This window comes from Lutra lutra, chromosome 8 (genome assembly GCF_902655055.1).
Source record: "Lutra lutra chromosome 8, mLutLut1.2, whole genome shotgun sequence".
NCBI lineage: Eukaryota > Metazoa > Chordata > Mammalia > Carnivora > Mustelidae > Lutra > Lutra lutra.
In genome coordinates this window covers 85161009-85233097 of record NC_062285.1, presented here as the reverse complement: position 1 = coordinate 85233097, position 72089 = coordinate 85161009, and the positions used below count along the sequence as shown (strand labels likewise).

General features: G+C 38.8%; 1 protein-coding gene across 6 annotated transcripts; it reads left to right on the top strand.

The window, feature by feature from the left end:
- Nucleotides 1–23552: 23552 nt before the first annotated feature.
- On the top strand, nt 23553–51234 carry MGST1 (microsomal glutathione S-transferase 1). 6 transcript variants are annotated; one of them, XM_047742271.1, is made up of 5 exons: nt 23710–23863; nt 26707–26913; nt 29962–30109; nt 32725–32819; nt 50634–51234. In XM_047742271.1, the coding sequence occupies exons 3-5, from the start codon at nt 29984–29986 to the stop codon at nt 50878–50880; spliced, it is 468 nt and encodes a 155-aa protein (XP_047598227.1). In that variant the 5' UTR covers nt 23710–23863; nt 26707–26913; nt 29962–29983; the 3' UTR covers nt 50881–51234. The 6 variants fall into 6 exon arrangements, with proteins under 6 accessions (XP_047598226.1, XP_047598228.1, XP_047598227.1 ...); XM_047742269.1 differs by having other exon boundaries at nt 23711–23906; XM_047742270.1 differs by lacking the exons at nt 23710–23863; nt 26707–26913 and adding an exon at nt 23553–23703.
- Nucleotides 51235–72089: the final 20855 nt, after the last annotated feature.

The following is a 72089-nucleotide window of genomic DNA, read 5'->3' as shown; positions in this document are numbered from 1 at the left end:
GGAAATGTGTTCTTGGAGCTAAGGCAGTGGCTTTGGTAAATGAAAGGTTGAGGTCAGCTCACTACAGTGTAAATTTTTTATACACATAGATTTTTTACAGCCACATTTCTGGCAGACACATAGGTGTGTTTCAGCAGAGAATATAACACCTTTTGGAAAATAAATCATCCAATAGCATTTATTTGAATGTCCCATGCCCTAAAACATTTTAACACTCCTGTCATTTATTTCTTCCAAATCATGTATCATTTATCCTTTCCTGGCTAAGTCCACATTTATCCACAGTGCTGGCTATGATGTGCTATCAGAGGAACCAGTAAGGCTGCTCTGTCTCCCTGAGAAGTATCTCTCTACTGCCTTGCTCAAGCTTGATATTCACAACTAGTGATTGTGCTATTGAAATGAAAGATGTAATTCATCAAAACTCTGTAGGTCATTAGTGGGTTTGGAAAGACTGAGAGTAACAGATTCTTCCCAAGGGAAGATTTTTTATTGTAAAGAGAGGTATGTGTGTGTATATGTGTGTTTGGTGGGGGAGGGGAGGATAAAAGGGGATGGGGGGAGAAAGAGAGAGAAAGACAGACAGAGATATCATGAATGGTATAAAATAGCAGTTCTATTTACTGTTTCTATTTAGTGGTTAGGACCTCAGGCTGCCTGGGTTTGGTTCTAGCTGTGTTGCCCCTGGTTCCATCATATTGGAAAAGATTTTTTACTGAGATTCAGTTTGGCTTCATCTATAAAATTAAGCATAATCATAGTAAATGCCTGTAGGCATTTAGAATTAAATGAGAAGACAGTTGAAAGGCACTTAGTGTATAGTAAGCCCTCAAAAATTATTGATAATATTTTTGAAGTCTGGATTGTGAAGCCAAGGACAAACATTACCTACTTTTTAATTCTGTCTGGAAACGGCCTTTTTGATCATGTATCATCACTCGTTAGTGGATTTAAATTCAAGATCCAATTTTTTTCTCTTAATTAATTTATTATATAATTTCAATAAATAAATTGGTTCCAAGCACCCCTGACTCCCACCCCAGTCAATCTCTCATCCACCTGCCTCACTTCTTGGTTCACTGAGAAAGCAGCCTCTCCTGCTATGGTGCTCATCCATCTCCTTGGAAGGGGTACTGTCTGCTTTCCCTCCAAAATAGATCTTAAAATTTTTACCTCTCATCATCTAAACAGCCTTGACAATGGAAGTGACCTCCTGATGGACTCTGATTTTCATTTTTTGCCCCTACCATCTGTTCTCCTCTCAATATAGAGACCATACTGAGAATATGGTTTTGATTAGATCAAAATCCAAATTCCTAAACATGGCCTCCAAGCTCTTCCATTAGTAGATTGCTGCCACATGTCCCACCTTACAATGCATTACAAACGTGTGTTCACAAGTGATGGTCCTGCTCTGATAGCTACCACAGCATCCTCTTCATTTTCTTCATAGCTCTTGTATCACATATTTTGGGTAATTATACTATTTATTGTTTCCTTTGTATAAACCTCTCTCTTCTCTAAGGGCTTCATGAGGCTAGGTGCTTTATTCCTATCTTGTTTATCTTTGAATCTCTAATGTTAAAAGAGCCTGGCATCTAGAAGTTGCACAACAAAGTTACACAACAAAGACTCGTTTCATAAATGGATGAGTGAGTGAATGGACACAAAGGCAAATATTACCCAACACTTTCAGAATTATGGCCAACAGTGTCAGAAAATGAAGAGACAAAGAAGACCACCCACACGATAATAAATACAAAGTGTCTCTGTGTCTATAGGTAGTTGAAAAGAAGTAGAAGTAAAGGTTTTAACAGCTGAGAAAGCAGAGCATAAAACTCAAGCACATTGTTTTTGTTTGTTTACCAGGGATTATTCCAAGAAATTTAATCCTATGAACTCAGTTAGCTGTCACTAGGACCTTACAGAGTAGAAGGAACAGTCACAAAGGAGTTGAGTAAGTGACGCTCAAGTAAGCAAGTGACAGGGTAGGGCATGAATCCAAGCAGTCCTTGTTCCAGAGCCCATGGGCAAGGGCTCCCTACTCCTTAACCATCTGAAGACGTCGAACAGGCTCGTCAATGCCACACTGACGTGATATGAAGAAAACAAGGACCATATCTCATAAATGTTTATGTACACTCCAGAACTTAATCCATTGCCCTACGTGTGATGGTCGTGTATATAAAATTGAATCAGATATTGAAGTCCCTGAAAATGTCAGCAGGGCAGATGAGGCAGGAAAGGCCCTAAGCTAGACTTCAAAAAATCAACAAGTTAGTTGGGAAAATGTTCTAAAGACTGGGGGAAAAAATGATGAAATAAAAATGGGGAGCTTAGTGATAATAAATACAAATAATAGAATTTTTATGGAATCCAGAAAAAAAAGTGGGGTGAGAATGAATGTGTTTCCAGGGAAAGAATGACATTCAAAAGAAAGAGGGTAACTTCACTAGAGAACACAAATATGTGATTAAATTGGCAAACATAACCCTTCAGTGGAGAGGAATGACTCACTAGGCTGCATAGTTTGATGAAAATATCATCTCTTGAGGCCATGCGATTTCCATTTCTCTGATTCCATATTTACCAAGCAACCTTTGAATTTAAATTCAATTTCTCAGTGTCTCCTAGCATGGATAAGAAACAAAAAACCAAAAACACAAACAACCTGTCTGCTTTAAAGCAAAAATTTTCCTGGGAAATTATTAGACTTTCTCTGGATTATCAATTCAAGCCATGCTGCTTGAGCTCTTTTGAAAGGAACTCTTCTGGCTATGGGTGTGGTGTGAAGATGGTTGGAACATTCTCCCTGCTCTCAGCTTACCTACGAGGTAATGAGGGTGCTTGCTTTTGGTATAAACGTGGGCCTCCTCGTCATCTAGGGCAGGTGACCACTAAAATCCTTGATCTGTAGAAGTTGAGGATCAAATGCTAGATCCACACTGTTTTGTAGTCCTGTATCTCTACCTTAAGTGCCCACTTTTTCTGGAAGGAAGGAAATTCCCTTTCAGGCAGTTTGCTCGTTTGGCCCTGTTTGACCTTGATTTCCCTCCTTTTCTATCCTGGAGCTAGTACTGTTCTGGTGAACCAGCAATGGACTTTTCCCCAACTGAAGACTAAGACCTTCCATGAGAGTGGCACCCTGTAATACTGGTGTTCTGATCGCCTTCTTGTTGTGGCCTTGGGAAAACTTAAGAGATAAATATTATGTGATCTTGGCAATAACTTGGAAGGTTTTCATTATTTATTTGCATCAAAAAACCACAGAAGAATAAAGCATTTAAACCAGTGTTAAGAGCACTCATTTTCAATAAAGAATTATATAGATTGATCTCTCTCTCTGTCTCTCTCTTCCCCACACATGCTTCCTCCCAACATATCATTCATTACTTAACCACACTTACCACGTGGAGTGAGGACTGGGACAAGGAGCAAGGAGATAACAGTACCTTGAAAGACTTAAATAAACTTGTTTACCACTGTGACCTTCACCCTTTGTCTTGTTTCTCAGCTCCTAACATCTTATGATTTTTAGCATCACCCCATAAGCTTTTGTCTGTGGGTCCCTCCCAGAGCTAATGTTAATAAACAGAAATAAAAATACTGAGTGACATAGATTTTTTTAAATAAATTTTTTATTTTGAACTAATTCTAAACATAGAGAGGTTGCAAAATTAGTACACAGTTCCCATACACCCCTCTACCCAGTCTCCTCTCATGTTAAGAATTTACATTTTAAATTTTAATTATTTGTTTATCAGAGAGAGAGTACAAGCGGGCGGGGGGGGGTGCTGGCAAGCAGAGGGAGAAACAGGCTCCCTGCTGAGCAAGGAACGGGATGTGGGACTCAATCTCAGGACCTTGGAATCATGAACTGAGCCAAAGGCAGACACTTAACCGATTGAGCCACTCAGGCATCCCTGTTAAGAGCTTACATATCCACAGTAACAGTGATCAAAATGACAAAATTTACACTGGTACAAGGCTTTTTACCAAACTGAAGACCTTGTTCTAGTTTTTTTTCATCAGCCTTGTATAATACCTAGTGCTCATTACATCACGTGCTCTCCTGAACACAATTATGTAGATCTTAAATATGAACACATTCTAAGATAAGGGAGTGGGGTGTATCCCAGAATGAGCGTTGAATAGATTCGAAGTACAGGCTGGATGGCTAGAACACAGCTTTGCACTCTTGCGTCTATGACCTTCACCCCCACACTTCCATGGTAAGGCCTTGTCTTCTCATCCTCCCCCAGCCTCGACTGAGACCATTGAAACTACCTCTGAGGCTTTTTTTCTTCCCACCCCTTTTCTCCTCTGTTCTATTACTTTTTCATAGTTAATGTCTATGTGGAACTAACTCACTACACTGTTTTTCAATTCGTACTCCCCAAAGCCTCCTCTGGAGTCATAAAACCATGAATAAGAGGAATTAGCAAACAGAAAGCCTATGATTTTAGAGTATCTGGGGTAAATGGGAATATAATTAGGCTGGTGCTGGTTTACAATTAGGAGAGGGATTATATCTGCCTTTCCTCACTATCTCTGAAGGTAACCTGGAGAAATATGACTAATTTGGGGAAGAATTATCACGTTCGCCCATAGCTCTAGGTCAAGCTCTCTCTCCCCGAGCTGTGGTAACCCTACAGGCCCCTTCTTACAGAAAAATCACCAGCCAGCCCCCCTGCTGCTTTATAAATGCTCTCTCCAATCTGAAGGGATTGTGCTCGCAGCACAGTGCAATTTTCATTTAGAAATGGGCTTCCAATTGTGTTGACACACCTCATTAGCTAAGCCCTACCTCTTAAGTCAGGGACTTTTGTACAGGTGTTAAGTACGGGAGGAAGAAAAAATAACAAGGGAAGGGAGAAAAGCATCATTCTTTACCTAAATAAATAAGGGAGGACAGCATTCTTTATTCCATGCCCCTTGTAACGTGTAATTTTAACCTTTACTATTGTTGCTATTGTTTTCCTCTGTTTCACTTTTCTTCACCCCCGGGGGCAGAAAGTCCGTTCGCTGTGGACAACGAGCGTAAGGTTAGATCTGGGTTGAGCTTCTGAGGATTAGAGAAAGATGGCTCAGTATTGCTCTTCTCTCTGGGGCTTCCACCACTGTGTATCCCCTTCATTGTCAGGTGTGCCATTTGGAAGTACTCAGTCAGATTTATTTAAATGTTTTATTTTATCAGCCTCTGCGGAGGACATATTTGGCCCTTTATTTTACTTATTGGCTTATTCAATGAGTTGTTTCTCCATCGTCTAAGGGAATATGTGTCCTGATAACTACAGCAGGTGTTTGAACGTTTGGCAGCGTTTGTCACTTGGAAGAGAACCAACCCAGCTCGGGCCATGTCCTGGGGTAGTAAATTTCGACTCCGCTGTAGGTTTCTCTTGCTTGTCGATGATTTACACATCAGGAGGAGCATCTAGGAGGTTCTATTGAGTTAGATGACTCTGCCGTCCTCAGAAATATTTAATGAACCAATTCTCATGATAAGACCAGGCTAGAGACAGTTGCTCATTCCTTTTGCTCTTTTTTTTTTTTTTCTGTTTCTTTCTCAGCACCTTCCTGAGAAAGAAAATTCCATCATAAACCTGCGGTATATAATTAATATGTGATACTTGCCTTTTTCTGGACACTTTGGTATGTTTCATGATTAGCTTTTGCAAACAGCAGAGAGAGGAGGGAGAATGTCAAGCGAGAGAAGCGACTGCAAATGCTTTATGTAACAAACCATATTGTCAGACATTACCAGAAAAAAACACAGCTGCAGAATGGCGGTGACATGCAGGGAAGAAAAGCACCAAAGATAACAAGGTACCTTTAATTTCCTTTAAGTTCTTTATTTACAGGTTATTGTTCTGCAAAATGTATTCTGGAATGCTCTTTGGGCAAATTGATAGTTTGTAGAGCCAGAATATTCTTCTTAGTAAACTCGGTGCCCCCCTTTCCAGGTTTCATGGACTTATTTTTGTTTTAGCTCTCAGTCTATGTCTTCTTCATTTGACCTATTTTTAAACTGTAATCTTGCCTTATTCTAATTATTGGCTGTCTTGAATGATTTTTCCAGAGATGCCAAAGGATGATTCTAGTTTTGAAATGCACCGCTCCCCCTAAAACAATCAGCAACTGCCTGAAACACACATTTTATTATCTTCAAAAGCATTTCCTACAGTTCAGAAACTGTGTTAAAGTCTTTACTCACTCATTTAAGACATGGAGATATCACAATCATTCTAGTCAGTCTCAAATTATGTTCTGGAAAAATTGCCCTAGTGCAGTGTTTTCAAAGCTCGAATAACCATACCAGTCAACTTCTTGGAAATACAGACATTTGCCTGGAATTAGACTGGTTTGGATCAGAATTTCCAGGGGGTATGGAGTTGAACCAGACCAAAGAAGGTCAGAACCACGAGTCCAGAGTCACACCAAAGCTTCTAGAACACGATTGTAACCAGATGATTGATCTAGACTTGGGAGGATAAGGATGTGAATATGAAAAGAGAATTTGAAATTGGGAGATGATTCCAAGGAGAAAAAACAGCTGGCATATGAAGTAGGATGACACTGAGTCTTGTGTGTCTCCCTAAAACAGAGCAGGTAGTTACTACGGAGCCTGCCTCTACAGAGACGTCTGGCAGAGATCCAAAGAAACAGCTATTCATTCAGTAGTAGATGTCAAGAGCCTCCATGCAAGAATGGGGCACAAACTAGGTACAAACCCAGGTAGGTGATAAAGATGGCACAGGGATGGGAACCCAGCCCTGCAGAAACTTGGTTGCACTCATCATAGTGTCATGAAAGCAAACAAACTGATTAAACATGGAGATAAATCATCTCAAATATGAACCCTTAAATTCCTTCTGCCTAAGGACTGGGTTGGTTGTACTGTATGGGCTAAGTCTTAGCCTGTAGGTGAGGGCTGAGTGTCCGTTTCTGCAAGTGATACTCTGCTCTCCAGGGCGAGAGCCAAGCACACCATTGCAAACTGCAGGGAGGTATGGGGAAGGAGTGGGTGAGAGACTGGGGCAATGATGTGTAGAAAGACAGGTTTGGGAAACAGGAGAAGTCAGCAGGCATAGAAACTGTCCTTTGGTGACACGTCCATCTTTTTCTTCCTAACCTCAGCAGTTCTCTCTGCCTCTCACCCATTTTTCTTTCATCTATTGCTGTTTGCTCCCCCAAGTAATGCACTTGTGCGCAAGCATGTCTCCCTTGCCGTGGGGAAGTCTTATATACATTCATTACATGGAAACAGAGCTCTATGTAATAAGCCCCCCCCCTTTTAATGGAAAACATGACTCTTAAGGTAGCGACAGCAGTGAAGCCTGCAACCCTGTCATTGAATTACTGTTGGAAGGAAGAATCCAGCAGCTGGCACCTCCGCGGGGCTGGGAGAACCACTGGAGCCAAAACTGAGAAAACTTCATGTTTTGTAACCCACAGCAGTATTGATTATTCTCTGCTGCCTTCTGTGGGAACCAGAAATAATTGCAGCAAGAAGGCTGGCCAGGGGCATGTGGAAAAAGAGGTTTCCAAATAGTTCAAGAAGCACCAGGGAGGGGAGTACCTATCGAAGGGGACCTCCAGGTCCCAGGCTGCCTATTGCAACCTGCCCCTTCCTCCGTTTACCTCTGGCCAGTGTTGATACTGAATAACCGGGTCCATTTCCTCATTCCGTTATCAAGTGAACTCCGAAGGGAAGTCTTCCCAGACCACCTCCTGGTTGCTCTCATTTCTAAATTTTGAGCTGGTGACTAGAGTTACTATGAAGTGGGGACCTGGTACCCAATGACTTAAATAACGCATATTTATTTATATCTTTGAATAAGTTTTGTTTTTTTTTTTTTTCTCTTAGACACTTATTGTTCTAAGAACTGTCACAGTGAAGCTGAAGGGGGTGAGTTTGGGTTGGAAAGACGGTTTCTGTTTTCTTAAGTTTAAATTAAATCCTTCACATTGTAAAACATTACAGATACATTACCATTGTCGATTGTGTACCGTTCGTATGTTTTTGCTATTGCATTATTCAGAATTAAGTTAAAAATTCTTTTTATTGTGTCTTAATGTTTCTAGGATGTGGACAGATCAATATTTCTAGTCTGTGCACATACTCTACCTAAGGGCTGTGAGTCATATTTGCTTTGAAAGAAATAGCACTTAAGGACTGTCAGTCAAGTCAGTTGTAAGAAACACAGAACTCTTTAAGAATTACTCTGCCTCCTCCTCACATCTAAATATAGCTAACCAGTTGGAGTGTCTAAGAAAGATAGCTAAGCTGTATTTAAAAATCAGTGCAATCGCAATTAATTAATGGAAATAAAAAATGCAAGCTCTTTTTACCTATATGTATCAAATATAGAATCTTTACTAAATTAACATTTATATAACAGTACGAGTAAGGCGTATTTGTAAGGAAATGACCCAGTTTACTGAAGTCATTTGTATGTCAAGATTATAGTATTTTGTTTTAATAAGTCTCTATGCCCTGGCTGGGAAAACACCAGGCAGTGTGTTCACACACTGGTATGGGATTTTTAGTCTCCATTTGGCCACGGCTTAACTGTACGATTTAAAAAACTACTGCCTTCATTTTGTCCTTCCCAAGGTCTGATTCTCCTTTCAGGCTACAGGTTGAGGACAACTATCGAGAATTAACTGTATATTTTCAGATGTACTTGCTGTGTCCCTGGGAGAAGTTGGCATTAATATCGTACAGCTTGATAGAGAAGAAATCCTCCTTTAGCACTGAAACCGGCTTGCCTAATTCAGATCTGTTTACTGTTCCTGAGAGTAAATAAAAGCAACATTGTCCCTTGGTAGCTAGGAGATAAATAACGTAACAATCATTTATTCAGTAACTACTTACCTTAGGCTCGTCACTATGTTAAGTGCGTGTGTATTTCATCTTCTCCCCGAGTGAGCTTCCATTTACATACCACATGATCTATATTTGCAAAGTGGTATTTGGATTCTTCTGGCATATTACTGCCACGGGTGCCAATAAAAGGAACCATACTGGGCCCTAATATCCCTGATTATATTTGTATCAGGGTCTGTAGAGGTTGTATCAGCAGACAGAACAATGGACTGTACCATTAAATTAGCACAATTTTACAGCATTGCCTAGCAGACGCTCTCACTTAATCCAAGAGGTTATTCAACCCTATCCAATATGATTACTCTATAAATATTTGCCCAAGCTCAGCACCAGCCGTGATATCACTAATCACACGCAGGTTTGTTATAGCAAAGACCCCCAGCGTCAGCAATTTGAAAAACAAAGCTAATTAGTTTTGATTTAGGGATGGGAAGACTTATTAAGTTGAAAGTGAAGAGTTCGCATAAGATAGAGGCTATTTAGAACACATATGAATGTGAGAGAGATTTACTATTGTTTGCACAGGATTTTGAGAAGGCATGGAAAGACTGCTAAGCTAAGGACCTTGGGCATATGTGACAAGACCCGGTGATGATGATGACGGTGGGCAAGGGAACAATCCCCTTAAAAATACCCCTGCAAATAAATATACGTTAGATAAATAGTGTACTTTCCATACAACCATCTTTAGGACAAGTCCGTGGCTTCCGCTTCCAAACAAATTACTGCTCCACGACTCCTCCAATAGGAGAATTCAGGTACCAACAGCAGTGTTGACCCATAAGGTTTGAACTGTGGGCAAGGTAGCAGAGGAAACCCTTACGCCTATATCCCTCAGCTACCAGTCTCTTGTGGTACTAAGGATATTATTATTATTATTACTGTGTTTGCATCCTTTAAAAAATATTTTGAATTGCATAAATTTTCCATAGTAATGTATATCTTTATTAGCACTAAATAACACAGTATTACTTATTCCAGTTTGTGAAAGGCATTATTGGTCAATGAAAAGACCTCTGTCCTGAGACATGGAAGGAAAAGAACTAACATTAACTGAGCCCTTATACTGGGTCAACCACTGTGCTACCCTCTTTAATATACTTTCATTTCATTCAATACTCATAACAATTTTATTTGGTAGGGCCCATAATATCCCCTTTAAGAATGAGAACACTGAGACTCCATGGGTTTAAATGACTTAGCTATGGTTGTCTCACACTGTCTCCCATTGAAAACCAGATTCTTTTACTCACAGTTGAGATCTTAGGTAAGTTGTTTCTTTCTTTGGGGTCACTTGCCCCCTCTGTGAAGGAAGAGGAGCAAATGAGATCACCGGTCTTTCAGCTTTTTTGATTACACTATCCTTTCAGTAAAAAAAAAAAAAAAAAAAAAAGCATTTACCCACTAACATATATGCATTATAAGATATATATATATATATATATATATATATAGTATATACTATGTATATACACACACAAATACATGGTATCATGAACCCATTCATTAAATAATGAGCTCATTCCTTAAATTTTTTCATTAAAAATACATAAAATATAAATCCTAACATATTTCTCCCTGAACTGAATGAATCAAAACTCCTGTACACCTACTTTGGAAACTATTGGGCTAGATGATCTCCACAAGTTCTGAAAATCTGCAATTCTAGGTTGTTTGTTCAGTTTTGTAAATTACAGAAAGAACGCATTGATAAAAATCTTACTGCCATGGGTTAATTACAGAAGAGACAGAAAGAACTGGAAAAACTAGGTCAGGAAAGCTCAGTAGTGAGAAATGAATGATGTAATGTGGAGAAACTAGGAACTCCAAGGATAAATAGGATAAACAGGGAACAAGTAAGGATCAAAGCAGGTTATAATTAATAAAAATAATCCTAATAGCAATAGCATAGTATTAGTAATAGCATACTTTCTATGTTCCAGACCCTGCTTAATAATTTTGCATGTGTTTATTTATTTATTCATCACATTCCTATGAGGTAGGAACGAACTATTATTATCTCTCAATGAGAAACAGAGGAGAAAATGTGGAACAAAGCGGTCATGTAACTTACCAAAGTTCACATAGCTAATAAGTGGCTGAACTGAAATTCAAACCTAGTCACTTTGTCTGAAGAATGAGCTACACAAGGAAGCAGAAAGGACAAAATGTCATAAACAAAAGTGTTAAACCCTAGTGGATATTTGTTCATTGTCTTGGTGGAAGCCACGCCTCCCAACGTCCTTCCTAAAACCATTCCTGGTTTCCCAATCAACATTTGGATAAAGCTCTCTCTCATCCCCAACTCTGGAGGTAGAACAACCCACTAGTTGTATTAGCTCTCTAGGGTTCTCCAGAGAAACAGAACTAGTAGGATAGATAGATAGATAGATAGATAGATAGATAGATAGATAGATAGATGATAGAATAAAAGATAAATAGATTTATTATAAAGGATGGGCTTGGGGCGCCTGGGTGGCTCAGTGGGTTAAGCCGCTGCCTTCGGCTCAGGTCATGATCCCAGGTCCTGGGTTCGAGCCCCACATCGGGCTTTCTGCTCAGCGGGAAGCCTGTTTCCTCCTCTCTCTCTCTGCCTGCCTCTCTGCCTACTTGTGATTTCTCTCTGTCAAGTGAATAGATAAAATCTTTAAAAAAAAAAAAAAGAAAAAGAAAAAGAAAGGAAAAAAGATAAAGAAAGGGAAAAAATTTTCTCCCCATGAGAAGAACTCATAGGATTTATACTCTTAACTCTTCCATATATCATACAACAGTGTTAGAAACAGTCATCCTGTTATACACCACGTCCCTAGTACTTTCCTATCTTTTGACCATCTTCCTCCAATTTCCCCTCCCTCCACCCTCTGCGTCTGGTAACCACAAGTCTGATCTATTTTTCTATCAGTTTGGTGTCTATTTGTTTGTTTGTTTTTAGATTTCACATATAAGTGAGATCATACAGTGTTTGTTTTCCAGTGAGTGTTTGCATTTCCTTTGGATATATTTCCAGAAGTGGAATTGCTAGATCATAGGTAGTTTTATTTTTATTTTTTTTAGGATCCTCCATCCTGTTTCCTATAGTGGCTGCACTAATTTGCATTCTCACCAACAGTGCACAAGGGTTCCCTTTGCTCAATATCTATGCCAGTATTTATTACCTCTTGTCTTTTTGAAGATGGCCATTCTAAAAGGTATGAGATGACATCTCACTTGTTTTCCTCTGATGACAAGTGATATTGAGTATCTTTTCAAGTACTTTCTGGCCTTTCATATATCTTCTTTGGAGAAATGCCTATTCAGTTCCTTTGCCCATTTTTAAGTTGGGTTATCTATAATTATTTTTATTATTGAATCATATGAGTTGTTTATATATTTTTTTCTTTAATCTCATATCAGATACATATTTTGCAATCTTTTTTCCCATTTCATATGTTGTCTTTTCACTTTGTTGATGGTTTCTTTTGCTAAGCAAAGCTTTCTGGTTTGATGTAATCCCACTTATTTATTTTTTATTCTGTTACTTATGCTTTCAGTGTCACATCCAAAAAAATAATTCCTAGGACCCATGGTGGGGACTTTATTGCCATGTTTTCTCCTAGGAGTTTCATAGTTTCAGGTCTTGCATTAAGTCTTTAAGCCATTTTGAGTTAATATTTGTGAGTAGTATAAGATATGGGTCTAGTTTCTTTTTTGGACATGGAATATTCAAATATCCCAACATCATATATTTGAAAGACTCTCCTTTCTCCATGGAGTGTTCTTGGTTTCCTTGTCAAATATTAGCTGGCCAGATATGTTTAGGTTTATTTCTAGGCTCTTGGTTCTATTTCATTGGTCTATTTATCTGTTCTTATGCCGGTACCACACATTTTGATGACTGTAGCTTTACAGTATAGCTTGAATCAGCAAGTGTGAAGTATCCTGCTTTGTTCTTTCTCGTGATTTCTCTTGGAGCCTTTTGTGGTTCCATATAAATTTTAGGGGTGTTTTCCTCTACTTCTGTAAAAAATGCCTTTGGAATCTTGATAGGGATTACATTGAATCTATAGATGTCTTTTGGTAGTATTGACATTTTAACAATATAAATTTTTCCAGTCCATGAACATAGGATGCCTCTTCATTTATTTGTATCTTCTTCAGTTACTTTCATCAATGTCTGATACTTTTCAGCATAGAGATTTTTTTCACCTTAGTTAAATTTATTCCTAAGTATTTTATTCTTTTTTAATGTTATTATAAGTAGTACTGATTTTTTTATTTATTTCTCAGAAAATTTGTCATTAGTGTAGAGAAATACTTCTGATTTTTACATGTTAAGATATTAATTTGAATACTGAAACTTTATTGAATTCATTAAGTAGATCTAATGGTTTTTTGGTTGAGTCTTTAGGATTTTCTCTATATAAAATCATGTAATCTGCAAAGAGAAACAACTTTACTTCTTTTCCAATTCTGTTAACTTTTGTTTCTTTTTCTTGCCTGACTGCTTTAAGACTTCTGGTACTATGTTGAGTAAGAGTGGTGTGACACCTTCATATTGTTCCTGATCTTAAAGAAAAGCTTAGTCATTTGTTGTCTTACACTATTGCTTTGTAGACTTGTGTGTATGAAAGAAAAATAGAAAGACATATATCACTTCAATAATTTTTAGAAGACCAAGATAGAATGTACTCTGGGATTTTCCCAATGGGTTGGGCAAGAAAGAGAAAGCAGAATAGGGGAAAAATCTAAATGTGTTGCTCAGCTTGGGGGTGTAAGTTTAGAGGTAGGCAGATGGAAGCTAGAGTGCTTTCAACTTCAAAGTCAGGCCAAATGTGGAATAGACAGAAAAGATGTAACTTCAGGTTCAAACAAATCTTCAGTGTCTGTCAAAAAAGGAGTAATGTAACAGTGAACATCTGGTTAGATAACAGGCCTGGCACTAAAGACAAGCCCTGGAAAAATCAGAAAATAACCATTAAATAACAGGTATTTTTGGCAGGGAAACCTCTAAGGTCTGGAATGAAAGCAGGACTCTAGACACTGAAGACTAAGGGTAAAGACTCAAGAATTCAAATGAGATGTATGTCACAATCCAGAATTGAGTCAGAGAGATGTCATGCTCTAAAATAATTGCAGTCAGGAACTCGGGCAGTCTGACATAACAGCAAGAGCCTTAGATTTAGAAAATGAAGGTTCTAGTTACCAATGGAGTTATCCTGACAGATATAATAACCTCTCTGTGCCTCAGTTTATTCTCTGGTACAGTAAGAGGATTGGACTAGATGAGCCCCAAGATTGAAACGAATGAGAGTCATGAATGAGAGTGACTTAGGGATTTCTTAACCAAGGAAATGCACATTTATCCTAATCACTAGGTGTTTAGCACCATCTGAGAAACCTGTACCCTGGTATAAATTATTTTAAATTGTAAGGTTCTGGGTAAGATTTCATTTAAAAGCAGAATTATACTTAAAAAAATAGTTTGAAAACCTCTTGAACTGATGCTACTAGAGTTAGTTTTCATTATATGAATACAAGAACCAAGATTATTTCTCTTTCCTGCAAATAACTCCAGACGATAACTGTTTTGGATTTTACTGATATCATTTGAGAGTATTATGTGGGGAAAAAAAAAAGCTTGATGTACCTTTGGCAAGGGAAGTAAGTCAAATATTTGAATTTCTAATCAAATTTATATATTATTGTATTTTACATTAAAAAAGGAATACATATTATGGTGACATTTTTCAAAAATAGAATAAGTAAAAGGAAGAAAATGAAAATCATACAGATGCCTTTAGGCCAGAAAAAACAATTATCACAATTTTGTTTATTTCCTTCTAGTCCTTGTGTGTGTGTGCATGTGTGTGTATGTGTGTTTGCACAGGTGTGCACATGCACATTGTTTCTTAGTGAACTTGGGGCCCTATGTTTATATACCACATATTTAAAGGTGAGTTAAAATAGACTATTGGGAGTGTTAAAATATTATGAAAGTAATCACGTTATAAGATAATGTAAACATACCATAAAGGAGGTAAATATAATCTCCTAAAGTTCAGTAGAGAAGGAAATCACTTTTAATTTGGTAAGAGCCTCAGAATTATGGGAAAATAGAAGCTAGGTTACACTGCTTAAATTTTAGATAAACTGAGGTGAAAAGATGATATTGTCAGATACGACAACAGAGGAGAAGTCCAGCAAGGGAAGCAGGTGGAACATCCATCAATGAACCAACTCCAGAGCAAGCAATACATATAGACTCTCCCCCTAGTCTTCTGCTTTTTCTGTCTGTCCTGGAATTCCACATACATTTGAGATATTAATATTTGTATACTGGCCCCATAAGCTATTAAAATATTTTGGAATTCCTAAGCCATTACTGACATTGATTCTGAAGGATGGAAGTTTCACAGTGTCGATAGAGTGTCCTGTCCCTGTTGATGTCTAGCAATCTGCTTTCAGATCTCATGGGAAGCAGGAGGCAATTCTCTTTATCACAATAGGGGATTTAAACCCCATCCCTATCTTTCTTATCCCCTGTGAGTGAGAGCTGAGATGGTAATTGATCTTACAAAGAGATGGCAAGCATGGAGAACATCATTGTCTGCAGCTCATCACTGCTTAAAGATCATATTGAGAAGAAAAACCTTGCCACAGAGGTCATTGGTAGACTGCCATATATACGGACCGCACTATGGGCAGGTCCCCAGGTAAAGAGAGACTTTGCGGTAAAGTTTCTAAAGCAAGATGCCACATAGGTTTTGCAGGACAAAACTAGAATAGAATGTGCAGAAGAAAAAAAATTATTCTGGATCAACTTATTGCCAGTTTTTGAGTTATTGAATCCAATTATTGCCATTTTCTTCCCAGGGGGAGCCAGAACTATGGTCAGAGCCTGCTGTATGTTCATGGTATGTTTGTGGTTTAACCAAGACGTGACTGTGCTCAAGGGGGCTCTCCATTCTCAATCTGTTTGTTGGAGTCCAGCTCGGCACCTCTCAGGAGTTCCAGAAAGAAAATCAACTGCTTAGGACTTTAGAGAGAAGGGATACTTTCCTGAAGAGTATATGGGAAGCGAAAGAGGAGGAAGGTTGCATTACATACTGTGAAATCCTGATGAAAATCCTTAGGAGCCACATCTGTTCTTCCTCTGAAGTTCTTCTTCTTCACCTGCCATCTGATCTTTCTCAATCCTTTGCCCTATGGCTCCTGCTGACCTACTACTGGCTCTGGTTTGTCAAGTTTCTGCTCTAATAACCCTCTCCACTTTTTAATCTCTCTTCTCTCTTACACAGAGTTACTTAAACTCTCTTTCTTCAGTTGCCAACTACTTTTGAGGGTGTCAAGAAATTGTAAACTAAAAATTTTCCCTACTACAAGTTTCATAATTTTACATATACATATTAGATTTATTGTTTGTTTTCAAAGGTCTGCTTAACAGTTTCCAACAAATCCTTTATACTTTTTTCAAAGAGAGATTAAGGGCTACGTAAGTACTCCTTTGGGTACTATTATAGCTGGGTGCGGGTCCAACTCACCTCAGTATTACATCAAGATGTTCACTCCAGGAGTTGATCAAATGAGGTAGGAAGACCCAGTCCATTTCCCCAAATTTTACTTTTACCATCATCTGGTGCATCCTGCAGTGGGATAGGAAAGGTAGACAGTTGAGATCATTGTATCTTTAATCCTATCTTGAATTTCTAGTAGAGGAATGACTTATCAGAACTGTGCTCCAGAATGTCCAGACATGCAGCCCTGGATAGGATATACTGGTGGGGAGAAAGGCTAAAATTGGAGAATCTCCTTAAAAAATTGTAGTAATGTCTCTGTGGTCACTTGAAAGGGACACTCTGAAGGCAACCGGAGATCAGTTTCCTAGTTCTACTACAGCCTGGGTGAAGTAGTTCCTTTGTTTTGGACAATTTGTTATTTCTCATTTGGTTTTCCACCTAGTAAGGGAGTACTTTGTAGAGTAGATCCAAGTAGGCTGACCCATAGAAAGACAGAACTCTCTCTTTTTACTTGATAAATAAGAATTCTGATTTATAAAGCAGCAATAATAAATCTGTCAGTATGAATTTCATTTTGGAGAGCCTGAACACTGACCTGGGTCAATAAAAAAATAAGTATTTAAAGACTAAGAGGCGGGGCACCTGGGTGGCTCAGCAGGTTAAAGCCTCTGCTTTCAGCTCAGGTCATGATCCCAGGGTCCTGGGATCGAGCCCCGCATCGGGCTCTCTGCTCAGCATGCAGCCTGCTCCCCCCCCCTCTCTGCCTGCCTCTCTGCCTACTTGTGATCTCTGTCTGTCAAATAAATAAATAAAATCTTTAAAAAAAGAAAAAAAAAGACTAAGAGGCATCTTTGCCATGCTTCTCCTCCTTCCCTTTATTTTTCATGGCCATTGGACATTTCAAGATCATGTAATCTCTGTTCTTAAGTTTTTAAATCTATGCAAAGAAGGTGATTGCTGTCCTAAAGTGTTGTTTTAAGAATCAAACTATCAGCGGAAGAAAAGACCCTTGGAAAAAAAGTGTTGTAAGAATGTAAAGGGCAAAAGGTCAACTTTTAAACAGAAATTGTTTGGCCTGTGTTCCTGATGGGCCATGCCTGGTTGTGCTGAAAGGGTAAGATACATTTAATTTATAGAAACGTATGTCCCTGACTATTAATGTTTGCTGTAACATGCTCCATTCTTGAGCTTTTTAAAATGTGAAGAAACATTTGTATTAGATTGACATTATTTCTAGGATAAAAATTTTAATTGTTACAAATTGGTTAACCCCATACAAATTTTCTGGAGTGTCTAGAAAGATTTCCAGCTATGATGAGCCAAATCAGATGTTCTCAGTGTGGGGTAAGCTGCCTAACCGACTATATATGGTCCTTCTTAGCATTTAATAACCTCCATGCCTGAGCCTCCAATTTCCAGCCTTCATGCCATACCTCAGCCTTGCTGAAAAATTTGTATTGTTGGGATGCATGGGTGGCTCAGTCAGTTAAGCATCAGTCTTCGGCTCAGGTCATGATGCCAGGGTCCTGGGATAGAGTCCTACCTCAGGCTCCCTGCTCAGTGGGGAGCCTGGTGCTGCATCTGCTTACTGTTCCTCCTGCTTGTACTCTCTCTCTCTCTGACAAATAAATAAATAAAATCTTTTTTAAAAATGTTGTATTGTTGCTATCACTGATATATCTCTTCTAGAAAGAAATAGCTTTTTCTTTCCAGGACTGTCAAATCAAGAGTGTTCACAAGAACCCAAAGATTCACTCTATTATTGCACATCATAGAACTCATGCCTGTAGCTTGAAAATAGAAGTCTTTGGTGGAGGCATTTGCTTGTTTGACAGTTTTGTTCTAAATTTTGAAACTACTGGTACTGGAAAGTGCCTGTCTGACAATGGTGTACTAGAGCTTAGTCATGCAAAATAATTATTGTTCACGGTTCCTTAGCTGAAGTCAATAGCTCTGTGCAAAACACCACATAATGCAGAGATCTAAAGTTACTAAATCAAAACTGAGAAAAAGAAGAATTTTAAACAGGTTTGGCAGGAAAAAAAGTAGGTTCTACAAGATTTGCCAAGTGATTTCTCTCAGCACATGGAAGGCTCTCATATTTCTAAAAGAGGCTCCATAATAGAAGTGATGGCAACTTCTCTTGGTGCGTTTTGGTAATTGTTGCCAGTAAGCTTATATGACGTGAAAGAAACAAGAGCAATTGTGGGGATATTAGCAAATGGTGCATAGTGCTTATTTTCTGAACTTGAAGTAATATTTTCAGGTTTGCTTTGGTGAATTCAGTGTTTTAAAGCCTCCAATATATCATCAATACTGAAGGGACTGATTCAATGAATCTGAATTATATAACTAAGTTGGAGTGTCAGGATGCCTTCCCTGGGACTATAGCAGGGTCCATGAGTGAGTGGTGGTATCTGCTGGAAAGGTTAACATTAATCCTACAAATGGAGAATTATGGCTCCATCTTGCCCGAAACATTTGCCAGAGAATCTTGGCAAGATTAGGTGTTGCTCTTTGACTGCTTCAGTGAAAGAGATGATGTCCTTCTTAACACTTGGCAGGCAATTGTCCTTAAGAATATCCCTCTTCTGGGAAAAGCAAGTGATATCTACTGTTTCTGTGGAAGAGGAAGAAACAGAAATAAACTAGGATTTCACAGGCTTCTCTGAAATATATTTACATTTTCCTTCAGTACTTTCCACCCAATAAGATGGAATTGATAGGGGTGAACATGTAATTATTTTAGGCTTAGCTCATTGTCACCTTCCGTAGATTTCATAAAATGTTTTAAAATTCATTTGTTATTGAGGTACGATTTGTATGTAGTAGGGTGCACAGATTTTAAGTGTGCAGTTCACTGAGTATTGATAAACGTGTATTCTCATGTAACTGATATCCTGGACATTTCTCACTCCAGAAAGTTTTCTTATGCTTCTTTTCAGCCCATTGACACGCCATCCCACCACAACCACCCACTTTTCTCATTTCTCTGATCATAGATCAGTTTCACTTGTCTTTGAACTTCCTATAAATGAAATGTGCCTTGTTTCTTTTACTGGACATGGTATCAAAATTCAATGATGTTACTATGTGTCAGTACTTTCTTACTATTTTTTGAGACCTAATTAGTATTTCTGTATGAATGTTATCACAATTTGTTTTCTCTTCTGCTGATGGACATTTAGGTTTTCCCAGGTTTTGGCAATTACAAATGAAGCTGCAAAAAAAAATTCTTAAACAATTCTCTTTGTGTCTATTATGTCCTCAGTTCTTTTGAGTGATACCTCGGGGTAGAATTGTTGGATGATAGCCTAGATCTAGGTTTATTTTTATAAGACACTACAAGCCAGTTTTCCTAGTGTGGGTGTTCCATTTTATACTCTCACAGTCAATGTATAAAAATCCCACTTGCTTCACACCCTCATCAATATTTGATTTTGTCTTGTCTTTTTAATTCTTACCACTCTAATGTTTGGGAAGAAGAATCTCATTGTGGTTTTGATTTGCATACCTCTGAATACTAATGACATTGAGCCCCTTTGCATCTGCTCTTTAGTCACAAAACTTCTTTTGTGAAGTGTCTATTCAAATCTTTTGCATATGTTTATATTTTTAATTGTATATTTTTGTCTCTTAATTATTGTTATAGGTATTCTTTATATATTTTGGATACAAGTTCTTTGTCAGATAAATGTATTGAGAATATTTTCTTTCAGTCTGTGCTTGCCTATTCATATTCTTAATGATACTTTTTATTAGAAAATTTCAGTTTTGCTGAAGTCCACTATCTTCATATTTTTTTTCTCTTATAGATAATGCTTTTTGTGCCTTGTCTAAAATGTCTTTGCCTATCCCTAAGTTATTTTCCTGTTTTCTTCTAGAAGTTTTAGTGTTAGTCTTTAGGTCTATGATCCATGTTAGATTAATTTTTACATATGGTGTGAACTAGAGTTGAAGTACATTTTTTTTTTTCCATATGGCTATCCAGTTGTTCCAACTCCATTGGTTGAAAACTTTCCCTTATCCTTTTGAATCGCTTTGTCACCTTGTTGGGAATCAATTGACCAATTAAGTGGAATTTTATTTCTGGACTCTATTCTGTTTTTTTGATCTACTTGTCTATCCTATAGCTTTGTCATATTATGCTGGCTAGTTTCATGAGTCTTATTATATTTTAGTCCTGTTACTCTCATTGTGGCTTCTTTTACCTCTTGTAGGTATTAGGCTCAGAGTTTATTTTAGAAGTTGGTAAAGCTTCCAAATTGCTTTGGATCTCAGAGTGCATATACATAAAATAGGAAAAATAAGAACTCTGTTATAGGATTGTTGGGAGAGATAAGCAATCTAGTATCCTTTTAAAAAGCATATTATATATATATTTTTTAAGATTTTATTTATTTTTTTTTTTTTTGAGAGAATGAGAGAGAGAGAGAGCACAAGCAGAGGGAGGAGCAGAGGGAGAGGGAGAAACAGATTCCCCACTGAGCAGGAAGCCTGATGTGGGGCTCGATCCCAGGATCCTGGGATCATGACCTGAGCCAAAGGCAAGCGCTTAACTGCTTAACTAACTGAGCCACCCAGGCGCCCTAAAAAGCTCATTATAATTCTAAAATAAATTTTGTATGTTTAGGGGCACCTGGTGGCTTGGTCAATTAAGTGTCTGCCTTTGGCTCAGGTCATGATCCCGGGGTCCTGGGATGGAGCCCCACATCGGACTCCCTGCTCAATGGGGAATCTCCTTCTCCTTCTCCCACTCCCCTTGCTTGTACTTGCTTGTTCTGTGAAATAAATAAATAAAACGTTTAAAAAATTTGTATGTTTAGAAGGTTGCTTTATTTTTATTTCACTTTTTGGTTCCCTTAATCTTAAAAGTTCTCATGCTTGTTTACACAAATCTTCAAGAAGGATATGCACCCCTAGTTTCAGGTTACAGGGGCACTTTTTCTGTGGATTTAGAAACAAAAACAAAGATCTAAGATAATTACAAGAAATGATGGGCACCTGATCCCCTCCCACTTGCAGAAAGCCTTGTGGTAATGGGAATCCTTTCTGATATTTCTCCTTTGTGGGTTTTTTAAAAGGCAAGAGCTGCTCGGCTGCAAGTGCTTTATTCTTCTAGACCTTTCTGATCTGATCCCCCTTTTCTTTGTTGTGCCAACCACTCTGCTGAATGACGTTTGCTCTCCCACCCCGTATCACTGACCTTTTAAACTGTTTTAATATTTGCTAGGGACTTACTTGGCCTAAAGCTTGAGTCGAGTTTTCCTGAAAGATTTTATTATAGACTTAAAATGATGGTGAGGAGAAGGGTTCAAAGTCTGAATCCCTCCCTTTACCCAAAGTAAAACAAGCTGGATAAAAAGTCTTTCTCTTCTGTATTCATCTAAGAGCTTATAACAAAGATGAATAGAAAGTATAAATTCTTTACTGCCCTAGTTCCTACCCCAACTATCATTCTCATTTCTCAGTTGAAATATTTTCTTCCTCAAGTTTGGTGGCCTCCATATTTTTTTGGAGGGGGGGGGTGTGCTTCATGTTTACTAGATTATAAACTCTTTGAGCAAAATTATTTGATGTTATTTATCTTAGTTTCAGATTTTAGCATCAAGCCAAGTGCCTTGTATTTACTTCATAAATGTCTTTTGAATTAAATTTGTTACTGTCGGGTGCGAATGTTGTACTACAGACATTGTCATATATATAACAGGCAATAATTATTCATGATTTATTGATAGCAGGAATTCAGGATTTATTCATTGATTAGTTAAGTTTGAATACATCTTAGAGCATCAGATGAGTCAGGTGTTCCATTCTTTTCAAAAACATCTTAGAACTGCTCAACTGGAAATCTGTAGATCAAATTATTTAATAATAGCTGTACCTTTTTCTGTAATGTTATGGTTTGGGCTGTATCACCTCATAATAAATTAAAATTACTAAACTCCTGTAGTGAGAATTCAGAATAGACTCATCTCAAAGTCTGTCCTATTCCAGTTAGTGTTATCGCCAGGTTTCAGAGTACTTTACTGTAATAAGTAAGTTAATACAATTTTCAGAAGATACAGACCTGAAAATGAAGCACTACTATCTTCTGATGCTAGATTTCTCAGTACTCTACCGATAGGCTTATACAGGCATTGTTCTCAGGTTTGTGATTAATTTCTACTTCCTAGGGCAAACTGGTTAAGTCCTACTTCCTTTTTTGGTAGAACACGGACTTGTCTATCAAATCTTAGACAGCTAGTCCCGCCCCTTAAAACCTGAAGGAGGTAAAATTGGGACAAATAAAGAAAGAAAAGAAGGAAGTGTACTACACAGCAGGTGGTAAATGTGTGAGAAGTATTACCAGGAGAGAAGAAACATAGATTGAAAACATAAATCCTTAAATAGTTTTCGATAAAACCATGGATGCTAGATCCATTAATATTTTTGTGGGTATGAGGAACCTTAGAAATATCCCTAATCTAGATATTGAAGTTAGACTAACAATGCCTTCCTAAAACACTGCCCTCAATGTCCCTGTAAAAACCATATTAAGCCGATTGTGTAATGAACTGATCTAGTATAATCTCCTCCAATTCCATTTTGGACTTTGAACATGAGGAGACAGAGTGAGGAAGCATGTTGCTTGGGATTACAGGTTTGGAAGACCATAGGTGATCTTTACTAAACGTTACATTGTGTCCGTGCCTGCCTTTGCCACGCCCCGGGGGCAGAGTGAAGTTCAACGGAAGGTAATCTTATGAATGACTTTTTAAAATTTAATTTTATTTTTTCAGTTATTTTCAGTTATTTTTATTTTATGAATAACTTCTAATCACATTTCCTCCTAGAGATTTAAATATTCTATAAAGCTTCTAAAGCTTTCAAAATTCAACATTAAAACCTTAAAAAAAAAATGATTTCCAGCTGAGTAAAAGTTAACCGCCTTTTCCTTGCTTTCCCACTCGCGTGCTTGAAAAGTCCGAGGAAACAGAGGTCAGATCCTAACCGCGGACGTCCCGCCCCACTGAGTAGTGGAAACAGGAAGAAAGGCGCCGCAGGGGGTCAGAGAAGGGAACGGGTGGGCGGTGATTACTCTTGCACAGAAAAAATCAGGCCATTTAGGGGAGGTGCTTGGCGAGGCTGGGAGTCCGGCTCGGCTGGAAGCGAGCCTGGAGAAAGAATTAACTGGAAATTAGCCAGAGTGGGCGCGGTGCCGCGGTAAAAGTCCCCGCGGTTCCCGCGCGAGCCGCCGGCTGGGGCAGGTTCGCTGCTGCTGCAGCCCTACTCCGACTCTCAATAGGTGCCCGGGAAGGGACGCGCCAGGGAAAGGTGAGCCGAGGGCGGTGGGCGGGGAGGAGCAAAGTGGGTGCAGGGGGCGGGCTTGAGAGGTTTTTGCAGGCGTGAAACTTCTCTGCTCCCTTTAGCTGCTAAACGCTGGCTTTTCAGTCCGTCGCCTCTGAAAGGGAGTTGAGTTCCTGTACCCTGGTAGGTAAGTTTTCCCCATGTTAGACTCCAGGAAAAAACTTAGGACGGTAAGTCTTCTATGTTTACGTGGTGAGTTACTCACTTTGTATTCTTAAGCCAAGCGAGCTCCGGTTTGAACGACCCCCCCCCCCCCCCCGCCCCGCCCGCCGCCCTGGAACTCTGGGGGTCCCAGGAAGGTTAAATCACAAGCTTTCCGTGGCGGAGTCAAATTCACCCTGACCCTAGGCTGGCTCCAGGGTCTCGGTGTGCTCGGCGCTCTGTGCGCAGATTGTAGTACTGTAGGAAGTCGTTACAGTTCAGGCAACTTGGGCTCAGCCGAAGGGTGTGGAATCTTGTGGCGCGTCTGGACACATTTGGCCTTTGCATCTGCTAAAAGTACAAGAAGGATTTGCTTCTCGGGGTTCACTTTGCTAGGCAAGAGGAACACCAGCAAGTTTAATAATAATAATATAACAACAATAACAAAGTGCTGGAGAACGGAGATTAAACTGTCTGAAACTATAGCCAGCCCCTCAGTGTGAATGAGAAAGTCATGGGAAACTTATTTGGGAGGGGAGGCCTCAGATATTACTGATGAGGCTGGCCTGGGAGAGTGGAGAGAAGGTGCAAGCAAATCTCCCATCTTCTTGCTTCCTTGGAAATAGTCCTAAGACCTCTTAGTCTTCAGGGCACCCTTTTGTTTTCTCCTTTGCCCTCTGTCTGCTTTCTCTCCAAGAGAGTGCCTAGTGGGTCATAATCAATCATCCATCAATCAAACAACGGTGGTTGTAGGGTCACTTGGAAAATTCCCCAGATCCTCCAGTTTATGTAGCCTTTCCACCATTTAAGAGTAGAGTTCTTCAAGTAGAGCCTTGAATACAAAGCTGCACATACCTTTTGCATACCTTTTGTGGGGGGAGTGGGGGTTACTGTACTGGGAGTTAAGATAGTAATAGGGTTTGCTGTCCTTTGCTGTTTCCAAAATAAGAGGATTATGTGGGGACTTTGGGCTTTTTTTTTTATGGCAAATCAGTCCGAATTTGAATATTGCTCTTGGTGGCAGACAAGTACAATTTTTTCTTAGTGTTTGTTTTCCAGTGGAGTTTATTAATCACGGGAAAGGAGGTCAGCACAGGCCCCTGAGAACAGCCTTACCTCACCTTCTCCCAGAGCCCCAGCATTTTCTCCCCAGCACCTGGGCTCTGAAGCATAGAAGGCCAAGTCTGCGGTCACCTTGCCCTGTTCAAAAAATCTAGAATTGATGAACAGCAACAAGGCCATTGAACTATCCTTTTTTTTTTTTTTTTTAAATCTTGTGGTTAGTGTTAGGTTTGTTTTAGAAGATATGAAATTGCGGAGTCATGCATGGCTCGGGGGTATGTGACCAGATTTTTTGTGTGTTTCGCAATATTGATGTTGCAATGCCATCATAAATAAGAGAACTTTGCCTTTTTTGGCTCAGAGCCTATAAAGAGAAGAGGAGTATTGCATGGTTGAGAGATAAAGACTCAACTGTAAGAGAAACAGTAGAGGGTAGGGGCTGTATTTGGGTGAGAAGGGCAGAATAGGAATATGAGATTGGACAGAAAAAGGCTCCCAGAAAACCAGAGTGGTCTAGAATTTTTAGCCTGGATGGTGGATAGCCCATGAGCTAAACATTGAGAAAACTTGGTTCCAGTGTTGGTCCCTCCACTGTGAATTTGGGTCACATTACTCACTATCTCTTCAGGCTTCAGTTTCCTTCTATGTTAAAGGCAGAAACAGATACTGCTTACTCCCACTACCTTAGAATTTTCTAGATCAAGTGAGATAATGGGAAAGCTTTTTGAAAACCCTCAAATGATCTCCTCTGTGCCTAGAACAGAGCCAGAGTAGGAACTTATTTGCCAAATACTTACATAACATTTGCCAGTTCCCAGTGCTTTTCTAAGCTCTTTAGACTTTGCTCATTTGATACTCAACAAGAATCCTGTGAGGTAGGACATATTATTAACCTCATTATACACATAAGGTAAGTAGGTTCCAGAGAAGTTAAACCACAACCAGTAAGTGGCAGAGCCGGACTCTAGTTTGACTCTAGAGTCTCCATGTGCTCCGCACTCTGCTCTTTGTCCCTTCAAAGGCGGTCATCTTGGCCTGAGTCCAGCTTTCTGGTGAATAAAATGGAGGTATTCTCTGCTATGCCAACCAGTGGTGGACAATGAAGGGAATGATACCCTAGGACAAATATAATTCATCATTGTAACATTGTATTCTTTCTAATTCGTAACCAAGTTTCATGTTTTGTCTTTTCTTAGATTATTCATACCTCGTTCCTAGAATACTCAAAGCACTTAACATTTTACCCTCTTAATTATTAATACTACTACACTGCTCTTCTCCCTCCTGGCGACCTTCTCTAGTAAAAAGCGTTGAGAAATTTTGTGGGGATTTTTTTCTTAAAAGAGTTTATCTACTTATTAGAGAGAGAGAGAGCACGAGTAGGAGTAGGGGTGGGGAAAGGGGCAGAGGGAAAGAGAGAAGTGGGGCTCTGTCCCAGGACACCGAGATCATGACCTGAGCCAAAGGCAGATGCTTATTAACAACTGAGCCACCCAGGTGCCCCAATAATTTTGTACTGACTGCAGTTCCCAGCCGTGATGTAGGCCCAAGGCAACTTCCTGACAAATCAGCTTTGGAAAAAAAGTCTAGGCCAGCACCATCTTATTCCATACTGTAAATCATTTCTGTTTCTTTCTTCCCTCCTCCTCCTTCTTCTTTTTTTTTAAATTAACATATAATGTATTATTTGTTTCAGGGGTACAGGTCTGTGACTCATCAGTCTTACACAACACACAGTGCTCACCACAACACATACTCTACCCCCAGATCACTTCTGTTTCTCAGTGTCTTGTCTTTACTCCTCCTCACCTGGCCCTTGGGTGTATCCTGGAAGTGCAAGACATTGGTCTCTGGAAAGTGGTTCATGGACCCGTAGGATGTGAGGTCAGAGGCTCAGCATTGGCCCATCTCCCCAAACGACAGACTTGGGGAGTTAAGCCACATTCTTGGTGTTGGAAAAACTGTTGATGCGAGGTGCACTTTCAATGCGTTGTTCACAATGAAAGGAAAAAAACCTCGCGTTGCCCTTTTCCTCCGACTGCTGACATCTTCGTGTTCTTTTCCTACCAGCAGCTCTGGAAGGCTTCCACTTTTTCTCTACATTTTCAAAACCAGTTTTCACTGAAAGGAAACTATTGTCTGAACTTACATTCCATTGCTAAATACATTTCATTCTGTAAACATCTGTAGTGACCTACAGAAACTGTTTGGTTGTAAAATTATTGCTAAATAACAACGGTTCTGATCCGATAAACTTTTCTTAATTTTTTTTTTAAATTAACATTCTTGCTCTGTTTCTTCAGATCTCTGTCCAGAGGCATAGTACTTAAGGGATCCCTTATTAAGCTAATTACTTTACATGAGCTTTGAAGGATAGCACAGTTTATTCATGACTTCCTCCCCAACCCCTGCCCCCACTACCAGAATAAGAGCAGATACATTAAATGGTACTATAAGTATTACTTTGCAGTGAGAGCTTATATCACATTCTGTGCTTTCAAGACTACTGACTTGTGGAGGTGGATTAATGTATCATATGCTTTTGGTTTTGTTTTGTTATTTAAAGATTTTGTGTATTTATTTGACAGAGAGATAGAGATTACAAGTAGGCAGAGAGAGTGAGAGAAGCAGGCTCCCTGCTGAGCAGAGAGCCCAATGAGGTCTTGATTACAAGACCCTGAGATCATGACCTGGGCGTAAGGCAGAGGTTTAACCCACTTGAGCCACCAGGCACCTCCCTGTTTTGTTTTTTAAACTGGAACATACAGTTTCTGTTTGCTTAAATCCAAAGTACATATTCAGGCCACCTTTTTAAAATAAGGGTGACTGGGGCACCTGGGTGGCTCAGTTGATTAAGCATCTGCCTTCCACTTAGGTCATGATCCCAGGGTCTGAGATCAAGTCCCTATTTGGGGGAAAAAAAAAAAATCCCTGCTCAGCAGGAAGTCTCTTCTCCGTCTGCCCAACCCCCCAGCTTGTGCACGTTGCTCTCTTTCTCTCTCAAATAAATAAAGTCTTTAAAAAACAAAACAAAAAACAAACAGAAAAATAAAATAGGGGTTACTTTGGAAGCTTTGGTTTCTTTATCTGAAAAATGGGAGCAATCTTACCTACCCTGTAACATTGTTGGGAGAAGAAACAAGGTAACAGATGTGAGGTGTGCGGGCCACAGAGCGGACATTCATTCAATGTTAGCTGAATTAGCGTTGAGCAGTTTCCAGTCTCTTGAAGAAGACAGTGCAGTGTAGTGTAGAAGATACCATATCAGGGACCCAGGTTTATGTCCTAGCTTGGCTGCTTAATGTCTCTGATTCACATTTTCTTCATCTGTAAAATGCATGTAGTTATGAGGACTATCCTAGTACAGTGACAAAGATTACATAACACATAAAGTATGTGGCATAGCTGGACACAGAGTGAACTCTTATAAAATGAAGCATATATGTATGTGTGTGTTGTTCATATCATACTCACAGCAATACGTAGCTATATGACCAGCCACGGGGTACAAAAAGAGATACAGATTTACAGGTTATTGGTAGATAGATAGAATGATCAGAATTTGATCAGTGTCAGTCTGGTAAGGTGGCCTACAGGGGTCTAGTCTCCAAGGCAGGAATGGACATTGTGTCCAAGAGACCGTGCTCCATGACAAGCAGGTTAAATAGCATTAAATAGTTAAGCTTTGGGTGTGAGCAAAGAGGTGTGCTTATGTGCACGAGAGAGAAGCAGCAGACAGCAGAGCTGATAACAACAGAACAAGGGGTGTTAAAAAGAATGGCTACCTGATAGAGTAGGGAATTTATATTTTAAGCTTTACCCTAAGTCCCTACCCACTTTGACTTCAGTATCACCAGGATGCCTTCGCTTTCCTTCTGGGTACATTCCCAATTATGCTTCCAACTCCAGACAGTTACATTTAGTGGAAGGTAAAGCAACAGGAAGAGCTATATAAAGCTAATCTTCCTTCCGTTATTCCTTCTATGAGAGTGCCCTGAATACCACTTCCTTGCTTTGCATTTTCCCCACATTTTGTTTCCATTGTCCTGCCTCTCCTTGTTCTCTTGCCTTGGTATTAATGACTAAAATCATGGTGATAATGATGATCATAAGGATATACCAAACTTTATCGAGGGTTCTTCAGGGGCCGGGTGCCGTGCTAAGTATAAGTGTATTCCGTATTTCCACATGTTATTGCAGTTAAATCCTGACAACAAACCGGTAAGTTAGGAACTATTCCTAGTCCCATCTTATAAATGAAGAAATTTAGTTCCAGAGAGGCCAAATCTCTCAGCCAAAATTAACAACCAAACAGTGGGAAGGGAATTCAGGTCTTGTAGCCTGGGATCTTAAATACTATTAAAATGACAAAAAACTGTAAGCTGGATTTCTAAAGCAGGACATATATTAGAGCTTAGACGTTTCTTTACCTTTTTAAAGATTTTATATATTTGAGAGAGAGAGAGAGCGTGTGCAAGCAGGGGGGAGGGGCACAAGAAGAGGGAGGGAGAGAATATCAAGCAGACCTCCAAGTCGAGACTCAGTGTCTGGACCCTGAGATCATGACCTGAGCCGAAACCAAAGTTAGAGGCTTAACTGCACCAGCCACATGCCCCAGAACTTAGGCATTTCTAATCAAACATTAATGGTGCTACTATGGATGTAGTTTAATGTTTATAAAGAGAAATCCATGACCTTTGGTCTTTTGTGTCCAACTTGTGGTTCATCCTGATCCTATAATAGGATTTTAGTCTATCTTTACAGCATTTTGCCCGTTTATTTTTGCTTCTCATACCCTTACATTTTCATGCTTGTTTGATATCTTCAAGCTTAATGTTACAGAACTAGAAAAAAATATATTGTTTATTTTGAAATTTTAGAAAAGATTATTTCTCCTGCAATAACCAAAGATATTTTTAAGAACAATATGGTTAATATTGCAATACAAGCACACTGAGTGACTGTCAGGTTATTTGAGGTATTTATGTCTGCTTTTCCTATCTTGTCTAAAATCTTTTTAAGATTCCAGACCACAATTGAAAAAATGGTGGACCTCACCGAGCTAATGGAGAATGAAGTATTCATGGCCTTTACTTCCTATACAACGATTATTCTTTCAAAAATGATGTTTATGAGTACTGCAACTGCATTCTATAGATTGACAAGAAAGGTAAGACATTTGGAGGCAATATTTTCCTTTAAGGGTTGGCATTTTGGAAAACAATTTTCTTAATTTACTTTTAAAAAATGGTTTTGTTTTTTTTGTTTTTTTTGTTTTTTTTTTTTTTTTGGTAAAGCCCAATGGCACATTATTTAAAGTTGCAAATGCAATATGTCATCATTTGGTACAGATGCATCTGATATATGTATGGAACAGGTACTTTCTACTGGAAGCTAGTAAGTGGTTTTTTCATTGTGGCTTTTGCCTTTCATCAGGCCGCTTTGTCTGTGAGCTTCTTGGAGTATCAAAGTTTTCAAGAAAACTCTGTGATTTTGAAGTTAATTTTGCCAAATAGAGTTTAGAAAACAGTCATTTTTCAGACAGGTAGCTGGTGTTTTTAGTTCTATTTCAGGTCAAGGATATGCCTTTGGGAACAGAGAATTAAGTCCTTTTTATCAGTAGAGCCTTTTCTTTCTTTCTTTTTTTTTCAAGATTTTTTATTTATTTACTTGACAGACAGAGATCACAAGTAGGCAGAGAGGCAGGCAGAGAGAGAGTGAGAAGCAGGCTCCCTGCTGAGCAGAGAGCCCGATGCGGGGCTCGATCCTAGGACCCTGGGATCATGACCTGAGCTGAAGGCAGAGGCTTTAACCCACTGAACCACCCAGGCACCCCTATCAGTAGAGCCTTTTATGACTGGGCCAAAGCATTTGAGTTTTGTGCAGTTCTGAGTTGTTAAGTGGATGCTACTTACACCCGCATCATAAGAATGGTTTTTGTTTTTGTTTTCTTAAACTGGAGACTTGAGGAAGGCGTTAGAAAGATTTTGAAAAGTATATCCTCTACCCATGCAGGGTTTGTAACAAAATAAGAGGCAGGTAGAGCAAAGCTACCTTGATAAAGTTGAACTATTTCCATTGGTGTGGTCCCTGTCCCTAGTCAGAAACTTCTTCTGGAAACCACCTATTTCTCATTCTCTTTTAATTTTATGTATTTATTTGAGAGAAATAGAGAGAGAGCAGGGGAGGAGGGACAGAGAGAGTATCTTAAGCAGGCTCCATGCCCAGGGCAGAGCCTGACACGGGGCTCAGTCTCACGACCTTGAGATCAAGCCCTGAGCCCAAATCAAGAGTCCCATGCTTAATCCACTGAACACCCAGGTGCTTCAGCCTGTCCTGAGTTTTTGTCCCTCAGAGACTTGCTTTTCTCTAGAGGTTACAGTCATCTTAAGGTATTTCCCTGTCACTATCTTGAGGTATAATTCCTTCCCAAGGGCATTTGCATTTTAATGGGGGCACCTACAAACATATTTAAGTCTCTGAGGGGTCCAGGTGTCAGAGCAGCAGGCTGTAGAGTGGATGCCTATCTCTGAGTCCACAGTGTCCTCTATAAACAGAGTTGCGCTAAGCGTAGCTTACAAGAAAAGGAGAAAAGAGCTCAAATGTGTGGAGTGCCTGTGATACGCACCAGGAGCCATGTGATGCTCTTATACGTGTGAAGTCATGGAATTGTTAGTATTATCATGTGAAATAGGCATTGGTCCCCCCATTTTATAGATGAGGAAGTAAAAGTCAGAGGTTCAGTAGCTTACCCAAGGTTATATACCAATAAAGAGGGAAGCTGGGCACCTGGGTGTCTTGGTTGGGCGACTGCCTTCGGCTCAGGTCATGATCAAGGAGTCCCACATTGGGCTCCTGGCTTGGCGGGGAGTCTGCTTCTTCCTCTGACCCTCCCACCTCTCGTGCTCTCTCTCTCTCTCTTTCTCTCTCTAAAATAAATAAATGAAATCTGTAAAAAAAAAAAAATAGAGGGAAGCTGAGATTCTCATTCAGATTGCTTTAAACTCAAATCACGTGCACTTCCCATTGTAATACATTTATTTACTTATTTGAAACATACTTATTGAACATCTAGCATGTGCCAAGCATTTACTTAGAAACAAGACAGACAAAGCTGATCTCAAGAGCTGAGTATCCTATCCCTTCCCATCAGTTCTTCTCAACATCTTTATCTGAAATAAATGCTTATGTCACATTAAGAAAAATATTATAATATTTATGGATTTCTAAGCTGAAATTAGGCTAATTTTATAGTTCATGTTTTTCCTTATTATAAATTATTAAACAGTAGAACATACTTAAATATTTTTTAAATACATTTTTCAAGTTTCAAGGGATAGGGAAATCATATCAGGCAGCATAATAATTTACAGGAAGGAATAAATGAGCATATGCCCTATAACATGTACTTGGTATTTTTAGGAATGCCATTCAGCTTCTTATATTTCACTGTATTATTCAACCCAAAGAAAAGAGATACACATATCCTAACCAAGTATAAAATACATTTCCCGCCCCTCACTTTTGCTTTCTTTTCATTATTTTTATACATTAGTTTTTATTTAAGTTCTTATTTATGCTTTTCTTTAAAACTGCTTTGTACTGGTAAGAAAAACTTAAAGTATAGATCACTCCCCATGTTTGGGCTCCAGATTTTCTTTTTATAAGGGCCAACCTGGATGCCTGTATTTCTTCTGTTAAAATGCAAATAACTTACAAGGTACCATACTCCCATGTTATTTGGCATTTGAAATACTTTTTTTTTTTTCTTGGAATTTGGAATAGGTTTTTGCTAACCCAGAAGACTGTGCTGGCTTTGGCAAAGGAGAAAATGCCAAAAAGTATCTTCGGACAGATGACAGAGTGGAACGTGTACGGAGGTAAACCAGCTGTGTCCTGAAATTATTTACTTGATTAAAGAATTTTGGTCAAGGAGTTCAGTGAGGTTGTTGGGGATCATAAAAAGGGAGACAAGTCAGCCATCTTAACTAGTCCGTATAATAATTGTAGAAAACCAGGGATCTAGAAGCCAACTCTCCCTGCAGTTGCACACATTGCCCATTTCCTGCTTTGTTGGGGTTAATGACTTTGTTCTCTGTAGGGATTTTTCAAAAAGAATTACAGGTAGAAGATAAAATGAGAATGGTGAATTTTTGCAGTTTTGTTCTGTTTTCTCCAGAGATGAGACTGTCAGCGTGTGTGAAAGGTTGAACATACTTAGCATTAAGACTCAAAATATGAATGTGGGAAATCTTGCCCTCCTTTCTGTCTCTCCTTTATAGGTATTATATTTAATGTACTGAGAATTCAATGAACAATGAAAAGCAATAAGCCAAGACACCATCCATACAACCTCCTAATAATATAATTAATATACTGCTTTAAAAAAGCAAATTGAATTCTAGTTCTAAAGGTATACTTCTTAATCCTTGCCATAAAGTCATGTAAATTGCCAACTTTCTTTTTCACCTTTACTGAACTGTAATTAACAAATAAAATTGTAAGTCATTTAAAGTGCACAGCATCATGATTTGATACACGTATGTGTTGTGAAAAGTTTATCCCCGAGGAGTTCATTAACACATCCATGACCTCCATATTTACCACCCCCTTTGTTTTTTTATGTGAACATTTAAGTCTAATCTCTTAGCAAATTTCAATTATACAGTACAGTGTTATTAACTGTAGTCACCATGTTACACTCTAGATCCTCAGGCCTTCCTCACCTTGTAACTGAAATTTTGTACCCTTTTACCAACCTCTCCTTACTTCCCCCACAGCCCTTGGCAGCCACCTTTCTACTGTTTCTGTGAGTTTAACTTTTTTTCCCCTTTTAGAGTCCACATATAAATGATACCATACAGTGTTTATCGTTCTCTGTCTGCTTTATTTCACCTAGTGTAGTGCCTTCAGGTTCATCCATGTTGTTGCCCATAACTTTTTTAAGGGTGAATAATGTTCCGTTTGCACATATATACCACATTTTCTTTTCTTTTTTTTTTTTTTAAGATTTTATTTATTTATTTGACAGAGAGAGAGAGATCACAAGTAGGCAGAGACAGGCAGAGAGAGAAGGGGAAGCAGGCTCCCCGCTGAGCAGAGAGCCCAATGCAGGGCTCAATTCCAGGACCCTGAAATCATGACCTGAGCCAAAGGCAGAGGCCCAACCCACCGAGCCACCCAGGTGTCCCACCACATTTTCTTTATCCGTTCATCTGTTGATGGACACTTAGGTTGTTTCTAGATCTTGGCTATTATGAATAATGCTGCAGTTAACATGAGAATGCAGATACCTTTTTGGAATAATGGTTTCTTTTTCTCTTCCTCTCTCTCTCTTTCTTTTCTTTCTTTTTGGATATACACCAAGAAGTGCAATTGCTGGATCCTCTGGTAGTTCTATTTTTATTTTTTGAAGAATGTTCAAACTGTTCTCCATAGTTGCTATACATGTTTACATTCCCACCAACAGGGTTCCCTTTTTTCTACATCTTTGCCCACCAGCATTTATTATCTCTTGTCTTTTGACAATAGCCATCCTAAGAGAGGGGAGGCTAATCAAAACCATTGATTTTTGGATGACTTTTGGATCAAATCAATGGTTTTTGATGTCTTCTTTGGACAAAAATGACTACTCAGGTCCTTGCTTATTTATTAATTGGGTTATTGTCATTATTGTTATGGATCAGTACAAGTTCCTTGTGTATTTTGAATGTTAACCACCTATCAGATATGTGGTTTGCAAGTATTTCCTCCATAGATTGTTTTTCCATTTTGATGATGGTTTCCTTTGGTGAGCAGAAGCTTTTTGGTTTGATATAGACCCATATGTTTATTTTTGCTTTTGGTGTCAAATCCAAAAAAATCATTGCCAAAGTCAATGTCACGGAGCTTACCCTCTATGTTTTCTTCCAGGAATTTGATGGTCTTACATTCAAGTCTTTAGTCTATTTTGAGTTAGTTTTTGTATATAGTATAAAATAGGGTCTGGTTTTATTCTTTCACATGTAGAAATCCAATTTTCCCAACACAGTTTATTGAACAGACTATTAAAGAGACTTTCCTATTTTAAATTATTAGTTCTTTTGCAAAAAATCAATTAACTATAAATGCATAGTTATTTCTGGGTTTTCTATTCTGTTGCATTGATCCTGTGTGTCTGCTTTAATGCCAGTAGCATACTGCCTCAATTGCTGTATCTTGTAATATAGTTAGAAATCAGTAAGTGTGATACCTCCAGCCTTTTTCTTTTTTCTCAGAATTGCTTTGGGATTATTCAGGGTCTTTTGTGGTTTCCTACAAACTTAAAGGTTGTTTTATCTATTTCTCTAAAAAAATATGGGATTTTAAGAGGGAGTGCTTTGAATCTGTAGCTCACTTTGGATAGTAGGGATATTTTAATGGTATTAATTCTTCCAATCTGTGAACACAGAATATCTTGCCACTTATTTGTGTCTTCTTTGATTTTTTTCATCAGTGTCTTACACTTTTTCATCAGTTATAGATCTTCCACCTCCTTGGTTAAATTTACTCTTAAGTATTTTATTCTTTTTGATGCTATTGTAAATTGAATTCTTTTCTTAATTTCTCTTTCTGATAGTTCATTGTTAGTGTAAAGAAGGACAATTGATTTTAATGTACTGGTTTCATATCCTACAACTTCACTGAGCTCATGTATTAGTTCTAACAGTTGTTTAGTGAAATTAGGGTTTCTGGTATAGTATGTCATCTGCAAATAGAGACGTTTTACCTCTTTCTTTCCAATTTGGATGACTTTTCTTTTTTGCTCTTGATTAATTGGTCTGGCTAGGACTTCCAGACTATGCTGAACCAAGTGAGAGTGGGCATCCTTATCTTGTTCCTGATTTTAGAGGAAAATCTTTCAGCTTTTCATGATGTATGATGTATATTGTTAGCTGGGGATTGTCCTATATGGCCTTCACTGTGGTGAAGTATGTTCCCTCTATATCCTATTTGTTGAGAGCTTTTGCCATGAAGGAATTTTGAATTTTGCCAAATACTTTTTCGGTATCTATTAAGATGATTATACTATTTTTGTCCTTCTTGTTGTTAATGTGGTATTGATTTATAGATGTTGAACCATCCTTACATCTCTGGATTAAATCTCATTTGATAATGGTGTATGATTCTCTAAGTCCTTTTAATTAAACTGTTGTATTTGGTTTGCTAATATTTTGTTAAAGATTTTCATATCTGTGTTTGTCAGGATATTGACCTGTAATTTTCTTTTCTTATAGTGTCCTTATCTAACTTTAGTATCAGAGTAGTGCTGGCCTGGTAAAATGAGTTTGGAAGTGCTCTATTCTCTTCCACTTTTTTGGAAGAGTTTGAGAAGAATTGATATTAATTCTTCTTTAAATGATTGGTAGAATTCAACAGTGAAGTTATCTGGACCTACATTTCTTCGTTGGGAGGTTTTTGATTATTGATTCAATCTCATTACTAGTAATTGGTCTGCTCAGATTTTCTATTTCTTCATTATTCAGTCTTGGTAGGTTATATGTTTCTGGGAATTTGTCCATTTCTTCCAGGTTGTCCAGTTTGTTGGTAATTGTTCATACTAGTCTCCTTTGTATTTCTGTGGTATCAGTTGGAATGTCTCTACTTTCAATTCTAATTTTATTTATTTGAATCCCTCATTATTTTTTTTCTTGGAAAGACTAGGATATATCTTATTTCATCTTTTAAAAAAACACAGGTCCTCATTTCATTGGCCTTTTCTATTGTCTCTTTAGGCTAACTTTCATTTATTTTGTTGTTTCCTTCCTTTTTCTAATTCTGGGTTTAATGTGTTTTCCTTTTTCTAATTTCTTGAGGTTTAAAGTTAGGTTGTTTATTTGATATCTCTCTTTTTCTTGATGTAGGTATCTATCACTATAAACTTCCTTCTTAGAATTGCCTTTGCTGTATACCAGAAGTTTTGGTATTTTCTGTTTCTATCTATGTCTCAAGACTTTTTTTTTTATCTCTCTTAATTTTCAACCCATTTGGTGTTTAGTAGCATGTTGTTTAATCTCCATATATTTGTGAATTTTCCAATTTTCTTCTTGTAATTGATTTCGAGTTTCATACTGTTATGGTTGAAATAGATACTTGACATAATTTCAAACTTCTTAAATTTATAAAGGCTTGTTTTTTGGCCCAACATATGATGTGTCCTAGAGAATATTCCATATGTATTTGAGAAGAATGTGTATTGTTGCTGTTGGATGGTGTGGTTTTTTTTTATTTTTAATTTATTTTTAAATTATTTTTTATAAACATATATTTTTATCGCCAGGGGTACAGGTCTGTGAATCGCCAGGTTTACACACTTCTCAGCACTCACCATAGCACATACCCGCCCCAATGTCCATAACCCCACCCCCCTTCTCCTAACCCCCCTCCTCCCAGCAACCCTGTTTGTTTTGTGAGATTAAGAGTCACTTATGGTTTGTCTCCCTCCCTGGTCCCATCTTGTTTCATTTATTCTTCTCCTACCCCCTTAGCCCCCCATGTTGCATCTCCACTTCCTCATATCAGGGAGATCATAAGATAGTTGTCTTTCTCCAAATGACTTATTTCACTAAGCATGATACCCTCTAGTTCCATCCACGTCATCGAAAATGGTAAGATTTCATTTCTTTTGATGGCTGCATAGTATTCCATTGTGTATATATACCACATCTTCTTTTTCCATTCATCTGTTGATGGACATCTAGGTTCTTTCCATAGTTTGGCTATTGTAGACATTGCTGCTATAAACATTCGGGTGCACGTGCCCCTTCGGATCACTATATTTGTATCTTTGGGGTAAATACCCAGTAGTGCAAATGCAATAGGGTAGCTCTTTTTCAACTTTTTGAGGAACCTCCATGCTGTTTTCCAGAGTGGTTGCACCAGCTTGCATTCCCACCAACAGTGTAGGAGGGTTCCCCTTTCTCCACATCTTCGCCAGCATCTGTCATTTTCTGACTTGTTAATTTTAGCCATTCTAACTGGTGTGAGGTGGTATCTCATTGTGGTTTTGATTTATATTTCCCTGATGCCGAGTGACGTGGAGCACTTTTTCAAGTGTCTGTTGGCCATCTGGATGTCTTCTTTGCAGAAATGTCTGTTCATGTCTTCTGCCCATTTCTTGATTGGATTATTTGTTCTTTGGGTGTTGAGTTTGCTAAGTTCTTTATAGATTTTGGATACTAGCCCTGTATCGGATATGTCATTTGCAAATATCTTCTCCCGTTCTGTCGGTTGCCTTTTGTTTTTTGTTGACTGTCTCTTTGCTGTGCAAAAGCTTTTTGTCTTGATGAAGTCCCAATAGTTCATTTTTGCTCTTGCTTCCCTTGCCTTTGGCAATGTTTCTGGAAAGAAGTTGCTGCAGCCGAGGTTGAAGAGGTTGCAGCCTGTATTCTCCTCAAGGATTTTGATGGATTCCTGTCTTGCATTGAGGTCTTTCATCCATTTTGAGTCCATTTTTGTGTGTGGTGTAAGGAAATGGTCCAGTTTCCTTCTTCTGCATGTGGCTGTTCAATTCTCCCAACACCATCTGTTGAAGAGACTGTCTTTTTTCCATTGGACATTCTTTCCTGCTTTGTCAAAGATTCGTTGACCATAGAGTTGAGGGTCTATTTCTGGCCTCTCTAATCGGTTCCATTGATCTATGTGTCTGTTTTTGTGCCAGTACCATGCTGTCTTGATGATGACAGCTTTGTAATAGAGCCTGAAGTCTGGAATTGTGATGCCACCAACTTTGGCTTTCTTTTTCAATATGCCTTTGGCTATTCGAGGTCTTTTCTGGTTCCATATAAATTTGAGGATTATTTGTTCCATTTCTTTGAAAAAAATGGATGGTACTTTGATAGGAATTGCACTAAATGTGTAGATTGCTTTAGGTAGCATAGACATTTTCACAATATTTATTCTTCCAATCCATGAGCATGGAACATTTTTCCATTTCTTTGTGTCTTCCTCAATTTCTTTCATGAGTACTTTATAGTTTTCTGAGTATAGATTCTTAGCCTCTTTGGTTAGGTTTATTCCTAGGTATCTTATAGATTTGGGTGCAATTGTAAATGGGATTGACTCCTTAATTTCTCTTTCTTCTGTCTTGTCGTTGGTGTAGAGAAATGCAACTGATTTCTGTACATTGATTTTATATCCTGACACTTGACTGAATTCCTGTACAAGTTCTAGCAGTTTTGGAGTGGAGTCTTTTGGATTTTCCACATATAGTATCATATCATCTGCAAAGAGTAATAGTTTGAATTCTTTGCCGATTTGGATGCCTTTAATTTCCTTTTGTTGTCTGATTGCTGAGGCTAGGACTTCTAGTACTATGTTGAATAGCAGTGGTGATAACGGACATCCCTGCCGTGTTCCTGACCTTAGCGGAAAAGCTTTCAGTTTTTCTCCATTGAGAATGATATTTGCAGTGGGTTTTTCATAGATGGCTTTGATAATATTGAGGTATGTGCCGTCTATCCCTACACTTTGAAGAGTTTTGATCAGGAAGGGATGCTGTACTTTGTCAAATGCTTTTTCAGCATCTATGGAGAGTATCATATGGTTCTTGTTCTTTCTTTTATTAATGTGTTGTATCACATTGATTGATTTGCGGATGTTGAACCAACCTTGCAGCCCTGGAATAAATCCCACTTGGTCGTGGTGAATAATCCTTTTAATGTACTGTAAAATCCTATTGGCTAGTATTTTGGTGAGAATTTTCGCATCTGTGTTCATCAAGGATATTGGTCTGTAGTTCTCTTTTTTGATGGGATCCTTGTCTGGTTTTGGGATCAAAGTGATGCTGGCCTCATAAAATGCATTTGGAAGTTTTCCTTCCATTTCTATTTTTTGGAACAGATTCAGAAGAATAGGAATTAGTTCTTCTTTAAATGTTCGGTAGAATTCCCCCGGGAAGCCATCTGGCCCTGGGCTTTTGTTTGTTTGGAGATTTTTTTTTTTTTAATTTTTTTTTTTTTAAGATTTTATTTATTTGACAGAGAGAGAGAGACATCACAAGTAGGCAGAGAGGCAGGCAGAGAGAGAGGCGGGGAGGAAGCAGGCTTCCTGCAGAGCAGAGAGCCCGACATGGGGCTCGATCCCAGGACCCCGGGATTACGACCCGAGTCGAAGGCAGAGGCTTTAACCCACTGAGCCACCCAGGCGCCCTGTTTGGAGATTTTTGATGACTGTTTCAATCTCCTTACTGGTTATGGGTCTGTTCAGGTTTTCTATTTCTTCCTGGTTCAGTTGTGGTAGTTTATATGTCTCTAGGAATGCATCCATTTCTTCCAGATTATTAAATTTGTTGGCGTAGAGTTGCTCATAGTATGTTCTTATAATTGTCTGTATTTCTTTGGTGTTAGTTGTGATCTCTCCTCTTTCATTCATGATTTTATTTATTTGTGTCCTTTCTCTTTTCTTTTTGATAAGTCTGGCCAGGGGTTTATCAATCTTATTAATTCTTTGAAAGAACCAGCTCCTTGTTTTGTTGATTTGTTCTATTGTTTTTTTTGGTTTTTTTTTTTGGCTTCTATTTCATTGATTTCTGCTCTGATCTTTATGATTTCTCTCCTCCTCCTGGGTTTAGGGTTTCTTTCTTGTTCTTTCTCCAGCTCCTTTAGGTGTAGGATTAGGTTGTGTACCTGAGACCTTTCTTGTTTCTTGAGAAAGGCTTGTACTGCTATATATTTTCCTCTCAGGACTGCCTTTGTTGTGTCCCACAGATTTTGAACCGTTGTGTTTTCATTATCATTTGTTTCCAAGAATTTTTTCAATTCTTCTTTAATTTCCTGGTTGACCCATTCATTCTTTAGAAGGGTGCTGTTTAGTCTCCATGTATTTGGGTTCTTTCCAAATTTCCTCTTGTGATTGAGTTCTAGCTTCAGAGCATTGTGGTCTGAAAATATGCAGGGAATGATCCCAATCTTTTGATACCGGTTGAGACCTGATTTAGGACCGAGGATGTGATCTATTCTGGAGAATGTTCCATGTGCACTAGAGAAGAATGTGTATTCTGTTGCTTTGGGATGAAATGTTCTGAATATATCTGTGATGTCCATCTGGTCCAGTGTGTCATTTAAGGCCTTTATTTCCTTGTTGATCTTTTGCTTGGATGATCTGTCCATTTCAGTGAGGGGAGTGTTAAAGTCCCCTACTATTATTGTATTATTGTTGATGTGTTTCTTTGATTTTGTTATTAAATGGTTTATATAGTTGGCTGCTCCCACGTTAGGGGCATAGATATTTAAAATTGTTAGATCTTCTTGTTGGACAGATCCTTTGAGTATGATATAGTGTCCTTCCTCATCTCTTATTATAGTCTTTGGCTTAAAATCTAATTGATCTGATATAAGGGTTGCCACTCCTGCTTTCTTCTGATGTCCATTAGCATGGTAAATTCTTTTCCACCCCCTTACTTTAAATCTGGAGGTGTTCGGGTTTAAAATGAGTTTCTTGTAGGCAACATATAGATGGGTTTTGGTTTTTTATCCATTCTCATACCCTGTGTCTTTTGATTGGGGCATTTAGTCCATTAACATTCAGGGTAACTATTGAGAGATATGAATTTAGTGCCATTGTATTGCCTATAAGGTGACTGTTATTGTATATTGTTTCTGTTCCTTTCTGATCTACTAGTTTTAGGGTCTCTCTTTGCTTAGAGGACCCCTTTCAATATTTCCTGTAGAGCTGGTTTGGTGTTTGCAAATTCTTTCAGTTTTTGTTTGTCCTGGAAGCTTTTAATCTCTCCTTCTATTTTCAGTGATAGCCTAGCTGGATATAGTATTCTTGGCTGCATGTTTTTCTCATTTAGTACTCTGAGTATATCATGCCAGCTCTTTCTGGCCTGCCAGGTCTCTGTGGATAAGTCTGCTGCCAATCTAATATTTTTACCATTGTACGTTACAGACTTCTTTTCCCGGGCTGCTTTCAAGATTTTCTCTCTGTCACTAAGACTTGTAAATTTTACTCTTAGGTGATGGGGTGTGGACCTATTCTTATTCATTTTGAGGGGGGTTCTCTGATCCTCCTGGATTTTGATGCTAGTTCCCTTTGCCATATTGGGGAAATTCTCTCCAATATGCCTTCTGCTCCCCTCTCTCTTTCTTCTTCTTCTGGAATCCCAATTATTCTAATGTTGTTTCATCTTATGGTGTCACTTACCTCTCAAATTCTGCCTTCGTGGTCCAGTAGCTATTTGTCCCTCTTTTGCTCAGCTTCTTTATTCTCTGTCATTTGGTCTTCTTTATCGCTAATTTTTTCTTCTGCCTCACTTATCCTAGCAGTGAGCGCCTCCATTTTTGATTGTACCTCATTAATAGCTTTTTTTATTTCAACCTGGTTAGATTTTAGTTCTTTTATTTCTCCAGAAAGGGCTTTTATATCTCCCGAGAGGGTTTCTCTAGTATCTTCCATGCCTTTTTTGAGCCCGGCTAGAACCTTGAGAATCGTCATTCTGAACTCTAGATCTGACATATTACCGATGTCTGTATTGATTAGGTCCCTAGCCTTCGGTACTGCCTCTTGTTCTTTTTTTTTGTGGTGAATTTTTCTGTCTTGTCATTTTGTCCAGATAAGAGTATATGAAGGAGCAAGTAAAATACTAAAAGGGTGGCAAAGACCCCAGGAAAATATGCTTTAACCAAATCAGAAGAGATCCCAAATCGTGAGAGGGGAGAAAGGGGATAAAAAGAGGTTCAGAAAGGAGAAAAAAAAAAAAAGAAAGAAACAATTAAAAAAAGAAAACGAATAAAGAAAAAATATTTATATATATATATATATATATATATATATATATATATTAGATAAACTAGTTTAAAAACTTTAAAAAAAAGAAAAGGGTAAAATTTAAAAGAAATTAGCAGAATAAGAGAGAAAAAAAATTGAAAAAGAAAAAAGAAAAAAAATTAAATTAACTGCAAGACTAAAGAATCATGGGGAGAAAGCCATGAGTTCCGTGCTTTGCTTTCTCCTCCTCTGGAATTCCACTGCTCTCCTTTGTATTGAAACTTCACCCCTTGGTAGGTGAACTTGGTCCTGGCTGGATTTCTTGTTGATCTTCTGGGGGAGGGGCCTGTTGTAGTGATTCTCAAGTGTCTTTGCCCCAGGCGGAGTTGCACCGCCCTTACCAGGGGCTGGGCTGAGTAATCTGCTCGGGTTTGCTTTCCGGAGCTTTTGTTCCCTAAGTGCTTTCCGTAGAGTTCCAGAGGACGGGAATGAAAATGGCGGCCTCCTGGTCTCTGGCCCGGAGGAGTTGAGAGCTCGGGGCCCCACTCCTCAGTGTGCCCTCAGAGAACAGTGCCCATTTAGTCCCGTCTCCCTGACCTCCGGCCGCGCTCCAAGCTCACCAAGCCTGCGACTGGTTCAAGGTAACCCCAAGCTGAGAGCTCACTCCTAGGCTCTCTCTCTGTATCCGGCTTCCCCGTTCTAATACCTGCAAGCTCTGCCACACTCAGGCACCCCCGATCCTTCTGTGACCCTGCGGGACCTGAGGCCACACTGATCCCACGTGTGCTTCACCCCAGTTTAGCCTCTGGAGCGATGTCCCTCAATGGAGCAGACTTTTAAAAGTCCTGATTTTGTGCTCCGTTGCTCTGCCACTTGCCGGGAGCTGGCCCCTCCCCCCGCGGTCTATCTATCTTTGGATTCACTTCTCCGCCAGTCCTACCTTTCAGAAAGTGGTTGATTTTCTGTTTCTAGAATTGCTGTTCTTCTTCTCTTTGACCTCCCATTGGATTTGTAGTTGTTTGCAATCTTTAGATAAGCTATCTAGATGATCACCTGCTACCTGAAGTAGTCTCAGCCTGCTACTTCTCTGCCATCTTGACTCCTCCTGCTGGATGGTGTATTTTTTAAATGTCTTTTGGGTTCATCTGAGCTAATGTAGAGTTTAAGTCTAATGTTTCCTTACTGATTTTTTGTCTGGATGATCTACGTATTGTTGAAAGTGGGGTATTAAAATCCCTTAGTATTATTACTGTATTGTTACTTCTCCCTTCCGATGTGTTAATATTTTCTTTATATTTCTTTATATATTTACGTGTTCCTATGTTAGGTACATAAGTATTTACTAATGTTATATCATCTGATGAATTGACCTCCTCTTCATTTTTTTTTCTTTTTGTGCCTTCAGTTAGATGAATTCCACTGCCCTGTTTTTAAGTTCACTAATCCTTTCTTTTACTTGATCTGGCCTGTGTCAAAACCCTCTAGGGGATTTTTAAATTCTGTTTTCTTATTCTTCTGCTCTGTGATTTCTTTATGGTACTTTTTAATATTCTCCATTGCTTTTTGAAATTCTGACTCTATTCTTGCATTTCTCTCCTGACCGTGGTGAGCATCTTTTGACCATTATTTTGAACTCTCTATTAGGCAAATCAACTTATTTCTATTTCATTAAGATCTGTTTCTATAATTTTATCATATTCTTTGGTTTGAAATATATTCCCCTGTTTTTTCGTTTTCCTTGGCTCTGCATTGGTTTCTGTGGATTAGATTAAACAACTACTTCTCCAAGTTTTGATGGAATGGTGTCACGTAGGAGATGAAACTTGTCAATCATCCTGGCCTGAGCTTCTGGTTGTCTCTCAGACCTTTGTGATTGTCCAAGTGCCTTCTTTGTTTCTACTGGCTCCCAGTAGTTCTGGGTGTGCCAAGACTTGTCACATGTTCAAAAGAGAGGAACACAGTCAAGATCTAGATATAGGCTGATTGGAAGCTGGATGCTCAGGTAGCAGCTGGCCAAGTATATAGTTAAGCCTCTTCTAGGGAGATCCTAAGATTTGAGCATTTTTGTCTGCTCTGTCTGTGCTGGATCTAGATATAGCCATGGGGAGTGATAGCTGCAGTGACTGCTTGGGCTTGCTGAGAATGATTCTTTGTTTGCTGTATTTTTATGGGACTCATGAGTGGTAGTGACATTAGCTATTATTGTCAGGTGATCGAGACACCCCTAGGGCTGCAGCCAAAAGCTGGAGTGTACACAGGTGTATGAGCTCCTTCCAGAGAGATTTTGGTGACTGGCCTCAAGGTAGAGGGAGAAGGTGGGCAAGATATCTACTGGCTTTCCTGGTTTCTAGGAAGGATCAAAGCCCAACCTTAGATGCATGCATGCTGACACTTAGGCAGTAGATTTCAAAGTATGCAGTTGGATCCCCTTCAGGAAAAGACTGGGAGATGGACAATTTTGCCTGCTCCCTCTGTGCTGACACACAAGTCTACTGCCTCCCTTAAGAATTTCTCTTCTGTTTGCTATAGGTCTTCTGGGTCTTGGGGATGCAATCCTCATTGATTTTCTGAGCTAGATATTTTGGGGTCTTGCCCTTGGGTGAGAGTCATAAATGTTTGGGCACTAATATGGGGCCCAACCCCATTGCTCCTCAGAAAGAAGCTTGGAGTTGGGAGTTCCCTCTCAACTGTATGACACTATGTTGAAAGTAGGGTTTATGGCAAGATTGGGTCTCAACCCTTCCTACCCACTTCAATGTGGATATTTGCTCAGTGTGTAGGAGTCACTTAGCTGGTTTCTGGGTTTCTTTTAGAGGTAATTACTTTGTGTGTAGCTGTACATTTGGTGTGGCTGTGGGAGGAAAAGAGTTCAGGAGCCTCCTGTGTTACCATTTTGGATAACCCTCTTCCCCTGCAGAATTTTTTATAATGGGATTCTATTACCAATCTATTAGTTACCTTTTTCTCACATCTGAAACATCAAAGTTATATACCATCTTCTCATTTAGTATTTTCTAATGCTCATCCAAACGTGGTCCAGTTTAAGCACATTTCAAGGCATAAGTAAAATTATATAAAGTTAAAGAAACAGTGACATATTTTCATAGCCATACATAAACTTATAGATATTGAGTTTTGTGGTAAATAGTTAAGATAGGAAACATCATGAGTATATTTGATGCACTGTTTCAATTTGGTGAGTATGAATACTAAACTGGATACTGAAATAAAATAATTTTACTTCTGTAATTCAGGAACCAGGTGGAGTTTCTAAACTTTTTAGGATGTATATTTGCATTATAACTTTTTTTGATTCCCTGTGAAAGTCCGAAGCCCCTTCCAAGATTTCTGCAGATTCCCTCTGGTATAAGATCTCAAGATTCCCTCCCAGTCGGGTTCCTACACATGTGCATGTTTCCAAAGCCTAGATTTTGTTAGGCTGATGAAAACTTCGCTCTTTCCTCAACTCTCAACAAACCAACTTAAAAAATGTGACTTGACTGAAGAAAACAGACCCGACTAAATTGAGGTGCAGAGTTTCCATTATGACAAACATTTCATGTTGTGTGTTTGACAGAGCTCTGACGGTGTCCTGCAGCATCCTCTCCCTGGGGAATTGCTCTGCACCTTCTTCCCCTCAAATAATGCCCGCCATTACACCATTTTGCAGGCTCTTCTTTGGCTCAATATACTACTCTTCTGCTCTTCCAATACCAAAATTATGCAAAAAATTTAACCCCAAGTTACTTATTAAACAATAACTTTTCTCTCTGAAGAGGAGGTCTACGCTAGGTAGTTTGAATAAAATGTTAACTTCTGCTTCTCTTAGTTATGTATTTGTTAAATTAGCAGTCCTATCGAGTCAATCAGCCACTCTCAAAAATGAACTATGCCAAGAACGCAGATCTAAAATAGTTTCAGGACAAAGAATCAATGTGAAAATTTCAAAGAATATCAGAAAATTGTTCAGTGTTATGATGAAAAAGAATAAACAGTAGAAAAGGTGAGTACGGCTTTGTGGAGTTACCAAAACCACCAAAGAGACATTAAACAGCTTAAAACTTTGTCTTTACCTTTTTATACACCCCTTGTAGAGCAGGTAATCACATAAATGATACTGATCATGACCCTACACTCATAACATTGCCCAGACTTGAAAGTGGTAACAAGTAGACCCTGAATAGCATTAGTAAGTTTGAAGGGAATATCCAAGTGTCACGTGTGAAAGCTTAACAAAATATATTTTATTTTGAGATTTTTAGATTCTTTCCCATTCTCCCCTCCCATACCCCCTCCTCCACCATGCCCACAAGACTGTACCTCTAGAGGAGAAAGCCTTTATTGAAACTGATCTTCTAGTCAGGCTGTGAACAATTGACCTTAGTTTTGAAAGGAATCCGTGTCCTTGAGGAGGTGCAGCGACTGTGTGCACAGCGCCCCCTGGTGATCTGACACTGCCTTTTCGGTGTGGCAACAGAAGCGTCTCCAAGAAAGACAAGGTGTTCAGTTTCCAGTTGTATTTTTTGAGACCTTATTGACACCATCAAAAAGTTTCTAGTAACATTTCACTTTTGGAGATACCTTTCAAATAAAGAGTTTCCACAATCTCCCCATTTCGTTTTTAACCTGGATTTTTTCCCCATTACTTCCACATATAAAGCTGTTTCTATTAGTATATCCCAATGGCAGGGACAGAATGGGGCTACAAATGAGGTGAAAGTTATACTTTCAGGCATGCAATATTGAGAAAATTCATATGTACATATGTGGTACAAATAATTAAAACAAGGTAATATGTGTGGAAATATCACATATTGTGATATGTGGCTTAAAGTAAGTGACTTGCATTCTGGACAGACAGAAATCAGTAATGATTAGAAAACAGTTTACATATGCATTTTCTTAATTCCCTCTCGCCATGTTCTGGGAAGAATATGAGACCATATATACATTCAGTACAACAAGATGAAAAGAAAGTTGCAAGGTAATCAGGGCAGCAGGAGAAATAAAGAGTACCATTCAAAAGGAAAAGAAGGAAGGTTTGGGTTTAGTCTGTAGGGCAAGGAGAGATGTTTAGAATATACTACCTTCAAAGGCAGGGAATACCTTTTCACTGGGTGTTTCATGGAATATCGGTGACCCTCACTGGGGATTCTGTCAAGGGACTAAAGCAAGGGCTAGGAGTTGAAGTGGATGGCTTCCCTTCTGGCCCCAGTGCTTGAATAAAGCATACACTGAGAGATCATTGTGTCTACATTACAGTCACCACTTCTATTAGGGTACTATCAAAGAGCTTTAAGACTGGATTGCTGCCCTTGAGGGGTTTATCACTTTTCCCTTGAAAATAAGACCAACATACATGTAGTAATTAAGAATGATATAAAGAAACCTCTTATTAGATATTAAGTTGTGGGGGACAAGGTATAAGTTCCTAAAATATTTAGGAATATTGCTTGAAGCATATTAGGATTTGGGAAGAGGAAGAGAAGAGAGATCATGGCAATTTGGGACAAATTCTTTGTGGGGGTTTGGGTACACTGCTCTATGCTGAGCATGAAGAGCTTTGGCGGAGATTATGGAGTCTGGAAGAGTCTGGTGTGAAGCTCCTTTTGTACTTGGCCACCCCTGGGCAATTCTCAAAAAAATGTGTAGCATCTCTGGTCCAGGTCAGGTGGATGATGCTGAAATCCAGGTGGTTCTGATCTGAGGCCGGGAGGTGTGACGGGAGCATCATGAGCACAGAGAAGGGTTGGTGGGAAGGTCAGCCCCAGAACAAGCCTGTACCAAGGGGCATCTGTCCAAAGGAGAAAGGAAAATGGGACTAGGAATCATCACGGGGTGGGAGGGGATAGACCCAGATGCAAAGTGCTTGTGAAGACTGAAATCCATCTGCTGACAGATTTTGGGAGCTGTCTAGAAAGGACACAAAGATGAAAGAAGCCGTGCCTATAAGATGAGCTCTGTTGTTTGCATAGAGAAAGGGTTCCTGTGGACAGCTGATACTGAACTGTAGCAGTTGCTCACTGGGGGAGCTGGGAAAGTGTATGCCCCAGTCAGGGTCTAAATAGATGGCATTAATTAGCACTGAGTATGTCATGAATAGCATCAAGAGTGAGAATCTGTTGAAAATAGGCCTTCCCAGGACGATGAACAATGTTATCTGTAAGATCACTTGGAGGGCTGAGGATAGGGAAAGAGAATTGAAGATGAGAAATAAGATAAAGAGAGGGAGGCCAGAAAAAAAGGGGCGATTTCATTTCTTTTGATGGCTGAGTAATATTCCATTGTATATATATACCACATCTTCTTTATCCATTCATCTGTTGATGGGTATCTAGGCTGTTTCCATAGTTTGGCTATAGTGGGGCTAATAATACATTATATGTTAATTTAAAAAATTTAAAAATTAAAAAAAATGAGGGGTGAGTAAGGTCAAAAGAACCCTCCTCTGACCTTCCTTCCCTCTACCCCCAGTGAACCAATTTACCTCTTACCTATCCTTAACTGTCTTCTCTGTTTTAGAACTGCTTTCTATTTGCCAGTTGCTTAAGTAGGCTTGGAAGTAGACGTTATTTTCCATGGGGTCTCCCTTTTAAAACTTTTTCCCCAACTTTAAAATGTCAGTCTTTTAGAAAGTTGTGAGGGAGAAAACTAACATGGCCAAGATTGGAAGTGAAGTTCTATCGGTGGCCTGGCAGGAGAATTCAAATGACCAAAACAGATAGCCTTGGTGTAATTGGTGAAATGGACCCTTCCTTCATAGGAAATGGTGTTCTTGTCCTTTTTGCCCACCTTGCTTTCAGTGGCCTATTCCATGATGGAGAGGGGACAGGAACACTGATAACTTTCTGTATTTTGCTTTTACTTAGGAACAGGTCATTTTTTATTTAAATCTTCCAAAACCATTACTTATCAAGGTTACTGTCACCTTCTTCAAACTCTTATGCTGTTACCATCTTTGTCAGGCAACCTATGGAAAACAGGAGAAAGGAATCAATGGGGAGATGGTGATTGTTGAACATGCCATGTGTAATAACTTTTGGTAATCACATAAAACAGATTTTTTTTTCATTTTGAAGTACCTAATAGCTAAACCCAATAGCTAATAAGCTCTCTCAGAATTCTCCATTTCTAGTCTAGATTCTAAAGCCATTTTAATTCTGGAGACTGAAACAGGGTTTTTTTAGGTTTTAAAATGAAGCACTTCAGAAAAAAATCAAGTCAATAATAAATGTGCCTTCTGTTCACAGTCCTAGCCAGAGAAATCCAAGGTGCTATGAAATGGAGGAAATCTTCTAGTTGTGGTATAAAGATTAAATTTAGGAAACGTATCTATTGTCTATCATTTTTGTATATTTTTTGTACTTTGCTCCCTCACTTAGCTAATTCTTTTTGTAATTTGGGGATAGATTGGCTAAAATCTTACCCATATTTGAAAGGCTACTTGTGTATTCTGCTTTTTGGAAATTGAGAGCATAAGATTGTTGGTATTGAATTGGGAAATTAATTGTTGGCAACCTAATAGTTTGGGTGAATGGGCAAGGATTGTCTGAGTAACCGTGCCGTAGACTGGCAGAAGTGAGGAAGGAATCTTGAGAAAGATCATAACTAAAAGTTCTTTTGGAAAGAAGAGTTTTAGCAAGAATCTTGAATTGCTATTGTTTTTCAGAGGAAAAAATATTTCATAACTACAAAACTGAAGTGAGTTTTATGACAGAGATGCAGTTTTGATATTCTTGAAAGGGCAAAATGTTTTCTTTGTTATATGTTGAGATACACTAAAAATAGAAACAAAAATAATAAGACATTTTAAATGAAAGCCAAATGGGTTAAAGAAACAAGGCAATTTGAAAAAAAAAATCCTTATTTTAACATCAACATTATATTTAGTTTTAGAAGAAAGGGGAAAATGAATCAATTTCTGTGGATTTTGAACTTAGTGTTTTGCTAATCATCTTTTCCCACAGAGCTCACCTGAATGACCTTGAAAATATTGTGCCATTTCTTGGTATTGGCCTTCTGTATTCCTTGAGTGGTCCAGACCTTTCTACGGCCATCCTGCACTTCAGACTCTTTGTTGGAGCTCGGATCTACCACACGATCGCGTATCTGACACCTCTTCCCCAGCCAAATCGGGCCTTGGCTTTCTTTGTTGGATATGGAGTTACTTTTTCAATGGCTTACAGGTTGCTGAAAAGCCGATTGTACTTGTAAAGAGAATCCTACAACTCATTATTTTCCGAGAATTCTGTACCTCCAATTTATAATGAATGCTTTTTTAGATTCTATGTGGAAGGGGAGCAGAGAGATTAAGATGGGGCAATCAGTCTGAATGTTAACATCACCAATACCCTTTATTCTTGTTTTATATTTGTACTCAAAATTTCACCTAATTCTTAAGTCTTTTGGCTTCTTCTTTATGTATCTTGTTGTAAATTCTGATTATAATTTGTAACATTCATTCTACATTTAATATTTGAAATCTACAAAAAGGGTGAATACATGTGTGATAAATCTATATTGCAACATTGCTGAATTGGATGTATGAAATAAAGAATTTAAAAAATAGTTTTATTTGGTTTAATTTTTCCCAATTTGTATTTTGAAAAGTTTTAAACCTACAAGAAAGTGGAAAAGTAGTAAAATGAACCTTTATATATGTTTCACCTAGATTTACCAATTGTTAACATTTTTGCATATTTGCTTTTGCTCTATCACTGAATGTTTTTTAAAGATTTAGTTATTTGTTTTAGAGAGTGAGAGAGAGAGAGAGAACATGAGTGGTTGGGCAGAGGGAAAGCAAATCTCCAGGAGACTCTGTCCTGAGCATGGACCTCAGTGTGGGGCCTGATCCCATGACCCCGAGATCGGGACCTGAGCCAAAACCTAGAGTCAGTCGCCCAGCTAACTTTCCCACCCAGGCGTCCCTATAACTTTTGATCCAGGAATCCAATGAGAACCACACAAGCATTTTGTTATCACTTCTATATAGTTTTCAATAAAATGGAAAAGCTCTTTCATTTTCTTTCTTTTTTCTGTCTTTAGTAGCATTAACTTTTTTTGAGGGGTATATACTGCTCGTTGTTTTACAGAACGAACCTTAATCTCTCTTAAACTTGTCTATTGTTTTCTTGTTCTTAGATTTAGATTAAACATTTTTGGTGATGTGTCTTTCACATCACAACATATCAATAGGCATATGATATCAGTTTGTCCCATTATCAGTGATATTAAATTTGATCAACTTAAGATACTATCAACCAGACTTGTCTATTGTAAAGACATCTTTATTTTTATAATTGTATTGGGGGACAAACTGATACTGTACAAATTCTGTTTTCCTATAAACTTTCACCCAATGGGTTTGGAATCTAATGATGCTCAGTTTGGTTTCTACATAAAAATATTACTATATCAATATAAAAACTAATAAAATATATAAGTAAACAAACCTATAAACACATATAAATCCACACAGATTGAGATTTTTTTGACTTAAATGGAATTATAGGTTTTTAAATCCTTATAATGAAGGATGAACTTTTAAAATATCAACATTTTTGGGGCACCTGGGTGGCTCAGTGGGTTAAAGCCTCTGCCTTCGGCTCAGGTCATGATCCCAGGGTCCTGGGATCGAGCCCCGCATCAGGCTCTCTCCTCAGCGGGAAGCCTGCTTCTCCCTCTCTCTCTCTGCCTGCCTCTCTGCCTACTTGTGATTTCTGTCTGTCAAATAAATAAATAAAATCTTAAAAAAAATAAAATAAAATATCAACATTTTTGTTGTACTGCTATTAAATTTATATTAATTATTCATTCTGCTATCTCTTGATTACTCATAACTTTAAATACATATTCTTAAAAATTGCTTTCAGTCGCTCATAATTGTTTTATTTAGATTTACCACACAAGAGAAAATCATGGTGTGGTGTTTTAGGCCTCATAATTTGAAAAACTCTGAAGTTCACAAACAGAACCTATTGGACTACAAAGAATTCTGTACCTATTTCTCTTTTTTATATCATTTCATTTTTTAGTTTTTATTTATTTATTTTTTAACCTATAATGTATTATTTGCTTCAGGAGTACAGGTCTGTGAATCATCAGTCTTACATAATTCATAGCACTCACCATAGCTCATAACCTCCCCAATGTCAATCACCCAGATACCCTATCCCTCCCCCCACCCAGCAATGCTCAGTTTGTTTCCTGAGACTGAGTCTCTTATGGTTTATCTCCCTCCCTGGTCCCATCTTGTTTCATTTTTTCCTTCCCTACACCCCACAACCCCCAGCCCTGCCTCTCAAATTCTTCATATCAGAGAGATCATATGATAATTGTCTTTCTCTGATTGATTTATTTCACTTAGTGTAATACCCTTGAGCTCCATCCACATCATTGCAAATGGCAAGATTTCGGTTTTTTGGATGGCTGCAGAGTATCCATTGTGTATATATATATATACCACATCTTCTTTATCCATTCATTTGTTGATGGACATCTAGGTTCTTTCCATAGTTTGGCTGTTGTGGACATTGCTGCTATAAACATTCGGGTGCACGTGCCCCTTCAGATCACTATGTTTGTATCTTTAGGGTAAATACCCAGTAGTGCAATTGCTGGGTCATAGGGTAGCTCTATTTTCAACTTTTTGAGGAACCTCCATGCTGTTTTCCAGAGTGGCTGTGCCAGCTTGCATTCCCACCAACAGTGTAGGAGGGTTCCCCTTTCTCCACATCCTCACCAACATCTGTGGTTTTCTGACTTGTTAATTTGAGTCATTCTGACTGGTATGAGGTGGTATCTCACTGTGGTTTTGATTTGTATCTTCCTGATGCCGAGTGATGTGGAGCACTTTTTCATGTGTCTGTTGGCCATCTGGATGTCTTCTTTGCAAAAATGTCTGTTCATGTCTTCTGCCCATTTCTTGATTGGATTATTTGTTCTTTGGGTGTTGAGTTTGCTAAGTTCTTTATAGATTTTGGATACTAGCCCTGTATCGGATATGTCATTTGCAAATATCTTCTCCCGTTCTGTTGGTTGCCTTTTGTTTTTTGTTGACGTTTCTTTGCTGTGCAAAAGCTTTTTGTCTTGATGAAGTCCCAATAGTTCATTTTTGCTCTTGCTTCCCTTGCCTTTGGCAATGTTTCTGGAAAGAAGTTGCTGCAGCCGAGGTTGAAGAGGTTGCAGCCTGTATTCTCCTCAAGGATTTTGATGGATTCCTGTCTTGCATTGAGGTCTTTCATCCATTTTGAGTCCATTTTTGTGTGTGGTGTAAGGAAATGGTCCAGTTTCCTTCTTCTGCATGTGGCTGTTCAATTCTCCCAACACCATCTGTTGAAGAGACTGTCTTTTTTCCATTGGACATTCTTTCCTGCTTTGTCAAAGATTCGTTGACCATAGAGTTGAGGGTCTATTTCTGGCCTCTCTAATCGGTTCCATTGATCTATGTGTCTGTTTTTGTGCCAGTACCATGCTGTCTTGATGATTACAGTTCTGTAACAGAGCTTGAAGTCTGGAATTGTGATGCCACCAACTTCAGTTTTCTTTTTCAACATTCCTCTGGCATTTCGGGGTCTTTTCTGGTTCCATATAAATTTTAGGATAATTTGTTCCATATCTTTTAAAAAGTTGATGGTATTTTGAATATGACTGTAAAGATGAAAACTTAAAAAGATTCTAAAAAAGTAATTGATAAGAAGTTGGTTTTTTAAAAAAAAAAAGGAAAGAATGTGATCAGGCTGGAGATTAAAACAAAGCCATGCACTAGATTTAGGTTATATTTTGATCTGTTAAAAGAAACTGTATCCCAGAATTAAAAAAAAAAGAAAAACATATATGTATATAAAAAATAAGGCTAACTACAATAAAGGGATAGAATATGACTATAACAATGAAAATTTAATAAGATATTTAAAAAGGTATTAATAAGATAAAATAGTTAAAAACATTAAAATAGGAAAGAGGAAAAAGTTTAAAAAATAGAATAAGAAAAAATAAAATTTAAGAAGTTTAACTTTGGGGGCACCTGGATGGCTCAGTGGGTTAAGCCTCTGCCTTCAGCTCAGGTCATGATCTCAGGGTCCTGGTATCGAGCCCCACATCGGGCTCTCTGCTCAGCGGGAAGCCTGTTTCCCCCCTCTCTCTGCCTCTCTGCCTACTTGTGATCTCTGCCAAATAAATAAATAAATAAAATCTAAAAAAAAAAAAAAAAAGTTTAACTTTGAAAGACTAAAGAATCATGAGAAAAAAGCCATGAATTCTACGTGCTGTATTCCGGTAGCTCTGCAGTTCCACAGTTCTCATTGATCTGGAAACATGGTCTTGGCTGGATGTTCTTGCTGATCTTCTGGGGAGAGGCTTGTTGTGGTGATTTTCAAATATCTTTGCCCGAGGCGGAATTGCATCGCCCTTGCCAGGGGCCAGGCTGAGCAATCTGCCATCGTTTTGCTCCCAGTAGCTTTTATTCCCTGAACACTTTCCATACAGGTTTGGAGGATGGGAATGAAAATGGCGGCCTCCCAGTCTCCAGCCTGTAGAAGCTCAGTGAGCCCTCAGAGAAAAGCAGTCTCTAGGCCGTGCTCCGAGCTCACCTGGCCCGTGACTGAACGTTTCTATCTCTGGTGCACAGCCCTGTTCGGAGTCTCCAAACACAGCCAATTCCTGCAGCGCACTTCCATGCCACTCCTCCTGGAGGAGGAAGGTGAGTCTCCCGGGATCTGCCACTTGTGGTGTCTCTGCTCGAAGAGCAGTAGCCTGACTATGCCTCAGATCCCGGTTTAAGGTAACCCTGAGCTGAGAGCTCACTCCTTGGCTCCGTCTCTGCTGCTGGCCTCCCTGCTCTGATACCTGGGAGCTCTGCTGCACTCAGACACCCCAGGTATTTCTGTGACCCCTTGGGTTCTGAGACCACCCTGTCCTCGCGAGGGCTCTAACCCTGCTTAGTCTCTGGAGCGACATCCCTCAGTGGAGCAGACTTCTGAAAGTTCTGATTTTGTGCTCTGCTGTTCTACCACTTGCCAGGAACGGGCCCCTCCCACCGTGGTCTATCTTCCCATATATTGCCTCAGATTCACTCCCTTGCACGTCCTATCTGCCAGAAAGTGGTCGTTTTTCTGTTCCTAGAATTGCTGTTACTCTTCTCTTCAATCTGCTGTTGAGTTTGTAGGTGTTCAGACTGTTTTAATAACTATCTAGGTGAACTCCTGGGGCCCAATGATATTTAGGCTGCCTACTCCTCTGCTATCTTGCTCCTTCTCATTTTATTTTATTTTATTTTAATCTAATGTTAAAAGCAGCTTTGCATATCATGGGTCTTAGTTTCAGAAAATCTTATGTAATTAATGGAAAAGACCCTGAACTTGAAGTGAGTAGCCCAGAATTCAAGAATTGGATTTACCTGAGTAAACACACACACACACACACACACACACACACACACACACACACACACACTGTTCTTTGGATTTGGATAACCTATTTACCCTGTCTGAGCTGTAGTTTCCCCAAAATTCTTGTGAGATTTTTTGAAGGTCCAATGATCCATGTGTGTATTTTAAAAAAGTACTTTCTAAACAATAAATTGTCCTATGTGTGTAAAGTTATTTCAGAACTCTACCAGTCATAAATATTCAGTTAGTTGAGTTTCTCCTAGCTTCGTGGGGGATCTCTATTTAAGCATGATCACTTTTCTCATTGTTTTCTTAAAATTTCTACTTCCCTGGTAGTACTTGTCAGGGTAGGAACGGAGGGGACGGTGGCTATCCTAATAGTTAGGATAGATCACCTGCTAATATTTGATAGCCATTACTCAACAATTATCGGGATAAAAATGGACATTTATATTTTATATTCTCAGAGCCGTAAGAACCATGTGTATGTGTAGAACACACTTAAGAAGAGCTGAAAACACCCAGAGATAACCTACTTCCATTCCCAAGTTGGAATAATAGTTGTAAAGACCATTTTAAATGGTTTCTAACTGCATTTTTCCTCAGAAGAGAAGCTGCAGATGTTGGGGGATTTATTAGTGGAATTGTTTTAATGGAAGCAGGTGGATGAAGGGGCAGAATATTCACTGGTCTAGTCTCTCCTGCATCAAGGACTCCTCACCTGCCATGTGAGAGCCCAGGCTGTGCAGGAAGTCTGTGCAGTGAGCAAGTTTAACCTGTGATTGGAGAGACACAGGGAAGAGAGTGCACAGTTTACATAAACACTATTACCTGTGAGGGGTATGATGACTATTTTCATGTTTCTGTCATTTAACTAGAACTCCAAAAGTGAGGATTTTGTTTTATTTATTTTTGTATGTATGTTCTCATTCACGCACACAGACGTGCACGTGAACTTATTCATACCCATGCACCTTGTACACAGAAACACCACACTCACACATAGCCACGTGAGTACTAGCACCATCACCAGTACTAACAAGTACGGATACTTAGTAATGCAGTAACATGTTACTGCTTCATGCTTTGCCATCTCCCTTCACTCATGCCTTGCTCTCTCCTCACTTACCCTAAAACAACTCTACCATAAGTAAGTTGAGATCCTTCTGCAGAAATCAGAATATCATTAGCTGTAATTCTTATTGATGCATTATTTAGAGTTTTGTTGGGGAGGGTGCAGTGACTCTCAGATGGGGCTGAGGGGTGGGGCAGGTTTTATGGAAATCTCTGCAGCTAACCTCTATACACATAATTGTGTATATGTATTGAATCTATATTATTTAGGACACAAGCGCTATTGCTTTATCATATGATATTACATAGAGTCTTCTTAGCAAGTGGGGACATCTATTTATAAGATGTACTTATTTGGCTTGGGCATGTTGAAAGGTGGTGAGACATAAGAGATTCATGCATATTAAAGGCTTTGATGCTTTAAAAAAAAGGTTAAGGATATCTAATCAATGCCAAATGAATGAGTCCCTCTATTTTGAAGGCTTGGAGATTTACTCTTTCAGGGTATGAGTGCCATTAGGTCCTGAGAGGTAGAATTTCAAGAACCAAAATGTAGTGTGACTGAGTCAGTTAAGTATCTACCTTTGGCTCAGGTCATGATCCCAGGGTCCTGGGATTGAGCCCCGCATGGGGCTCTCTGCTAGGCAAGAAGCCTGCTTCTCCCTCTCCCACTCCCTCTGCTTGTGTTCCCTCTCTTGCTGTCTCTCTCTCTGTCAAATAAATAAAATTAAAAAAAAAAAGAACCAAAATATAAATGGACAGCAATTGAATTAGAATGGTAGGGAACTCATCAAAACTCAGTCCCATGGTCTGGTGGTCTGAATCCCAGGGATCAGTCCATTCTGCCTCTGTAGTCAAGGTGACTTGGAAGCTGAAATCATGAACAGAAAGCCTCTGTTGATTTTCTCTGAGGCAACACTGCCAGAGGTTCTAACGTTACTCCAGGGCCCTGGACCCCCCACACTACAGGTAGGCTTGTGTGGTGAAAAAGCATACTTGGTGAGCATGGGTTAGACCAAAGACGGTTTGATGAATCAGATGTTCAATGGCATAAGACTAAAATAATCGGATACGTCCATTTCAAAATAGAGGTTATCTCATAAATGGGATTAAATATACTCATAGTTCATTGGCTACAGCATCCCACATTCACCTCTACACTTGCAACAGCCTCGGTGGTGGAACTAGGAAGACCCGTCTGATCTGATGCAAATCCCTCATCAGCATGGGTACTTAGACAGAACCAGTCAACATATATCTCTGTGTCCTTCTTTTCCCCTGTTTCCTTAGCTATCTGATCTCTCTTCTGGCCCTGAGTCCCTCTCTTGTGTCTTGATGTCCCGGAAGCTAACGACTTATATCTGTGGTAGGTTCAGCTAGGAGATTAACTTTCCAAAGGGAATGGTACAACCCCTAATTACGAGGAACCTGGTTCCTTATAATTATGGGAACCTCCAGAAATACCGAAGCTCTGCTAACACCTACCCTCCAGCTTTCACATTCAATGATTCTACAACCGGATGTTTTCCCAGGCAGTGTGGAGAAGGGCATGGAGTTTCTGGTGCCTAAAGCATTCAACTTCAAGGCAGAGAGATTCAAGCTTTGGGATTCCTGCAAGGGTTGCATAAGCCATTCACCTGAAGGTTCTACCTTATAAATACAAAAAAAAAAAAAAAAAAAGGTTTTTTGTGTTGCATAGTTGCATTGCACTGACTCTTCTTGGTGGCAAATGGTGAGACAGGAGGCAGTTTGCTTTGGGAGTAGCTACAATCCATTTTGAAACAGCAGCACAAAAATCCCATGATCATCTCCCCCCTGCCAGCCTGAAATGTCAGCCCTGCGGGAAGCTGATAGGTGTTCCTGCTATCCGTGGAAACAGCCCCTCTGCATTCGTTTCTTCCAGAGTATTTTATTCACTATATATCCTATGTAAACTGTTGGGTTTGACAAGGAGGAGTTGTCAAAGGCAGACTTCTGGGAAGGGGCTATGTTGGGTTGAATTTGGCACCAATCTCTCACACTTGACAGCTCAAGTACAAGACTGCGGATGAGCTATAGAACCTAGGAGCCCCCTCAGTCAGCACGCGCAGGCCCTAAGTCACATTTAATTCAGAAAGGCCTGACAGCCCTGCATAAAATGGGAGCAGTAAAATGGAGAAATAGGAGCTGTGTGTAAGAGTAGGCCATTTAAGTTATTTCCTTTTACTGGAGTTTTGGAAAATACGAACCAGGACAATATAGACTATGATACACCACGAGGAGGAGATGCGCGTTAGCAATCCAAGGAAAATAATCCAAACTTTAAGCCAGAGTGACATGATTTTTAATAGCTCAAAGCTCAAAGGGGAAGCAGCGAAGTGTTAGAAGCTGCCTGAAGTTCTTATATTTTTTTTAGCTTAAATTGCACATATCTATATCTTTATCTCCATGTAAACAAACAAAAGAAGAAAAGTAAAGGATCGGAACAGTTTTGTATAGTGAATAAAACGTTGGATTTGAAAACACATAGATCTGAGGCTTGGCTCTGACATTTTTTGGCTGCCTGAAATAATGACCACAGTATTTAACCTCCTTAAGCCCCATCTTTAATTCTAAAATGGCAAAATTAATACTTTACCTACCGTATGAATAATCTTCTGCCACAGTAATTCCTTGTAACAAATCACCCATGACTCAGTGGCTTTGCAGATGGTTACACAGGGTTGAGCTGATGTTGGCGGGGATTGCTCATGTGTCTGCTGTAAGCTACATGTTGGCCAGGCTGTGCTGCTGGATGTGTGTCTGGTTGTCTTATATAGCTGGGAATCAGCTGGAGCTTGGCTAATTCCGAATAATCTCAACTAGGATTACTAGGGCAACTCATCTCTATTCCGTGTGGCTGATCCTTTAATACGGGGTCCGCAAACTATGGCTCTTCAGCCAAATCTAGCCCATGGCCTGGTTTTATAAAGAATATTTTATTGGGACACAGTTGTGCTCATTGATTTTCTTATTTACTGAGGCAACTTTTGTGTCACCATGGCAAAGTGGAGTAGTTGAAGACTTGCAGTAGAGACCCCCTGACCCAGAAAACCAAAAAAAAAAAAAAAAAAAAAAAAAAAAAAAAAATTGTGATTGGGTCTTTTACAGAAAAAGTTTGCTGACTCTTGCTCCAGTAGGCTAACCTGTTGTGTTCATAGTGGCCACTGCAAAGAGCCACGAAAGAAATGAAAATGTGTAAGCACCTTTTTAAGATTCTGCATACATCCCATCAGCTAACATGGTATTGGCCAAAAGAGAGGTCATGTGAATTAAAGTGAGAATTGCAGAGAATTAAAGTGCTAGGAAACAGACTCAACCTCATTAGCGAGAACTGCAAACTCACATGGTGAAGGGGCATGGATTCATGGAGAGGGAAAGAATTTAGGCTATTTATCCAATCTATCTACCACATCTGCCCACTTTGTGATGTTGTTATGAGGTTCAGTTGGAACACATGTAAAGCATCTTATAAACCCTACAACGTTAAAACAGCGTTCATTCTACTGTGTCGTAATTTTACCAAATTAGTGGTAATCTGTTACATACTCAGTATGATAGCAATGGTTATAACTAAATAAAAAATGCGGTACTGGGTATGTGAACTTGGCCTTCTCCCTCTCATTTGCAATGTGCTGCATAGGGAGACAGATGGGACAAGGAACAAATATTTGGATAGCCTTATTGCCTCCATAATCAAGTTGGTTCCTAAACTGTGCCCAGTCTGTTCTCTTGAATTATCATCTGCACCCTGCTCCCGACCAAGTGTTTCACCAAAATTAATCAATTTCTGACTATTGGTGCGTTGAATATAGTACAGACAATATTACTGGCCCAAATATAAACACTTTGTTTTAGTATTTGCTGGAATGATTGTATATTATCTTTCTATGCATTGTATTCATCATGAAAATAAGAGCTGTGCTAAATTCTTGTGTGAGCTACTAAATCTGTAAACTTGATAACTACTGGGATATAATTTACTTTTTCCTTATAACTTACATCTCATGGCCATATAATTAGACCTGAGAACCAAGGATTGGTTCCAACAATAGTTTTGCTACTAACTTGCATGAAACACACTTGCACATGACCTACTCTTGCTCTCTTCAGTTTTTCACATTTAAAAGAAAGAGATTGAATTAGAAAAACATTTGAAATATTCTCTCACTCTAGAAGTTCTCTTTGTTCTGGAGGCAAGTGTTGGACTCCTCTTTTTTTCCAGTGATAAAATATGAGTAACAAGATGTGGGAATAATTAGAGTAGAAAGCTTATAGCCTCTATTAATGAGGTCGAAGATAAGTTTGTGAGTTAAACAGCATTTTGTGGCTCAATGTCTTAGAATTCATCTTTAATTTTCTCTGAATAACCAGTGTGATGTCGCATGAACCAAATGATCATTTTTTAATTTTCAGGAAAAAAAATGCATCATGGCACACACACCCCGCCCTTTTAAGGTTTCCTTCTATTAAATTTCTTCAGACATGAAACATGCTATCATTTCAGTACACTAATCACTAGTTGCAGTGAGTATTTATGGGACAAACAAGTAGAATGCCCAGAAGTAAGTGAAATAGGATTCCTTGGTCTTTTTAATTCTTGGCTCCCAGAATGCTGACTCTAAGAGTTAGTGATTTCCCTCTAGTCCAAATATCTATACGTCAAAAAGCAGAAAATGTTTTATTCATTGCTTTATGAAAGAAACATTCACTGAGGGCCTCCTGTGTGCCAGGTGGTGTTCTAGGTGCTTGGTATACATCAATGATAGACAAATGAAGAACCTTGCCTTGCAGAGTTTTCATTGTAGTGGGGATCCTTTGATTTAGGGCTTGTACAGAAGCAAAAGGAAAGCAAAAGGATTTGTCGAACTTACTGAACCTATGCTACAATGGGAATTATCCATGTCAGAGTTCAGTCCACTATGGCCTGTGGGCCATGTCTGACCTGCGACTTGATATTGTTTGGCCCATAAGCTAATTTTTTTTTAAACTAATGAACATTTGCACTGAATTTGAATTTGTCACACTAACCTTGAGCCCCAAGTAAGCAAAATGGTAACCTTTGAAGAAAATTCCATTCTTCTCCCTAGTAGATCTGAATTACAAAAACAAAATTGTGCTCCATTATTATTGTTATCTTTTGAATTTCATTAATAAAAAATGTGGACATTTATTTTCTCTCTTTTTAAAAAAAAAAAATAAGTACCTAATAACATAGTTGAATTTGCCTTTAGTTCACACAGTCTAAATATTTTTACTGAAACAGTGTGTTAATCCCTGATCTATATAACTGAATCAAAAAGATATAAATGGATACAGAAATTTCTCTAGTTCTTTTCCACTAATGGCTGGTGCCTGAATTTAATCAAAGTGACTAAGAAAACTTTATTTCAACATTTATCCTCTTATACTTGAACCAAGTTATCTGTTTTTGTTCCAAATTCTTATGTCCTACATGGTATGGATTATACTGGGATATTTGGTGATCTTTTAAGCTTTTGCTGAATTGTTAAAGGATTGAGATACTATTAATTCACTCATGTGAAAACATGGCTTCTTACCAGCACATTCTTCACCTGGATGTGTGCTCCTTGGTAGTTGAATTTTCTTTCTGAGATGGGTATTCCTGATGTTACCATGAGGGGTATTGAAGTTTTAAATGCTTTTTGGCTAGAAGAGTTTCATTTTGCTTGGATTTGATAGACAGAAATCATGACCCTTCCAATGTAACACTGTTCAATCACTCACTTTCCAGAAACAGTGGTTAAAACCATTAATGTGTAATCACTAGTTAGTTTACACGAACTAGAGCAGAATAAGCTGTGGCTAAATGAAAGCAAATGGGAGACTCAGAAACAGTTGATGAAATCTAATTTAACATCTTTGTTTTTTCCTGGGACATTTATGCTCATGCTGGTGATTTTATATTGCATACATATAATATAGTCATGGTTATTGCTTTTAAAATTGCTCCTAGTTTCTTTGATGGTTTTAAATTTATTACTATTTTATGGAGAAATAGTATATTGTTTCACTAGAAAAATCACGACTTCTCATTGCTCTGCCACACAGATGAATTTTAAATTCACAAATTCAAAAATTGCCCCCAACCCTTTACCAAAAATGACAACAGTAACCATTGTATTTAGAATTCTAAGTTAGAGTTTTAAAATATATTTCAAAGTATGGATTAAGAACATTACATAGATACCCATTTTTAGGAACCCATCCCAAAGATACACCGTGCAAAAATATGAAAGTACTTGTGAACAAGACTATTCATGGAAGCACCATTTGTAATGGCAAAATACTGCAAGTAATCCAAATATTAGCCAATAGGGAATAGCTGAATAATTTATGATGCATATGGATTATTATGCAGCTATAGAAAAGAATGAGAAAATTTCCGTGTTAACTATGCAATAATCTCCAGGATGTAAGAATGTGTGTACATTCACATACTTACATGCACATGCATAATTTTAAAAATTGATAAAAAGACGAAACATAAGGCTCAAAGAAATATTTGACAATCGAGGAAGGACAGAGCAGAGTGGAAGGGAGAAGAATAGAAACTATTCTCTTTTTTTCTTTAAAAACTTTGTTTTGTAGATGTGACTTTTGAAATGCAAATATTTTACATAATAATAAAATAAAAGTAAATACAAAGAGCAATTCCTAAACATTGAAAGCCAAAGGAAGAAGAAACCTCAAGGCATATCCTGTTGAGCCACAGAGGAACTATTCCAGGTGACTTTAAAGCAACATAGATTGACCTTACATCCTTGGGGAGACCAAAGAATGTAAAAAACAAACAAACAAAATCTTCTTTTCCATCGTGGTATAATTGGTGGTAGTGTTAATATTATTCTGAGACCTTTGTGTATGAGACCTGGTATGAAATAAAGCAAACGAGTAATCACATTGACATCACTGAAAATCAGGATTTGGGGGCAGGGAAGCAAGTAGATACAGATATGAAATCAGTTCGTAAATCAGTTAGTACTCCTGATTTTGAGTTGGAAGTATTAGTATGAATTAGGATGTGATTCATCTAGGACAAAACAAAGATAACCTTATTTTCTATCTACGTTCACTGAAAAGAACTAACAGATGCAGGAAACATAAGATGAACCTGGTATATATAACTCGTCACATCAGAAAATAAGGATGCTATTCAAGACTACTAGTGTCATCTCAAAAGGACTCAGGGGCCTAAATGAATAGACTCCCATGTCAAAGACAAAGGCTGACCTCAATATCAGTAAGAAGGATGATTGCAGTAAATTGTAAGACATGTTAAACATGTGTTTAAATCCATGAGTTAAGAAAATGCTTACAAATACATACATGTAAATATATATACATATAAACCCATTATATATATAATACACATAGGAGACCATATATGCATACATATTATCTTGTTTGAAGAATGTTATGGGTCTTATTCTTTGTGAAAACTTAAAAAATAGAGAACAACACATTTATCTTGCCTCTTTGACAAACTGTACCTCAACCTAACCAGTCGCTGTTGAGGGGGAAATGTCTCTTTGTAGAAGCATACTAGCTAATAATTGAAGAAATAATTTATCTTTTCTCTCTTTTTTTAAAAAAGATTTCTTTATTTATTTGTGTGAGAGAGAGTGAAAAAGCGCATGACATGGTGGAGAGGCAGATGGAAAGGGAGAGGCAGACTTCCCCACCTAGCAAGGAGCCCAATGCAGGGCTCAATCCCAGGATCCTGGGATCATGACCTAAGCTGAAGGCTGCCACTTAATCAACTGAACCACCCAGGCACCCCTCTTTTCAATACCTTACCAATTAATAGATCTAAATAATGATTATTAATGGTTACTAACATCACAAAAAAAGATAACCAGGGATAACTTATCCCTGAGGGTAGTGTATGACACCGCCTATGAAGCTGGACCAGAAAAGCCAGGTTGAGTCTCTACAGTCTCTAATTTTGAATACAAATTTATAGGAAATACAAAGGACAAAAATCACCATGAGGATGACATTGAAAATTCAGACTGAAGAAACTTTAGAGGATAAACAACCTATTTTTTTCAACAAAAACCTGAAGAAAGACAGTAAAAGAAAGAGAAAGAGAGACAAAGAGAGAACCTATAGATAAGAGGAATTTGAGAGATTCATCATCTCTCCGTGTATGGATGGTGTTTGGATTCTAATTCAAAAAACAGAGTAAAAACAAAGTGAAAATTAGTAAGTGATTGGGGAATTGTGAACATAATTATAGATTTGATATCAAAGAATATTTTTTAAAAAGACTTTATTTGAGAGAGAGAGAGCAAGCAGGCGGGAAAGGCAGAGAAAGAGGGAGAAACAAGTTTCCTGCTGAGCAGGGATGCCAACATAGGGCTCGATCCCAGGACCCTGAGATCATGACCTGAGCTGAAGGCAGATGCTTAACTGACTGAGCCACCACCCAGGTCTCCTGGTCTTGAGTTTTGAACTGTTGAAGCTGAGTGATAGGTTCATGGAGAATTACTACACTGTTCTCTCTACTTTGATTTATGTTTGAAACGTTTTAGAATAAAACATTAAAACATAGAGGGTAGAGATGAGCAAGTTCTTCCAAGACCTAGAACTATAGCTTTATCAGATTCTAAATAAATTAGATGCAATCTGTTGAATGAATACTTTAAAAGTACTCTGTATTCTGATAAGCCTTGCGTAATATAGAGAATTGTTGAATCACTATATTGTATACCTGAAACTAATATAACACTGCATGTTAGCTATACTGAAATTAAAATTGAAAAAATAAATGAACAGCTGAAGGAAAAAAATATCTTGTACTCTAAGAAGAAGATTACATATACAAGCTAAGGTGTATTACTAGGTATTTATGATTAGCATTTTTATCCATAGTAAAATTTTATATTCTTTTCCACAACTGGATTTCTCCTTCGAAGTTTTTGTTAAGATGTTACCTGCAGGGACAAAATCTTAATATAACAGACTCTGTGCAACTATACATATATAATGGAGATAATATTTTTTGGATATGTTTACAAACAATTTAATCTCTCTTAAACCACACAGTTTTTTTCCCCTTAGTGTATGTCCTGAGACTTTATCACCCCAGGAAAGAGGAGAGTAGATACCTTCTAGAACTAAGAGGCCCAGAAGTAGGAAAGACAGAAGATACAACACAGGAGAATTCTTCATTGAAGAGGGATGGGAAGCAGAAATGCTTCTAGTACAAAAAGAAGGTGGTTCATGCAGAATGGGTCTAGGAATGGGATGCTACTGGGCTCCCCTGAGGGGACCTACACACCCTTGGCCTTTGTGAGAAGATATGGCCCCAGTGAGAACTATGTCCCATGTAATTGGTTTAATAGTGTCCCCCCAATAAGATGTATACAAGTCCTCACCCTGGGAACCTATAAACATGATCTTACAAGGACCAAAGTTCCTTGCAGATGTAATTAAATTAAGGATCTTGACTTGAGATTATTCTGAATTAGGATGGGCCCTAAATCCAACACCAAATCCTCATAAGGGAAGAGCAGGGGAACAGAAGCAGACACACAGAGAGAAGAAGGTCATGGGAATAGGGAGGCAGACTGGAATTCTATAGCTCTATACCAAGGAATGTCAAGGTTTGCGAAGAGCCATCAGAAGTGATGAGAGCCATAGAACAGATTCTCCCTCAGAGCTTCCAGAGAGAACCAACCCTGCCCACAACTTGATTTCAGACTTCTTGTCTCCAGAACTGGGAGAGAATAAACTTCCATTGTTTGACTTTGTGATAATTTGCCACAGGAATCCTAAGAAACTAATATGCCCTGCTTCTCTCTCTCTTTTTAAAGATTTTATTTATTTATTTGAGAAAGAGAGAGAGTGAGCAAGCACACGAGTAGGGAAGGACAGAGGGAGAGAGAAATTCCAAGCAGACTCTCTGATGAGCTCGGAACATGAGATGGGGTTTCATCTTACAACCCTGAGATCATGACCTGAGCTGAAATCAAGAGTCAGATGCTCAAATGACTGAGTCACTCAGGTGCCCCAGGCCCTCCTTCTCATCATGAACTCTGAGAGGAGTGTATCGTCTGGGGCTCTGGGGCAGTGTGAGAGTAGATACTGTCAGTGTCATATTCTTTGGAAGGGAGAGGTCCAGAAATAAGACCCCGAGTTTCTCTCCTACTTCACTTTCATAGACTGTTTCCTGAGGTTCTGACATGTTCTGGGTGGGCTATCTGAGAGCAGGTGGTCCTATCACAAAGGTCCCTATCACAGAGGTCCTGCAGTGAGCCTGGACTCTGGTGATGGCCACAGTGAAGACTGCAGGGACTGGTGGATAGTAGAGCTAAAGACTGGGAAGGGACAGAATTTGGGTGGGAATGCGGGATATTACCAGACACTAAGTGTGTTGAGAGAACAGCCTGGGGATTTCACCAGTGTGTACCCGTCAGGGTGGATTTAGACAGGACAGTCAGAGGTCGGAGAGCAGAAGGAACTACTACAGCTCAGAGAAGCAGAAACTAGGAGAGAAATACAACAGAGGAACTGGGGACCACCTCCCCAGTATGAACTTCTTCATGTGCCCAAATTTCATTTGGAGGAAGAGGAGAACCTTGGAAAGAGAAATTGCTTGAACCACCACTGGAACTGCAGTAAGAGTTTGCCTGCAATGGATGATTGTACTCAAGAGGAGGGTTGGTGAGCATGAATGGGCAAATTAAAGAGTTTTCTTCTCATTAGAGTTTGAGGGAAGGTGGGGCGAAGGGAGGCCTTTGAGATTACGGCAATTAGCTACTTTTGTAAAAGCTGTACTAAAGTGTGGGAATTGTAGTACAGAAAATTTGATCTTGCTACACGGAGAAGAGGCAAAAAACCAGTGGTTGCAGACTTCCAGTATTTTTCTCATAATAAAATCCACTACGATTTTTATCAGCTAATTTAGACCTAATCTATTTGCACATCTGTCCGCCCGTGAAAGGGTCGGCTTTTGACAATGAATTTCTGATGCGACATCTCCATTTCTGCCTCCGTCCTACTGTCAAAGGCCAGGAGCAGCCTGACTCTTCCGAAGGCTCTGTTTTCTCAGTCTGGGTGGCGGGCTTTGATTTGACTTTGTCATCTTGCTGTGAAGCTCATGGGTAACTCTCATTAAGAGTTCTGCTGATGTTCATTTAGAGATCAGCAAGTTCGGAGGACTGTTCTTAATGTAATCATTTTATTTTGAAGCTTCGTGTCTTCTCTGCCTCTCGAGGGTCAGGTCTGTTTTACAACTAGAGAGAGAGGATGGAAGGAACTACCCACAAAAGGAGGGTCTCCCGTCCTTATACTCTCCTCCATGCACTGGCCTGGAAAATCTATCTGTTGTCTTCCTTCTTTGCTTCATTTGGCTTTACTTGCTAGGCTTTACTTGCTAGAGTGGTGAAGATTCCAGGGGCTCCATTTCGGGGGGCTGCAAATCCTTTTGACTTCTGTTTGCCTTCAAAGTAGTGATTCATTTGCTGGGATAGGAGGTAAAGCTCAATCAATGAACCAAAAGCACCCAAGCAGCTCGTGGTTTGGAAATTGTTGGCCTCTTCTGGAACATTTCGGCGATTTCCCATTGCCACTAGATGTCCCTGTGTGGCTTTTCTTTTGGACATCAGTGCATTCTGCACGCAAATTATTTCTGCTTGGCTGCATAGACGGAGAGTGCTCTGCAGTCCCTTGAAGAGGCAGATCACAGTGGAATCTTCTCCAGGCTGGCCCCCAGCACATCTTACCCTAGGACCTGATTTCAAGTATGACGTGAAAAGTAGTCTGAGGTGGTATAGAAATCAGGACTGTCTCCATAGAGGTCCCGGCCCATTCTCAGTAGCTTAAACCAAAACTTTTAAAACTCTGGTGAAGAACCAGCTCTTAAAAATATGTTTTTGTACTTCCGATCTCTTATGGACCAATGCGTGGTCTCACAGTGCCTGACTAGCTTGCCACTCACATCACGTGGATCTCCACCAGGAGAGTCTGACAACATCCAAACTGGATATTCCTTGCTTCAAGAAACAAGTTTACTGATTATGCGCTTGGATGCGACCTTGGGCAGCAATGTCAATGGATTATAAAAGGTTTTCAACGCCAACTCTCAATCTTTGTATTTCTGTTGTCATTGACCAGCGACTGTTCCTACACCAGCACTGGTTTGAGAACCCCAAGTGGAGTGGCACTGGCCTAGGCATTACTGTAAGACTTGGTTCTCCATCCTTGAATGAAAACTGGTGGGCCATGAGGAAGCGGGGCGCTTGAGGCAGCTTTGGAAAACTTGAACGGAAGTCTCAAGCAATGTGCAGAGGGCTGTGGGCTCTGTCCTTTCTGGGCTCCTGCCCTGGGTCAGATGTGGACCTTCCACTGACCTCCTGCACTGAATCTCAAATGACGGCTGCTTTGAACAGACACAGTGGGGGATCCCTGGAAGCAATAGCAGTGCAGAGGGAATGAGAGTTCTTACAGCTTCTGAAACTTCTTGCAGAAATTAAGTGCATCTTGTAAAGGTTCATTCTGCACTTTCAAGAAGAAATAAAGGTGGCATAGGGATAAATACCATGAACTTGGATTCATTTTAATAATTAGCCATAGTGACACCTAGGTGATAGTACGGTGGCTTCCCCAGCAACCAGCTCCAATTATAGAAATAGTGGAAGAATTGTAGCTTCACAAACTGGAAAGAAATAGTTTGTTTACTCAATGCACCAACAGTTTGTGTCCCAACAATCATTTATTAAGCCCGTTATTTGTATTGCAAAAGCACAATTTGCCTTAAAAGCAAAGCTGAGGATGGTGGTTAAGTTTCCTGTGGGTTTGCAGAAAATCACTTAAGCCAATAGTCATTGAATTAAAATAATAAAGCAGTTTTTTTTTCTTTATGATTTCATAGGTTAGGTCAAGCCGAGCTGCAGAGAACATGGATTTCTCTGTTACAAATTCTTGGAAATCCCAGTTCCAAATTTTGATAGAAGGTTTCCCCTCTCTTTCTCAGGAGAGCCACTGCTAGAAACATGCTAAATGTCCCCCAACGAAGGAGTAGATAGACCAAATATGATATATACATACAAAAGAGTTGTTTAGCCATAAAAAGTAATTCAACATACAACATGGATGAACCTTGAAAACATGCTAAGTGAAAACAGCCAGGCACAAAAAGTCACCTACGGCATCACTCCATGTATATGAAATAACCAGGATAAGTAAAGCCATAGAGACAGAAAGCAGATAGGTGGTTTCCGGGAGGTGATGTTGGGGGGAAATGGAGAATGACTACTTATTGAGTATGAGGTTTTCTTTGGGGCTTGTGAAAATGCTGTAGAATTTAATAAAGGTGGTGACTGTAAAACGCTGTGAAAAAGAAAAAAAGGAAATATAGTATGAGGTAGGAAATATAATTTTCTTATCACCATTCATTGAAAAGTCCATCATTTCCCTCTTAAATGAAATAAACCTGTTTTCTCTCCCTAGTCCCTTCTCTCCTCTCTCTTCTTCCTGTGTATTTATGTTTAGAACTGAGGGCCTGGTTGATGTGACTGTTATGGTTCTCTTTTCAAGTCTCTAATAGTCATGGCCAAGGAGAGAATTTATTTCAAAGAGTATGCAATTAAATCTGAGATTTTATAGTATGCATCAAAAAAGAAACTTGGTCATGTATAGTTTTATAAAATTTTGGATAAAGTAGAATACATTAGAAACATAAGGCAGGTTCATAATATTTGCATTACCATTTAACCCAACTTAAAAAGATAAATATTACTAGAAAAAATTGATAATGCAATTCTCATTCTCCTCTCCATTTCAAAATCTCCCTCTCATCACCAGTATACCACATCACTTTCCCTGGGTCTCTTCCCACTTTCTGAATAGCCTCTTCTACCTCACCCTCTTCAGCGTTATCTTTAAAAAAAGACTGTTTTTTCTCTTTCTTGTAGTTGGTGCTTTTATATATACGTAAGCCTAATAATATATGTAATTTATATATAAGTGTTATATATAATATATAGAAATACAAAAATTTATATATATATAAATTCTTCTGGATTTTTAAATATCAATATGTATGAAGTTTCCACAAATGTGTATGTTCTTTTCTGACCTCTCTATATTCAATTCCATTGGTCTATGTGTCTACTCTAGCAAAAATAGCACAGTGTTTTACCTAAAACAGCTGGGTAATGTACTCCCCCAACTCTACATTAAAATTTGGGATAGGATTATGTTAAATCTATAAATTAATAGAAGACCTGTTGGAAGATTTGACGTCTGAACATAGCAACTCTTCTAATTCATGATCATAAATATCTCTCCACTTATTTATATGCACTATGACATCTCTCACAAGTATTTTAATTTCTCTATAGAATTTTGGGCATCCTTGGTTATATTTATAACTAGTTTCTTAATATTGTTGATGCTATTTAAATAGTATCTTTTTCTCTTTCTTTTTTTTTCCTGGTTTGTTGGTGGGACATGGAAGTGTAACAGAGTTTTGTTTTGTTTTGTTTTTATTTTTTAAAGATTTTTACTTATTTGACAGAGATCACAAGTAGGCAGAGAGGCAGGCAGAGAGAGGGGGGGAAGCAGGTTCCCCGCAGAGCAGAGAGCCCAATGCGGGGCTGGATCCCAGGACCCTGGGATCATGACCTGAGCCAAAGTCAGAGGCTTGAACCCACTGAGCCATCCAGGTGCCCCTGTAACGGAGTTTTATAGATCAGTTTGTATCCAGTAAACTTACTTAAGTCTCTGAATATTATGGATTATTTTGGATCCTCTATTTACTTGTGATTTCTAAGCCTTTCTTGGTTAGTCTATACAGATGTTTGTATGTTGTTTTTTGCTGTTGCTGTTGGTTTATTTGTTTTTTTTAAGGAACCAACTTTCTCTATTGTTGATCCTCTCTATTACATGCGTGTTTTCTGCTTTATTTATTTT

Bases quoted from the DNA above. Each gene is read 5' to 3' on its own strand.
- MGST1 (XM_047742270.1), top strand. From the start codon at position 29,984: ATGGTGGACCTCACCGAGCTAATGGAGAATGAAGTATTCATGGCCTTT. The intron at 30,110-32,724 runs GTAAGACATTTG...AATTTGGAATAG, and splicing joins TCTATAGATTGACAAGAAAG to GTTTTTGCTAACCCAGAAGA. The intron at 32,820-50,633 runs GTAAACCAGCTG...CTTTTCCCACAG, and splicing joins AGAGTGGAACGTGTACGGAG to AGCTCACCTGAATGACCTTG.